Genomic DNA, 61,283 nt, shown 5'->3' on the forward strand with positions numbered 1-61,283 from the left:
GCTTTCTAAAATTTATATTTTCCTAAAAGCTCCTCGGCCAGACAAATGATGTATCATTTCTTAATTTCTGAATTAAAAATTTATACTTTTGTTATTTACTCTTACAGTTTCTTGTTGCAAAAGTCCTAAATACAGGATTTAAAAAGTAACGACTTTGTTTTGCTTCACATTTGGGTAGAGTCAAGTCCAAATACCGTAGTAAATTTCTTAGCAGACTATGGAATTGAAATACCACCTATAGCCAAAATGTTTTATGATGGCCAAACCTGTCAGGAATCAGGCTATCCTCTAAGGACCCACCTTGGCCAACTTAAGGAAGAGAAAGGAGATTGGAACTTGGAACTGCTCGTAATTCTATTTTATTTTTGTTTTCGTAAAATTTTCCTTCCAAACCAATATTTTACACCCAAAATCATCTTAGCTGATAATTTTTAATTCCTTTGTAATTGAACTAAACCTTGCACCACTCATTATTCCTTTCATGCACACCCAGGCGGTATCCATTATGCAAGAGCTTTTTGGAGGTATTGATCTATCAGATATTTTTCTGCAAAATGTCAAACAAATAATCAGCAGTAGATCTAATAAATACTTGATATACGCCCCATATAACAAACCCTGAATCAATCCGTTGATCATTTAAAGGATTTTTATTGGGATTTATCTTAATGCTCCGAGATAATTGGTTATTTTTTGTGTTCAATTTGGGAATTGAGTTATTTGTTTTAATTGAAATAACTAGGATGAAGCATAGCTTTACATTTAGTTTTATTCAAATGAGCTGTAGTGCAAAAATACCTACAACTTACAAGTTAGTGTGCTAAATATGATTGCAAAGGCATCCTCTGGCCAGCTTGATAGAATATAGCATTTAGATTTTTTCCTATAATTTAAAAAACATTTAATGTTAATGAGAACACTGCTTATAAAATAACAGTTTTGGATGCGTACTGTATTTTTTTAGGTCCAGGAGCTATTGATTATTGTTTATTTCTAAATATAGCAGTAGGTCACGGAGCACTGTGAATGTGAAGAGGGAGAATAAAATGCCAGTTCAGATAGAAATATAAAAATCACAGTAAGACATAAAAAATGACAAGAAAATGAAGTGGTGGTGACAGAACAGAAGAGCAACAGAATGTAATAAAGGAAGAATCATCAAACAAGAGCCCAAAGAAGAAGCAAACATTAGAGAATTAGAAAATTCTTAAATTTTCCTATAATTTAAAAAACTACATCATCTACGCTCTGCATAGATGATGTAGTCCAAGATCATATATTTACCAAGTTTTTAACATCAACATTGATTAAGATATAGATAAAATATAAAGAAAATATGAATTTCCACTGCAGGCTGTCACAAAACAGGCTCTTAAGAGGATTTTTTTTCCAGTCAATAGCATCACGTATGAACAAAGATCAAGAGATAAAAAAAAAAAAAAATGTAAATCCCTTAATTGTCCCACCATGAGGAAATTCGTTGTCTGCATTTTGACCCATCCCCTTCGGGAGCAGCGGGCTGCTATTGTGTCCGGGGAGCATTAAGGGGTCAAGGGTTTTGCTCAGGAACCCAGAGGGGAGGCTATGGGGATAGAACCAGATACTTGCAACCTTTTGAGAGCCCAAGTGCACTGCTCTGGGGTTCCTCTCCACAAACCACCTCAATTGTTTCATTATGCTGAAACCCCTAAAAGGAGAATTGTACTACAAAAGGTGATCAAAATAGAAATGGAGGTAATCTGAAGGGCATACGTTTAATACATTCAAAGCCACAGAGGAACCTTGCTTTCCTGGTGATGAATTCTGATCTTGATTAAGTTACATGTTTTTTATATATATAAGAGAACTAGCTAATGTCAAATGCTGCAGTCATTTTGCACATCTCTGATGTTGCTGCTATTTTCAAATATCCATCACTTTAAAAAAAAAAAAAAGTCCATAGCTATATAATGGTTTTTTATTCTCTAGGTGCAGAGTTTTATATTGTTAAAACACTTTACTGTACAGTGTTTTATTGTTTATCTTTTAACACTTCACTATTAGGTTATTCTTACACTTTCTTCTAAGGTCAACATTTGTGTGACCATTTTTTCTATAATCTTTTTGCTGCTGTAAACACCAGAATTTCCCCATTGTGGGACAATAAGGGGAGTTTTTTATTCTATTCTATTCTGCTCTATTCTATTCTGTTATATTATATATATATATCTAAATCTTTCATTGATTTTACATACAATTCTGCCTTCTAGCTTATTTGTCAATGTAATAGTATGAAATCAACTCACAAAAGGTGCCAAGACAAAAAAGGGACAAGACAGGAAACTACATCCTACTTTAACAACACAAAGTGATGAATCACAGCACATTAGGGAAAAGCTTGCAGAAGAGTTTGAGAAAATGTGAAAAAAAGATCTCATGCAGCATGAAATCTAATATGAAACAGCTACATATGCAGCCATGAAAATAACTGAAAAAAATAACTGAAAAAACAACAACATCCTATTACAAACCAGGCTTCAGTCTTTGTAAAGATACCATACACTGTTGCAATAAATTTTGTGAGAAAAAACAAGCTATCAAAACAGAAGTCCAACTAAGAAAGTTTATAGAGGAACAGTAAGTGATCTACTATGTGATCTTTCTTACCTATTATACAGACATTATAATCTAAATATATCCCAAAGACTAGAGGCTCAACAAAAATGAACTGAGGAGACGGTAACAACACTGCGCTCTGTAGCTCTGTGTTCTGTTATCATTGTTGCCAGTACAATATTGCCTGTGCTCTGATTAATTGTACACAGCACAAAAGAAGCAGAGATAAGCATACTCCCACAACCACACTCTCATATGCAAATGCTCCTGGAAAAATTGCTGCCATACAAACCTGAATAACACAAACATGCACACTCACTTCACAGTCATGCACCAATGTATGAACCCAGTATTTATTCAATTTTCACAAAACAATTGAGCTCAGATATATGAAACTGTAAAAAATTATTATTAAAGTTTTTAAAAGTCGGTCAACATGAAGTAAACCAGAAAATACGAATTCAAGTTTCCTGTTCAATGAAGACAGTGTAAAAAGACAAGACAAAAAAAAAATGCATTTCTTTGTTCAGCTGACGGAGGTTTTTCCATGTCAACCCATTCAGGTGTAGGCAGGTACACCTGTATTTTACAAGTTCATATAAAATATGTCTTACTAAGTGGAGAGAGATTGTGTAAAAATTTGCTTTCCTTATTGTTTTTCTTGATTGAGTGTTAATAATCTAGTGCTCTGTTTAAGTACGAACCCTGGAGAATAAATCCTGGATTCCATCTTCCAGGAGTGATTGTGTTGACTTCAGCTATAACACAATTTCATACAATCCCTCGGAGGGTCTTCAGGCCTTGAAGGGTCATTCTTGGAAACAGACAATATTGTCTGTACTACAAAACGTCTTACTATGTAATACCATGTCAAACTAATCTGTCTCGGTGATGTTGACACACTTAATTGCATTTTATTTGCATTTAATGTGCAAACAGTTTTATTAGTTTGATTAAAAACAGCAGAATCAGACATGGTGTAAGAAAACTGAAAAACTGCACAGTCAATATTTTTCAGAAACCTATTACTGTATTGCTTGATTGATTGATTTACTCCACTCACAGTGGATAACTTTACCCGTTACATCGGCTCAATAGTCAGAAAGAAGAAGAAGGTGCCAATAGAAGGAAAATGAGCATGGGCTAAATACAGTATATACAGTGAATACAGTGCGTATAATGAACTTTATTGACTGAAATACTTGTAAGACATAATTTATCCGAACCACACAAAATGCAAATCCACAGATGATATTATTTTAATTTATTATGTCACAAAATTTGGTGCTTTAGTGTTCTCACCTCTTATCTCTTCTTCCCTTCTGCATCAAGAGAAACTGACTGTGACAGATGAGCTGGTAAATTGGGATGTTTACAGTCATCTACAAAACCTTGTATCAAAAATAACTTTGATACAAAAAATGACTCAAGTTAAACTCCGCATGGAAGATTTGGTTTTATATCATGAAAATGAGTTAAAGATAAGAATTAACATAGCAAAATCTTACTAATGCAACCGGGCATGACAGTATTAAATCTTTATAATATCATCCTAAATCAATTTTTTTTTTTACTTTTTTAATTACTAAGATGTTTTTGAAAAAACAATAAACTCAGAAATGTTGAAAATATTCTCACTTTATGAAATTAAAACTGAGGCAAATAAAACATTGAGTTCGAATTTAAAGAATGTAAACAGTCACTCAGTGTGTCAATGTATTTCAGTCAGATATTCAGTCAGTGTTTCATTTTGCAAACACTATACAAGATGACAATAAAGTTTGTCTAAATCTTTCTTTCAGAAATGTATTTTTCTTGTCACTCCTCTTTAGGGTGGATTTGTGGATGGGAGAACACTTAGTTGTCCTCTAGACATATTCCTCCAACTGAGCTCTGGGTCTTACCAGCTCATCCAAAGTTGCAGAGAACCTATTGGTTACTTCTCCTATTTCCTATTTGCTGGGTCTAATTTTTTTAATACTGGGCCAAACTTTGTAGGTATGCAGTCGTGTAATTCTGAGTCTTTCATAGAGCAACTATATTTGTACTATGATTAAATGACAGGTTTATTGAGTATCTTTATAAGGTAAAGTTGTTGATTGCACTGAATCTTATTAAGGGGGGTCTTATTCGAATGGCCTGTTCTTCTCAGATTTTCAATTTGTAACTACATCTTTCTATACATTCATTTGGCCATCCACAATAAATCCAAAATACATTGAGGCTTGTGGCAATATTGAGACAAAATAAAAAACAACATCTAATAACAGATTAGTCTCTAGAATAGTTTTCATGTTTAATGTTTTTAGGTTCGTCTCTAGAATATAACTTCTTAACCAGAAAACCTGTCATTTTGATTTAAATGAGTTTAGTCTAATCATAAAACACATTTCCCAAACCTGCGTATCCTTGCAGGTTTGGAAGGGGGGGAGGGCCTTTATATGTATCTTATTATTTTTAATAAAAAAAAAAAAGCCACTATGCCATTTGGAAAGTATAACTGTTAATATTTTAAGAAATATATTTTATTTTCTTTGTTTTATTTTAAAGGGACATGCCTTTTCCTCTGCATGAAATGTGTTGTTGTTGACACAGGCAAACGGAACTAGACTCGATTCTGTTGCATCACACCTCTGCTCAGTTTTGAGGTGTTGGCAGTTTTCTTATAACCTAGGCCATCTTTATGAGGAAAAAACAATTATTTTTATCATAGCCTCAAAGGGGTCTTTGCCATGAAGTGTCATGTTGAACTTCCACTGACCAGTATGAGAGTCTAAGAATGATTACATCAAATTTAGCATACTTGCTCTTATACCTGAGACCATGTAACATTAAAAAGTCATATTAGAGGGCAAATTCTTGACTGGGCACAATTTGGACATTTAGACTTAGGGGTTTGCTCAATTTGTTGCCATAGGCTCATAGAGGTTTATGCAGCTATTTTTTGTTTACCAAGCAGGGGAGAGAGCTGTGTATACCGCTGGAAGGAGGGGAGTGTATTGGATTGTTGTTCATCAGATTATAATATATTGTGTTAGCTATTCCGAACTGGAGGTCTTTTCCCAGACTGGAACCTTACTCATTGTTTAGGCCCCTTTCAAACATCGACACAGTTTAAATGCATAAATGGCACTTATTCTGGACGGGATAGGGAATAAAGCCTACCCCCTTTCAACCTGATGTTGTCAACAATGGGTGGTGAGGTTGCTGCAGAGACGAGTGAAGCAGAGATGAGTTCTGAGAGGTTTAATTGCAGACCAAAGGTAGCAGAGGCAGAAATCCAACTTAAAATATTAAACAAACCAAAATCATGGAGACATCAGGGGAAAAACGAGTCTGAGGAGCCGGGGAGAGATGAGCAGAGTAGACAATACAGCAACGAGAAGGAACCAGCACTGAGTGACTGCAGAGGTGGAGTATTTAAGGAAAACAAAACAAAGGATGGACTAACGAGCTGAATGAGGAGCAGGTGTGGGTGGAACTGGCAAGAGGGAATCCAAGGGGAAAGAAAACAATCACAAGGGGGCAACAGAGAGTAAACAAAGAATGCTAGAATATCATGGAAAATAAAAACAACCAATAACAGAAAACTGAAAACTCAGAGTCACAACAAATGAGAACCATAACAGATGTATGCTCACTCGTTTTGGCATATCCAGTGAGGACAATGTGTTGACTCCCATTGACTCCTATTGACTTTCGGTCATTTCCAACCATTTCTATGCCCTAACCCTGACAATCTTCTTAAACCTAACCAGTACATAGCTCACCCTAACCCTTAATTAAACTCAATTCATACCTTAGTCCTACATTAGCAAAGAAGGAAGTGAAGACCAACAAAATGTGCTCTGATGCAACTGAACACATGTTCATTGAATAAAGTATGTTACTCGGACAAAACCCTAATATCCTAAATTTCCTTTAAACCTGATCCTGAGATTCACTATTCCTCATTGTCACTCTCCTCAAGCTCACTGTCAGAAAGAATGGACCTCATGCAAGAACCATTTGTACGAACAAAAGTTGTTCTTTTGTACAAGCGACTTTGCATTCACCATTTTTCTCCTATTTCTAATTTTTCCCAAGTATAATTAAAGCGGTTGTCCATTTTATTAGGTTAAATTGTTATATATTATCAAACTCTGTAATTTTGTCAAAAGGAATAACAGTCAGTGAAGTCTATGTAGGATCAAGCTACTATTGAAATAACATCTGGAACAGATAATTGATGGAAAGTTCAGCAGTATGGTAGACTTCCATTCATTTCACTCCATGGCATCTTCTTGGCTTTGCTATTACAAAAAAGCGGGATGTTCAGATCTGTCTGAATTGATCAATTAAGAGATTCACGGTTAACAATTTAGATAAATAAAGATGCACATTACAGATGTGCATGTGTATAGAAAGGAGAAATTGCTAAATTTTGTATCGTGTTGTTTAATGGCGAACTAATTAAATATTTACATTATGTTGCACCTCTTGTCTCCATCAGTAGTTTTCATTGACTCCTTTCGGATTAAAAGATTTTTATTTTAATTTTTGTAACAGTGCATCCACAGTATTTATAGCTATTGGGATTTATTTCCAACTGCTTGGCTTTAACTTATACTTTAATTCTGCTGCTCAACTCTGTCAGCAAACCCTCGACATCCGAACCAGTTGAGTTTTTCTTCTGCGTCTCCAATGCCGTTTCTATGAACACCTTCTTATAAGCATGGGAAGTTGTAGCCCACTTATAGCCTTATGTGGAGTTATTGGGGCAGTAATTATACAGAGGAAAATTTCTTGTGAACGCCTGCTCACTTAAGCACAGGTGGACTGCATCAAGTTTACGAGGATCATCTACAATCATTTAGTGAAGTTAAGAACATTGTTGAATCTAATGTGGTGCATTTGTAAGAGCCCACAGTAGGAGAAAAGTAAGAGAAATTTATGATGCCAATATGAAAAATGTTATTACACGTAGCCAAACGAGTGTAACGCCTCAATCCCGCTCCTTACACCCATAAAATATTTGTGCATCCATTTCCTGTGAGTAATAGTGGATAGTTCAGCAAAAAAAAAAAACAAAAAAAAAAACAACTGACTATGGCGATAACCACGCATCTCTGCACACATCCATCCATGAGCATGTTATTGTTCAAACAACAGTGGTCTAACTGTACAATGTTACCCTGAGGCAATGAATGGAAAACTACCATTTTAGTACATAAATAAAAACAAAAAGGTTCCTTACTCAATCAAATGTGCTTCTTATCCTACTAATGCAAATCACAGATATTATTTCAACCTGTCCAGGGAACACCTCTGGAAATGAGCAGATATGCTATAACCTGGTAATTTTTTTCTTTTCTTTTTTTTATTTTTTATTTACAAAGATCTTTGTTGTGCATTGTACAGTACCTGTGGAAAAAAAACTTACCATACCAAATGCAGAGGAGAAATCAAAGAACATGTTCCTCACAATTCTGTCTGGCTTGTGTAAATGACAGTGTGTTTGTTGAAGTAGGTGTGTAAAGGCCACGCTTGTCTCTCCAAAAACAAAGAATGTCAGAGAAGTTTGTAAGGAGATCACTCCTCACTCCTTCACTGCAAAAACAATCAGACCTCCTTCAGCAGCCATCACTTGTTCAAAATAACAGCTTGTGAAAAGGAGGCCCTAAGAAGAAAATAAAAAAATAAAATAAAACTATGCTGTAATCTGTATAATTTTTTGGGATTCATCATTTAGCAAAAAATTATTAATTAGAGACCTAATAGGCTGCAGCATCCCGGCCCCTAATTCTTAACTTTAGCAATGTACAATTTCAAAGATAATACTCAAAGAAGACTATACCAAACAAAGAATTAATGTAGTTTTTATCCCTATCAAAGTTATACAAAGCCTTTCAAGGTTTCTAATACATAAAATCAGTCCATAGTAAAGGTTGGAAAGTCTCTTTATTCATTCTGCTCTCGATTCAAAGACAGAACTTATCTATTTGTCGCTGGATCACATTAGATTTGGCATCTGGCATCAAACCCCTTGGCATCTGGAAGAGTCCTCATAACACAGCCCATTGATCATGCATCCTTTAGTGCCAATTTATGTGCAATAAAATCCAGATCTCTGAGGCAGAAGTTTCTTTACTTGTTGTTTTATTTGCCTCCTTCTTGAATATGTTGGATGTACTTTCTTATTCATCGTCTAGAGACGTTGAAAAACGTTTTTTAAAGACTCCCGGTGTTTTCACTGCCTTCAGCTCGAATAAATGATTTGGTGTCAGGGGTTCTAAATCATTGGCCGTTGTTTGAAACAGCAGTTATTTAGAGTGGCATCCATTTCACACGTGGTGTTGACAGGATTTCATCATTTAGTGTTTTTTCCTTAGAACAGATGTGAGAGTCTTTTTGATGAATTAGTCATTCCCAGACTCTGCCATGCTGACCCCTTAAAGGACAGTTAAAGATCTATTTAAGTCCCCCTATTAAGCAGGTGGTTTGAATCTTTTAGTAGTATCACTTTTTTAAAGCTTCTTGTATTTCTTTTTATGCTCCCAAAAAGTTTGTTTCTGTTCTTACTCTTGGTACTGTTCCTTTTCTGCATTCGAATCATATAAAAGCTTAATACTTTAGTGAAGAAGTTTGCCATCTCATGCTAAGTAGCTCGCCTTACTACACGGGTGAACATAATCCCCAAATATTTTACCTGAGCTTGTCCCTTTTTTACTTTGATGAGACCAAGTAGTCAATGTCAAGGTAGCTAAAAGAAATCAGATCTAGAAACAAAAATGGTCCTCAGAAAGATCGGACATTTTCTGTTCACAAGGTTTTGCCTGCATGCATCTACAAAATGCACAACTTTTTGTGATTTTCCTGGCTAAGAGATTTGCATGAGGGAGCAAGAGTTTCTAACCTAGCACGGAAAGCATATGGCTTCATCCTGAATGTTTCACTTGATTATGGATTTTTTGTAGGATGAGATTAGATATATATGTTCAACTTTAGGTAGAGAATTTGTCTGTTGTTTTTTTTTGTTTGTTTGTTTCTTTTTTTTAATCATCCAATAGGCTCTATGAGTTGTGCAATGGCATCTTCAAGTCTACAGTAACTCCACTGCAGCGGGTCCTGAAACCTGCTTGTTGGAGTCTTTCTTGGACCTTTGTGATATGGCATGTCAGGGTAACTGGTCTTCAGTCACATCAATGAAACAATCTTCTGTGTCAGGCTAAGGTTGAGGAGGTGCTGTAGAATCCCATAGCACCGTCTTCTAAATTGGTTGAGAACAAATGCATAGAAGGAGGAGTCTCCATGGCAAAGGTGCAAGATAAAACATTTGAGGTGTAAGATAATAGGTTTGGGGAAAAAGGAAGCTGAGATACTCATTTGAATGCGGGCAGGAGAGATGGATGCTTAGTTTTTTCCTAAGCTGAACATATTGAAGAATGTATTCTGCTTGTTCGCTCTGTCCAGACTTTTTGTCTGATCCTCTTTTTCTACTTGAAGCCTATAATCTTCTTCATCCCTTATCACACTAATCAGAAATTTTTCAAGCCTTTTTTTCCAGGTTCTTGTATGTCTCTTTCTTTTCTCTTATGTTGACCCTAAGTTGCTTCTGTATATTCTCAATAATTCCCTGCCTATTCCTGAAGGATTACTAAACAAGAAACGTTTTTTCTTGTTTAGTAGTTCCTTCGGATCACTAGTGATGCATGCTATAAAACGGGGAAGGCATCTGGCTGTTCTCGTAGTGATAGTATTTATAGAAGTTTATATAGTCAGTGACTCACTCGTTCATGGTATAGATGTCCGCTTGATGTGGCTGGCACAGTGAATTCTAGTCTATAGCCTCAAAACAACCCTTTTATGGCTTCCTGCGGCAATCTATTTAGTTCCCTTATTCCTGCAACAATTTAATCTATCTTTCCTTCCCTCTTAAGCAACTCAGGTTTGTTTTGCTGAAATAATTCATCTAAAATCTCACCTTTGACATGAAAGCTGTGAAGCCAGCAGGGCATAAAGGGCTATTTGTGACAAAAAAGTCTACATGCATCAACGACTAATGGCTTTCAAAAAGCTATCAGTGCTGTCTGGCTAGTGAAAAGCTACTGAATTCCTGCCTAAATGGAAAAAAAAAACTGGGCAGGTATGACATTAAAAATAGAGAAACTATAATAAAATAATTTTGCTAAATGTTTTTAACCAAGAAAAGGAAAAAAAAAAATAGGAACGAACAACAATAAAGGGATGAAAATAAATCAAAAACCGGGATTTGAGATCAGACGATCACAAAAATCTCAAACTGTAATGGTACATTTGGGCTTTTGTCTTGTAGATTACCTAATACAAAGAGACATACAAATATTCTCTCATAATATTTATAATTAAGAGAATATTTTTATGTTGAATTGTAATCTACGTTGGACATAGAATATCTAGCAAAGCATTTATTTTCTCCAATGTATCATTAACTCTGTTGCCTGATGGACGGCATAACATTGCAGAGAGGTTTGAGTATTCTTATTAATGTCACTGCATTCGCTCTGTCAGACCACTGAATGATCCATCCACCCATTTAGTTTTTGTCTCCGATGTCAAAGGACTACTTGAGAAAGATAAGTGGGTTCAGATGCACAAAATAAACAACCATCTGAAATACAGCAGAGGGCAATTTGACCTAACAAGCATTTTTTGGGGGGGGAGAACCAGGGGAACTTGCTCCTACTTAATACAGTTAATGAGACATGTTTTTACTGGTCAATGCAATCTGTTAAATATTTAAAAATGTGATATTTAAAAAAAAGATTTAACAAGACAGCCTTCACTGGGGTTTTTAGATCTTAGTGAAGCCTCTTGCTGTTAGATCCAGTCTAGAAAAGGACAGATAGACACATCTAAAGGGACTGACCACCTGTAGGGACAATCGTGGAGGAGTGACAGACAGGCAACGAAGCCCAGTTTTCTCAGTTTTTTAAACTAAAAAACGGCCTGGACTCATCTGCAGTCCCTGGCAACTCTTGTAAAGTTAATCAGGCACTTTAGTATGGATAGATTAAACCTTTTAGCACTATTGTCCTTTTTTATTTCTTTGTTTTTCTATGTTTTCCATAATCTTTTATCATCTTTTAGCAACAAGTTTGGTCAAAGGCTTTCCTCCATCCACTTCCGTACTTAAAGCATGGTTGTAGAAATAAAACAGTAGACAAACCCCATGGATCATAAGTTCATTGTTGCTCATTCTTGTGACAGCAGGAGGCACTGCTGCTCCTTGAAATTATGGTATGTGACTCTCAGGGCTTTTGAGATTGACTATATGCCACCTTGGCTGGGCCACTAAACTGTGATTGAAATTAAATGTTACTGGAGAGCAGAGCAGACTGTCATATCAAATCTAAACACTGGCAGAGGGGTTCTTTGGCAGTTGTAAATGATAGAAATATACTTGAACATAATCTGTTGACGACGATTAACCTTGTACAATACCATATAATTAATAACAGGACTGTGTATATTTTATTTGTGTGCATGAATGCATGTGTTTCCATTAAAAAAATGGAAACATTTAAACAACATTAATGAAAATTGTTGTAAAATCTAATTCCTGTTGTCAGTCCAAAATTAAATTAGCCCAAAGTATTTCAAAAGTTCAGCCACATTTAGGTGTCATCCCCTAAGAGGAGCTTTTATATGTAATTACAAAGACCTACATTCAGCGTTTGTGTTAATATTATGAGAACTTGAGAAGAAGAAAATATTGCTTCAGTAAGAACATAATATAGAATTTAGTCTGCTTTTCAAAATAAAATTCAAACATCCAGTGTAGCATCCTATAATGTTGAATGATTTGACTTTTCTTTTTATAGTCACCAAATTAATCATGAGTAAATACTTAATTAAAGTAATGTTTTATAGACAAGCATGCACAGGTTTAACTGAAGATAATAAACTTTCTTGATTTAATTCAAACCGTCAAACTTGTATTTTATATACTATTGCATGGATATATATATATGTTTATATATAAACTGGCGACACAGAGAACAATGATTTCAAAATTTTTGTTAGCTTTCATTGTTAGGACACAGCACATGAAAAACAAAAATTCAGCTTGTGAATATTATAATGTTAATTAAGACTTTTAAAAGAGGAGTGTGCTGCGCTTGCTTGATACAACACAGTGAACCATCAACAGCAGATGATGTCTCCATAAAAGATTACTGACTGAGGTAATTTTACACTGAGTCTCAGCTACTTTTAACTCCTACCTCTTTGTTCCTCTTTCAGACTCTGGGACCTTGATTTCCGAATAAAATGGGGAAAAAGCTTTCTCCTCTTAACCCAAATGAAAAAAGCTTTTTGATGTTGTCTGTTGTCATGTGGTGGAAGGTGCTAATAAGAGGTATTTTAGTTTCTCGAACGCGCAGCAGGTGAAGCCTGTTGAGAAGTTCTGGGCTGAGTATGTTTATAGACAGAATTTTTTTTTTTTCATGTTTTTACAGTTTTGGCTTAATTAGTACCCTAACTGTGTTATTCTTTCAGCAAACAGTGCAATAATTAGAGCTGATCATTTAGACAATCAATTAATCACAATTAATCAAGTCAATCATTTAAGCTGGAAAATACAGCAACAAAAAAATATTTCATACTACAGATGCACATTTCTTACATCTACACATCTTTAATTATGTAAAAATCATTATGTAGCCTTTATATGAAAGAGAAATATTGGTCTTGGAGCTAGATTGACACACAGGAGCAGGCTGAGATAGAAATAAGAACAAAGTTGGCTGTCAGATCTCCAACAGGGATGTCGTTAAGGACTTTGCAAACAGCAAAGCTTGGAAGCACAAGTTTAAAGAAATACTGAGGTAGTATTGAGGGGAAATGGTGTAATATAAAGAAGTCATATTTGTGGATAAATATAATTTATATTTTCAGATAGAGCTTTTGAATATTGGTACATAGATCTGCATTCGATTTCATTTTAGGGAAATCTCTTTTTACTTTTCAAGAACAATGTTAATATTTCATTCTGTTTGGATACACTCTGAGAGGAGTCATGTTCTTAGGCAAGGTGGTAATAAATATAGTCTTCTTCAGGATTATGTGGGCCAGAAAAAGAGTATAGCATACAATTCTGTGTTAAACAGCTATTTATATTGATTTTATTATCATATAATTTAATCATAATCATCAACCTAAACAGATGGTCGTGTTTGTCTCAGGTGGATACATGCTAAAGTTTTGTCTTTTTTAAAAATCCTCTGAGAATATCAGGCCACCTTTTAAAAGAAGTGACAACATCCAGAAAAAAAAACCCTTATCAAGTAACACACCATTTCAGCTGTTTAACAGCATATTTAATAGCCCAGAGCACCCAGTTGTTGCTCTGTTACATCACAGCATAAAAGACAAAAAGACAACTTCACTTCCATCCATGGGTTTTAGGCTTGAGGTTTCCATGAAAACCACTGGTATGAATATTTTTAGCATTAGGCAGAACAAAGGGTTCTTCAAGCATTTTCACTTTTATGAAAATTATAAGAGCTATATCAGCACCATCAGCCATTTTTAATTTCCAGCTGCACCAGCATATGCAAAGCTATAACTTAATTACCCATCAAGTTACCCATAAAGTGATTTGAGACCTGTTGTAATGACACCGGAAATTCTCATTAAATGCTCAGTGTATGCCACTAACAGATTAACATGCATTGTCATATATCCCTTTGGGTGACACATTTTCTTTGATTTTTTTTTTTTTATTATTATTATTATTTTAATCCCCTTCTGTTGAAAATGATAGTGTCTGTTTGAGGTTTTGAATTTTCCTCAATAATTCTGTGTGAAAACGCTGTTCCAATAGTGGTAACTGACACTAAACAGGAATAATAACTTAACTGGAAGTCAAAATGGGCTTTTTGAGGCTGAAGGACATGTATAAAAAGCAACCACCGTTAATCCAATGCATGAAATTGCTTCTTTGGTTGAGTGAGCTTTTGTCTCTGAGGAGTTCCTTGATTCAGAAAGGAATCAGCCACACACTGCTCAAGAATTAGAACCTGTTAATAAAAGCTTAAACATTTTTAGGAATAAATTAACATTAAAAATCTGAATTTTTCGAAGCTAATAGCAAATGAAGGCAAACATGTATCTTTACTGGTCTTTTTCGAATATTTGATATAGTAGATAAATTTTCATCAGCATAATTTTTCTTCCATTATATTATTTAGTGCCAAGCCCTCAGAAAAAAAAATCTAGTTTTAAATTAAAATCAAAACCATATGCACATGTCTCTGAATAAATGTGATACTTGTTAAACATCCACTGTCTAATAACAAAAACAAAGAGTTTGTTATTGATTACAGTAAACAGTAATATTGTGTAAATATATAATTTTCCTTGTTCTCTTGCTAATATTGTAAGGTGTTTATCCTGATGTTCAGATTTTATATAAATACATATGTCTATTTACCTATTTACCCAATCGTCTCCATTTGTGACAATGGTGCTGATGGTGAATGTTTTTTTTCTTTATAAATAAAGGATGATAAACATGGTAGTTATTATTATCTATTTATTTTTATTGAAACAATCATTATCATTAGTATAGATAGCTAAACCTTGGCTTGACATGACCTGAGAGAAGGGTGAAGTTGCTGACCGTTGGTGGTCTCATCACTCTGTGCTCATCATGGTAACCTGCATATAGGACATGTGGCTGTGACACAGTGCCTCTCCTATTTAAATGCATTACATTAGTATGCACACATCATCCCCAAGGCTGGGAGAGAAGAAAAAAAGAAAGAACAGAACAAAGTAAACCAACAAAATATAAACACAATACAGACTAGGGAGGGTCTGGTATGCTGGGTGTCCTCTGGCTGGGTCACCCTCTGTGGCACTTTCCCTGCTCGGATACAAACCCTGTTCGGGAAAAAAAGCTACACACTGGGCCCACTTCTGACTGCATCACACTATCTTAGGGAAGAAGTATATCAAACATAGGTTAGGCATGGCCTGCCTGGAGCATTAGAGCTGCCATTTAAAGTTTTTCTAAAGGTCTAAAGGAGTTAAGATCAAATTTATTATCAATATCATTACTACTTTTAATTATTATTATTAGCATTATTATTGTAATTATTTATATAATTTTAGCAAACATAAACTCTTAATATCATCATAATAATCACCATTGTCATTATTACTTTATTTTTAACACATCAGTTTATTATTATGATTCTTACAAATATTTTCACTATAACTACAATCAGGATGTTCTTATTATTAACATTGTTTCTACAACTTAGAATTTGTCACAAATTTAGAAGTATTTCTACAAATTTGTCAATACTCAAACTGATATTACTTTCCACTCCCCTTTCAGACTCAGTTTCTTTCTTTCTGTTGATCTTTGCTAATTCGTTACCGGTAATTATTTTCACAATGATCAGATTATGAGTAATCTATGCCATCCAAAACTTATAGGTTAGGTATGTTTGTGTTTATGTATATTCATTTCTATTTCCTCCTCTATCCAACTGTTTCACGTTGCTACTTTTTTTGTTTACCGTAATGTTCAGTTTATAATAATAATAATAAAAGAAAAAAAGGTTTAGAAATCCTGTCCTTGAGGGTTGGTGGTGGGGTTTAAGTTGATATTTGCTCTTTAAATGATGATCGTTTGACTCATATAATTATTTTATTAGTCTTGTGCATTGAAACGCATGTTCAAACTGTTGTTTTATATGATAGTCTACTTATTTTGAAGATGTTTGGAAATTGATATTTTTTATGGATAGCCACATACGTTAACAGGTTCATATTGGTGAAAAGCAACGTTTTTACACTTTTGGGGGGCGTTCAAAGAGAGTATATTTTGTACACTGGTTAAAACTTAAAAAGTTATGAATGGACCCTTGGTATTTGGTAGGGCAGGTACAATTAACATGGACCATTAAATAAAAATGTATATTATGCCTGTATCATAGTCCTTATACCATAACCAAATCACAACACTCATCCCCTGAAGAGCTTTTAGCATTTAAAATAAATTAGAAAAAAAAAAAAAAAAAAATGTAAATACATTTGGAAATTTCCACAAAAAAAACAAAACAGATACTATTAATAAAATTACTATAATAAAAATAAAAACATGAATCAAGGATCAAATAAGTGTATGTATTAGATATACAAATGCATTTCCTGTGACATGGCTGCATAACTGCAGCTGTATGAGCTGGGATTTTGTTTTTGTTTTTTAAAGTGGGAAATCTGGTAAAGGTCCTAACATTTTGTGGGAAGACTGTTCCACGGGATGTCTACTTTCACATAAAAAACATTTTTAGCAAAGGACATTTAATAAAATGTATAGTCTCCAAGGGTAGCAGCTCTTGTTGATCTGGAGGTATCCAGTCTGTTAATAATACAATAACATCATTAAAAAATAAATTTATGCAACTGAAATTGAAAGCTTAAAAAGTTAAAAATATATATATATTTTATGTAACAATGATTGACTGGATGATGTCTGTCTAAAATCTTTAATATGTAGCCTTATGTAGATTGACTGTTTGAGTCCAGACAGTTGTGGAGTAAGACAGATGTGACAAGATTATTGTATTGAAAAAGACTTGAGCAGGTTCAGGTTTCAGACAACTCCAGATCATTCTAAGACACTTCATACTAATCTTCTTTTTTCTAACGATACTTTAAAGTTTAACTGATAAATCAATGTTACTACTCCTGACTAAATTATTTTTTTATGTTTTCAGACAAGATTCTACTTTACTGACAATTGCCTCGTCTTTGCCAATTTTCAAATCAACCAGCAAATTAAGGAATATGTTCTTGCAGAATTCTGTTAATATAGAGTGCAGATTATTTATAGTTTAACTGTGGCGCTGCAGTCTGCAGGACCTCGCCAACCGAATGTGTTCCTGAGCGTTCTTGTTTTTCCGACAGTCCAAAAATGTCCCACTCCTGAAACGTCATCACAGCAAGAAGCTTCGTCATCACGCAACCCCGGAAATGCTCAACCGCATAGCTTAATTTTGTTTTGACAATGATGGAGGAAGAAGAATTAGAACTAGCTGAGGATTTAGAGGCAATTTTGCATCTAACTCCAGAGGTGCAGCTAGCTATTGAACAGGTAGGTAGTTAGCCCAGTCGGCTTAATACAAAAACTCATTATTCTCGTTTTTTTACAAAAAGAAGGTGCAACTGTTAGCTGGCTAACGTATCCTGCGAAATTACCTGACAGGACGTTGCTGGCTAAACCATTGATTGTACAACAATAACGAAATTTCCCTTGTTAGAAATGCCTTCTGAAAGTAAATGCAGTTTAAATTCAGGGTTGACATTTCGTTGTGGTTTTAACCTAAAGCTTATTGTTTTTTTTTATACAAGGTTTTCCCCAGCCAGGACCCTCTTGACAGGGCAGACTTTAATGCTGTGGAGTATATCAACACACTCTTCCCCACCGAGCAGGTATAGTACCTTTGTTCTAAGGACTAAGCTCTTTAAGAGTTTAATTGGTTCGTTTCAGTTTTTTTTTTTAAATATACCAGAACTTGATCCATTAATCTGTAATTCATCGTGAATGACACAGAAGTTATGATGAAAACATTCCTCTCTGTTAGCAGGCTTACTAATTAATAAACTAAGGGTTGGCAAAAAAAAAAAAAAAAAAAAAAAAAAAAATGTAAATACATTTGNAGTTAGTTAGTTAGTTAGTTAGTTAGTTAGTTAGTTAGTTAGTTAGTTAGTTCCATCCATCGAAGAGAAGAGAAGAGAAGAGAAGAGTGAGAATTCACCGATCTGTCTCATTTCTAGTTTTGGAAATTTAGGACCTATCATTAATAGAAGCAGCAATGCACATATAAAAAAAAAAAAAAGATTTCTGATGTATCATAGAGCTTGAAATTTAAATGCTTCATATGTGAGAAGGGGAATTGTAAATTCTGTCATGTAATTAACAGGAAGAGAGAGAAAACGAAACAAAACATAAAATAATAGTATATTATATAAATATAAACTCTTTTAAAATGTTGCTCCAACATTTGCAATCAGTTGAAAACCTTTAGCTGTATTAAGTGCATTGTCTATAATATCTTAACATTTTGCTGTGTATTAAAAGGAAATTTTTATGTAATACATCTAAAGGTTTTGTTACTTTGTTTCAAATTAGACTAATTATTTTGTTTTTATTACTATCTAGGATTATATGTAAGAATTCAACAAACAATATTTGGAAAATAATCTGTTACAACTTTAGAGCAGACTTTAATAAATATGCAGCAACTTTCAAAGACGTGTTAATCACTCTTTTTCTTTTGCAGTCATCTGTAAAAGTTATTAGCAACCGAATTTTAAAAATAGATAAACAAGAAGAAAACATTATATGGTGTAAAACCATTCTGGATATATTTCCTCTATGTGATTAGTAAAGGACAAATTAGCCATGCCATGTATGGTTAAATCTGTCTTGGGGACAAAAAAAGTACTAACAATTAATAACAATAAGGATTCATGGATTTATTTATTTATTCTTTTTTTTTTTTTTTTTTGTACGAACATCAGTAACTTTTTTTGGTTTAACTTTGAGATTTTTCCCGTAATTAGGTCGGTTCGGTTTGATGAAATAAAATGGCTCTGTTTTCACAGTTTTAAAGAATTCTAATGTGACTTTATTGTGATGCAATTATTGCGTACATGTATTCCATGTCCATCAGGGGTCACTGCAATCCTTATGTCGATATACTATACCTGTAGCACACACTTGTTTTTATACCAACCCTTTTTGCATGTCAAAGTAATTTAATCTTGTTCAAGATTAAGTTATTTCTAACTCAAGCATAATTGATGATTTATGGAAATAAAGAACATATAAATCTGATTATGTTGCAGTGAATGATTGTTATGATTATTTTATATTTTTCTAATATTCTGTCTTTTCTTTTTGTCTCCAGTCTCTGGCGAGTATCGATGATGTTGTAAATAAAATCAGACTAAAGATCCGGTGAGTTTTGTGTTTAATGTGTTTTTACCAGTTTTGCACTCATAAGAGATTTGACGGGTCCTTTTAAGTCACAAACTTAAAATAACACTTTGGCTTTGTTTTCAGACAAACTTTTATTCTCTTTAACAACCATAAAAAGCAGTGAATTAAAGATTAGAAAGTCAAATTATACTTTTATGCTATTTTCCCAAAAACAGCCCAAAGGTACAGTTTTCACTATGCACTTTGTTTATCTTTTTCTTTTCCTTGTGTAATATCTTAAAATATTACATTTTTTCTACAAGGTAATTTAAAATAACTAAAGGTTGATTTCACTCTGATATTATAGAGGAGAAATCTGCTCTTCCCTTTAATGGTTATGTTGTCATTTTTTGCATGATAACTATACAGGAGCCTGGGAAAGCATGACTGCAACTGCAAATTAATAATTCATATTAGAACACAAGGTGATGTCTCACTGTGTGTTTGCAGGAGAAAAAGAAAAGTCGTTGCTTCACAGCTCAGCAATTAAACCAGATTCCACTGTTCAATCAAAGCAAGGACACAATCATTACTGAGAAGAAGTCTTTCTCTTCCTTTAGCATCCTCAAAATAGAACAGATATCATTACTTGCAGCAGCAGGTGTGTCTGTTTCATTTAGTGTTGTCAGGCTGTTTTCCTAACTGTGAGATTTCCAACAGCTGCCAACAATTTATATTCCATTAGGTTTCATGACTGACAGATTTATACTTCTGCTGTTGTGGTGGTCAGTTAAGTGTAAAATCTTCTTTAGGTCACTGGTGAATCTGTTTGAGCATCTCTTGTTAGTGCTGCATGATTGATTTCTGAGTGTCAGTAAAACTTGTTTTTTTTTTTTTGCTTTGCGTTTGACAGGCGTCTTGATGACGATATCAGAACAGTAGTGAGAGGCCAGACCAATGTGGGGCAGGATGGTAGACAGGTAAGTTGAACTAAAGGTCCTGATTATCATTTAAAAATCAGATTTGGATGTTGATCTCTGATTTTTGTCTACTTTTAGATCCAGTTCAAATGATTTAATCACATCGCTCAGCATTTTCAGAAAGAAAATTTAAATCCTCTTTTTTATATTGGTCTAAATAACTTTATTTTGCTGGTGAAGCACTCTACTCCACCTTATAGTTGTGTACATAAGTTTACATACCTTGGTGGAACATGTTTTTTGGGCCATTTTTCAGAAGGTGTGAGTGATAACAAAATCTTTTTTTTCACCCATAGTTCTTGAAGTGTAGAGTCAGTTTTTATCTAACAACTGTATTTATTCTTTCATTGTGGATGACACTTTATTTTCTTTGATAGTAAAGCTGCCTATTATCTTTTGCAAAAAGCCTTCAGTTCTTGTAAATCCATGGTCTGTCTTGCATGAACTGTATGTTCGACTGTCTATGGAGCTGCTCAGTGATCTTTAGGTCAGCAGACTGAGGTAACCTTTACTTTGTTTTGCCGTACCCAATGATAGGCTGACTTGACCTTGTGTTTTGAATTATTGTCATGTTGGAATATCCACTTATGTCCCATGTGTAGCATCCAGGCTGATGAGTATTTTCTGAAAACATACTACGTTCATTCTACCGTTGATTTTGACCAAGTTTCCTGGGCCTTTGTTGCTCAGATGTGTCTAAAACATCAGCAATCCACCTCTGTGTTTCACAATTATAATAGTTTACCATTTTTAGGCATTGTTGTCTCCAAACATTTATATTTGTGACTAAAAACTTAAATTTTGGTCGCATCACTCTAAATAAATGTGTTTCTCAATTAATGAGACTAGTCTCTATGCTGTTTGACACATTGTAGGCCACACATTGTGGCTCTCTTCCTGCTACTGGACTGTGCAGAACATTTTTCTGCAAGTGCCTCCCTAATGGCCTGTAAGATGGGAAGTGTTTTGCGCTGCATCTAATGCCGGTGCTTGGACTGGCTGTACAGTCTGGTTTGGCGATTTCCTTTGTCGTTGTCAGCTGTAAATATGCATCTGTCACTTGCTGAGAAGCAAATGCTGGCATTATCCCTACTAGAAGTTCAGCAAGTGGGGAGGCTGTTGGTGCACCAAACGCTCACGTCCAAGGAGCAGTCTGGGGAGTTCTGGCTTGTGAAAAGCACATTTTCCACAGTGACTATTTCCAGGTCTATTTTTGGCTCAGTTTGGAGCAATTCAGGAGTATGCTGTGGAAAGTCGGAACAATAATCTCAAGGATCAATACGAATCAGACACGCAGTGCTGCCTTCTCCTCCATTTCGCCCTCAGTCAAGTTGAGCTAGCTGACCTGAGCTTGTGCTTTGCTTGACACAGCACCATAGTGCCCTTTTACGGCGAAAGAGCTGGGAAAAAAAAGTTTTTTGAAGCGCAGCGGGGCACGCCTTAAAACCTGTCTTAAAGGCCCAATATTTTGCATATCGTAACAGACAGACCACTATTTTTCATAGTCGAAAAAATAGTGCGTGCAAAGTCGAATCTTTGCAACCTGAAACAATTTTCCTGGCAGTTGTTGCTGAAACTTTTGTTGTTCTTCCTGGCTGTGGTTTGTTTTCAACAGAATCCCTAATTTTCCACTTAATAACTCGTTTCAGCACTGCTGATCGGCATTATGAGTTTCTTGGTAACTTTTTATATCCATTTCCTGTTTTATGCAGTGTGCTTACCTACCTTCCTGCTGATCCCATGACAGTTAATTTGTTTTCCCCATGACTCAGAAACTTCAGGGAAGCACTGGTTGAAAGATGCAGGGGTCTGTCAGGAGCCTTGAAACTCCCTGACCTTTTATGTACCCACTGTGATTACAACATAAGAGATCACAGATTCTGAATAGCAGATCTAAAGGATGGTTACCTTTTGTTATCCTTTAGACCCATTTATGTGAACTTGTGTGCTTATTACCAAGCCATCATCATCTGGGTATGTAAACTTTTGATCAGGGTCATTTGGAAAAACATTCGTCAGGAATGTATCTTTATAAAACAGGTTTTTGTTTTGAGAACTGCATCAACAAATATTTAGTGTTGACTTTGCTTTTTTATTTTTGCTAAACACTGAAGATTAATCTAATAAATATACAGCAAATCTAAGTGTTATATGTAGTGTTAGAACTAGTATTGTTCTCTTATAGTTAGAAGGGTTCCTTGTGATGTAACCGATACAAAAAACTTGTGCTCCTGTGTGACTTTCTTCTCTGCTTATTGCTTCCATGGAAAAGGACAACATGACTCAGATCCATATTTCCCGAAGCTCAGTCAGCCTCTTTATGGAAAACATGTCTGGGAAATACATTCTCATTCTTCACGTGTTTGTGTTTATCTCTGACTATTGGGGCACGGCGTTGAAAAGCAGATCAAGCTGATGTAGTCAAAGCTTAAAAAAAGGCTAACTTAACACCAGCTTTATGAACATTGTGACCTGTGAATGTTAATAGGTGTCTTTAGGGAGCCCAGCACAGTGGCCTGTCTTACCCAGTCAGCTACCGTTTTGCAGCAGAAAGGCTCTAAATCTCCATCCAGACCAATAACATTAACCAGTCACACACAATAATTTTAGTTTGCTTTTCCAACCCCACTGAGCAATTTTAACATTTCCAGGAAGAAAAAAAAAAAACTTTCAGCAGATGGAAACAGGCTCATTTTATGAAGGGAGAGAGCAGTAGCATAAAAGCAACAGCATCAGCAATTTTAGTCATTTCTGCTGTTGACTGAACTCCATTACTTTACCGGCAAAAATATTAAGGGTGAAACCCAAGATGGTAGCATTTATTAAGAAGAAAGGAAGAAGCAAGTAGGGTGGAGAGAGAAAGTGGAGGAAATCTGGAAAGTGTTTTCCCTTTAGGTCTTTTTTTTTTTCTTCAGGGAGGCAGACAGTAATAAGCTCACTGACAGAGAGAGTGAGGAAATGTCACAGCGATCAGACTTCACTTGCCATTAAAGTTTGCATTGCTAGTATTCCTGCTATTTAATAGCTGTGTTTACATTTTATTCTGTTAATTATAGTGCAAATATTTAGGCTCATTATGATGGCATAGTGATCCCCCCTCTGGTTTAATTGTAATAAGAGTAATTACAGAGAGAAAAACAAAACATTCATATTGAGGTACTAATAATAAGTTTTCTTGCTAAGTCTCACGGGCCAGCAACTGAGACATTTGCTTAGTCAAAATTGCACATATAGCAATGAAAACAATGGGGTGAAAATTCAGATTTTTTTGGTGATGCATATTAATTTAAGAAAAAGGCTCGGGTTCTGATTCTAATTTCTTATCTAGCAGGGTGGATTTTTTTCACATTAAGAGTGTTCAGCTCTCCAAGCTAGTTTAAGATATTTTTAAACTACTCAGTCATGTCCATTACATTTTACATATTTTAAGTTTGATTATTATCTGTAATAGACCTTAATTCTTGAATGTCTACTTATATACATTTGTAGAATTAGAGGGAGTAGATTTTCCAGGCAAAGTAATCATTTTGGCCTTTTTGCCATTTTTGCTGTCAGGCACAAATAAAACAACTGCAGCCCCTTTGGGTCCCTGTTATATTTTTATCAGATGGAGCTGTGCTGTTATTGTCTGCAAGTGTGTTTAATACTTCGTCACAGAGGTTTTAAATATTAAAATCTCTGAATGGTAAAAACAGGACGTATGTTTAGGAGAAATCCTTTTTAATGCGCTCCAAATAAACCTCTCCCTTGACTTTGTTGGGATTTTACATAATTTATGAAGTGTTGTCATTGTGGCAGAACTGACAGTTATTTTGCAAGTTAAAAACAAACATGGAAAAAGCTCAAAGTAGGAGGAGTCTGCTGACATTTAAGAGGGACTTCCTTTTGGAAGTCGAAACAAAAAAAATGGGTAAATTTAATTTTTCAACGGGAAAAACACAGGCTTCTCATAGTCCAAAAACACATTTTTACTTAATAAATTATATATATACCCTTCTCCCATACACATTTAAAATACACATGCACACATACAGTATATAGACATAAATACAACAGCACCTTGATATATGCTAGTTTGTTGCTGCATAGTGACATTAAGGATTCTTCATAAAATTGCCAGTTTATTTTGAAAGCTTTATTTTTTTTCTGGGTAAAAAGCATCGATTGGATTTTTAATAAAGCACCTATGGTTCTTTTTTTTTCCAAGAGGACTAAAATCAATTATTTCTGGTGGAAATCAATGACAAGTTAAATGGCTGCCCATTAGGGCTTCACATCCTTAGGACATTATAAATGTAGTGCTAAATGTCTTAATGGCATCAGCTATGATTATTCTATGATTATTATAGTTTTATTTCTTTACAGTGCCAATACACAGTGTTCTCATCACGCTGCATGGGTTTCATAATCTTTACCAGCTGCTGGTTAATACAGTGAATAATTGTTTTAAATAAGCTAGATTTCATTAAGTAAGGTTACTCACAATGGATGGTGTAGCCAGAAATTTAACTCAAGTAAAAGTAAAAAGTCCAATACTGTAAAACTGCTCCTAGAATGTTTCTTACCCTAAAAAAATTACTCAAGTAAATGTAAATGAGTAAATGTATTTAGTAGGGCTGGGTATTTTCGCCAAAGTCCTGAATCGATTTGATTTTGATTCATACTGTTCTAAATCGATTAATTTCGATTCAATCTGTTTTTACAATAATGAAAGTGGTTCAACTGTGTTTCAAAATACTCGTGAATTATATTTTTTCCTGTCACATTAAACACAGAATGCAAACTTGTAAATCAGACAGTTTAAACTTGAGATATGAACAAAAGTGCAAACTTGTTTGTGAAAAGTGAAAAAGTGAAAACCTCACTCGAGCAAGCAGATCTGACACAGCGGGGACACAGCAGACATGCATGAGCTGCATTATCTTCACTGCACAAACCATATTTGCAGCGTTGTCTGTAACAATTACAGGGTGTTTGCTGGTCAGCCCCCATTTGTTAATGTCTTCAGTCAACCTATTGGCTATATACGCACGTCACTATAAAACTAATCAATCTCATTCCCTAGACATCGATTTTGCAAAAATGTAAAAGAATCGATTTAAAATCGATTAAATCGATTTTTTTTAACCAGCCCTAGTAATTAGTTACTACCCACCTCTGGAGCTGAGAAACCTGATAACATAACAATACTAATAATTGAACTTTTTTGATCTCATGGGCTGCTAAGAGAGCAGTGTGGGGTTAAGGGTTTTGCTCAGAGATCCAGAGTTTTGCAGTTTCCAAGTCGCCTGCACAGTGAGTAAGAAGTTATACAGGTATCAACAATTACCGACTGCCTGCTGATGAGTCCCATTTCGCAGGAATGAGAGAAGAGAGTGGCGATGGCAAGGTGTGCTGATGCTAGCAGCCTTTTCAGGAGTGATGTTAGTACACAAGGAGGACCAAAATCCTTCTTTGTGGAACAAGTCCACACCAAAAACCCCAATTCCTCTCAAATTCCGGAATTTCTAGCAAGTTTTAACTGAACCCTAAACAGACAAACTTTGCCCTGCTTATTAGATTTTAAAGGACACATGTCATTCTTTTAATTTCTTACTTTTCCAATTTAAAACATTTAGTTTTGGCCCATATAACACTCAACTCCGTTCTGCCATGTTTAATAGCAGATATCCGATCATCTAATGATGTAAGAACATTTTTCCCCAGAATATCTATTGAAAGATGCCAACAATTGAAGAATTTTCTATTCAGCCCTACCTACAGTTGCGAGGGTCCATACGGGAGTAGACTCCAAAAAAACCTATATTCCTATATGACTTATGTGCCCATCATTATAGGCTACATGAAAAATTTAAATTCTTAAAAAATAGCTTGGAAAGCTTGAGCAAATCACAATAGTAATTAGCTCCAGTGACATTCCTCTGTTAAGGTTTTATTTAGTCTGTTTTATATATGTGCATTCTGAGCAGTGCCTGCATACAACTTTTTATTATAGGTCAAAAGTAAAAATAAAGAGTTTTGATTCTTAAACATGTCTTTTAGAAAAGACCTCAACATAGTTAGGTCTCTTAATGTTTTAACCTTGGCTAACAACTAACATTAACGTCAGAAAAATCACTTGTTTCCAGATCATGTTTTCACAAAGAAAAAACTGCAACCAGACAGATTGCTAAACAAATCAAACAGAATCAAGGTTCCTTGAAATGCTTTGCTTAAATCAATTTCCCTGCAGATCGATGTACATTGAAGAAATAGTTTTAACAGGCAACTTAGAAGGAATTTTGATCCTGGGGAAAGTGTAAGGACTCACGTGGGTTAATTTACCCAGCAAGCAAACATTTAAATGCATCTTTTGGGGCTTCGGTATCTTTCAGCTTGCAACTCAATGGATTGACAACCAGATGTCCATGATATTGTTGAGCGGTTCCACTGCAAACACTGTGACGTAATAGAGAACAAGACACAATAGAAACTAAAAAGAAGACTAAAAAAATGCCACATAGAGCACATCTAAAAATACCAAAACATGACCTGGAGAATGAATTAAACTCATTTAGAACCATCAAGCACAGACAAATAAAAATGTTATAAGTTGAAAAAGTGGATTTTGCACAAATATGTCTACTTTGAATGGTCTGTATTTATATAGCGCTTTCACATGTCAGGAGACTTGACCAAAGTGCTTTACATTACATTCAGTCATTCACCCATTCACAAACGCTATCTTTATTTAGTCACTTTCTGTTTTGTTTTGTTTTTAATCACACAGCCCCTTATTTATGTTGAGAAACTAAAATCCAAGTGTGAGATTTTGTAACTGTTATGTAAATGTTGTGCAGAGCTTTGTTTCTACCAGTATGACCTTGTCTAGATATGACATCGCAAAACAAGAGAAAAACAAATTTCCTTTTTTTTTTTAACAATTCAGTCTGTCAGGAAAAAAAAAAAACAAAGGTCCAAGGGGAAGGAAAGTAGAGAGAAAAAAAAGTTATTATTTATTCTTGGCTTGCATACAGAATTTTAACTCAAAGAGGTATTCTCTTGTCAGTTACATTGTTTACACATGTAGGGTGGAGGGTGTTGTTCAGACAAAGTCCCAGCTGCTAAAATAGCTCTGTTTAGCTGATCTGATTTACTGCAGTGTTTAGCTTTAAATTCAGAAGTACCTTTTAATGTGCCCTCCTTCTCGAACCACTCCACTGAGGTCTGCCTGCAAGACGAGTAGGGTTTATCTTTAGCATGTGCAAATGTTTTTAAAAAGAGGCTCCACTGCGTCTTATCTAAACTTTACATTGCTGCCTTTGTGAGCATCGGAACATGTGCAGCTTGTTGCATGTCAGCGATGCACTGGTTTGTGGGAACGCCGATATCATCTCTAGCGTGGAGGCGACTGCTAGACATATATCCTTTGAGCTTTCTTCCAGGCTAAATACAGGAAAAAGGCACTAGGAAGTGTGCCTGATTCACCCAGCTGAGACTGCATGTGCAACAGTTGCACCATTGGAAGTTCTTGCATTTGTTTATTTAAGAGCCACTCCAGCAAACCTCTTAAAAGATTCAGTGGCACTTACACCCTCACGGGGCTCAGATCAAACAAGCTTCACCTCTTATTTAATTTCCTACAATTAATTCCTTAATTAGCTAAAATGTGTGGGTAAAAGGAAAGTAAGATGTATAAAGCAGAGCTACATTTCGATTCTCTTTGCTTAATTAGAACCAGACTTGCTGTGCTGCCCTGAGAGGGAAAAAAAATATGGTATCTCTAGAAATATAGAGTCTAAGCTTAGTCTGAAAAAGCCACGCTTTGAATGATTTACGAGCAAAACAATTCAGATGTTTTTTTACATAAACACTCAGAGAAGGGATAATTAATCAGTTCTTGTCAACACACAAGGTATTTACTTCGGCGTGAGCCTGCTTGCTGTCCATTTGTTTGTCAGAGGTGCTGTGAAAGCGGTAAATTCCTCAGACAGCTGGTGTCGGCTGTTTCCATTCCTCCTGTACATGTGTGTGGAGAGAATCTAGAGAGACTGAGTTGTCTCTGCTGTGCCACCACACCAACGGGACCAAATTAGGCTAATTACCTCAGTTTCAGGACCATCAAAGAGCAGCTGCTTTTATCAGATAATGGGGAAAACTTGAGAAAACCTTACAGCTGTAGCTGGCTAATGGTATATAGTCTGAAAAAACAGCTGATGATCTCTTTAGCCTTAAAAGTAGGAGCCTTTATACTCAACTTAACCTTTGCCCTTTTTGTCATCTTAAGCCCTGTTAATGTTTTGATATTGTGCCAGTTTGTTAATTATGTGTGCAAATTGTACTGTGAATGGTGCCCTGGTGTTGGGGTTGACATTAGTGGCACAATGCTTTACTGTGGCCAGTTTTAAAAGGGGAACCAAATTTTCTCGGGTTATGTTACTCAGACATCCATGATAAAAATTTTCCTCATATTTTAAAGTGTTAGGTATGTTTTACTTGATTTAAACATCAATGGTTTTGTATTTAGAATTATTTTATTTCCATGTGTAAAAGTCCAATTTTTCCTGTCTGAAAGTGGTTCTGAAAATCGAGATCAACACCCAATATTTGTGAACCGCTATTAAAATTCTTATCAGTTTATTTTTATTTTTTTATATCTAGACTACTGACAATAAAATGTAATATAATCTTAGTGCTCTGGGATGATATTTAATGCTTAAAAGTCAAAGAGGTAGAAATGGAGTAGATTACAAAGTTTCCACAAATAAATGTATACCTTTTATTTAATTTACATGTAAGATTTGATCTTTTCTTGGACCATTTAGCCTAAATGGAAGTAGGAAGGAACAGCGTGACAGCACATTATTATGAATAAAAACTATATCATAGTGTCAATTCAATTGTTTTATTCGTACTGTTTTAAGCTTTGCATCTTTAACACATTAGTATTTATGGACATTTTTTAATAACAGAACTTTGGTGACTGAAAATACTTAAAATCAAAGCAGAGCAGACAAGTTATAATGGTTAAAAAAGCGTGCTATGATATTTAATCTGACCAAAAATCTGCGCCATCTTTTGCTTCTCCTCATAAATACTGCATACATTTGATAAACCGGTGGGAGGTAGCACAAAAGCCTTATGTGCGCAAGTTCTCACTTTGCCAACTGTTTTTTTTTTTGTCATTTCTGCTGCAAAGTTTATAAACTCAGTTTAGGTAAAGTACAGGGCAAAGAACATTTTTCTTCAAAGGAGTTGGACTCCCCTGTAATCTTTTAAAGTGGTCATAAGCAATAGACCTCAAAGCTTTTTAAGTCCTTTATTGTTGTATGCTGTACTGTTTTATGTGCCTTCAGAGGGAAAACTCTCTATTATGTTGTGGTATAATATCTATTTTCCAGCACTTTGTAACATTAAGTGCCTCTAATGTGTCTTGTTCAGTAATCAAAAATTGTTTCTCTGAGTGTGCTTGTTTAGCTTTGCTCTGTTTATTTTCTGCAGGCTTTGGAGGAAGCCCAGATAGCCATCCAGCAGCTATTTGGCAAAATCAAAGACATTAAGGACAAAGCTGAGAAGTCGGAACAAATGGTACACACAGCAAAACGTACACACAAACAAAAAACATAAAAGGGCTTTGTTTTTGTTTTTTTGGAGATGCAGCTTTTATTTAAAGAAGGAAATCATTTTGTTATCAAGTTATGTATAACTTATGCAGTTATATTATCACTATTAACTGTCACTATTAACTATAGCCATGGTATTGAATCCATGGGCATTGGAGAAGCTGTTGGTGCAATGGGCGCACAAACCCCTGTGTTTGAAAAACCCAGTTTGACCTGTTAATTTCAGTTGGCAAAGGGCTTTACTGTCTTTTTGTGACTTTGAAAGTTCAGTCCTGGACCCAGATTTTAAAGGAAAACGCTGTTTTTTGTTCTTTTTTCACATTTTGCCCTTGATTTGACGTTATTACATCATGTTCTACTCACCCATATGAGTTTTGTGTCATTTGGAGCCGTTCTGAAGATATTCCGTAAGGTTATATCCAAGTAACCTCTTCCTATGGGCAAACAACTTGAAGGCACAAACTAAACTGTTCATCATTTATTCTTTATGGTACGCCAGCATTCATAACATGTAAAGCGAATCACTGTCCCCCAGACATCCGCAGTTATATTATTTATATTTATATCTTTTAAAAACAAAGCGACGTGTGTATGACGTCATACACGCGCCACTTTGTTTTTTAAAAATATAAATATAAAAAATATAACCACGGACATTTTGCGGACAGTGATTCGCCTACAAGTTATGAACCATAAATGATAAATTATGAACAGTTTAGTTTGTGCCTTCAAGTTATTGCCCATAGGAAGACGTTACCTGGATATAACCTAATGGAATATCTTTAGAACGGCTCCAAAAGACACAAAACTCATATGGGTGAGTAGAACATCATGTAATAACGTAAAATCAAGGGCCCAATGTAAAAACAACGGCGTTTTCCTTTAAGCCTGATTGGTGGTTTTAACTGTTTTCGTGCTTACTTTTGAATGCTCTTTGTTGTCGATAGACTTTTATCATCTGAAGAAAATGTTGGCACTTCTGTGTCTTTAACGCACTTACAAGATGGGTTCATGGTCACCTGGTGACAACGTGATGTACATCTGTGTGTCGTCTGCATAGTTTGGCAGCTTCTGTTGTTTATTAGGATCTGAGTTGGAAGGAGCATGTAGAAATTGAATAGCAGAGCTTAATAGCAGCTTGCGAATATGTACGAGCAGAATCAACTACTTTTCTTTGGCCAAAAAGAAGTTTGCTCAGTAAAACCCCACATTTGATGAATGTACCAACATCTAAAGGGAGTCAGTGACTCACAGTGAGCATGGCAGGGACTTAATATTTGATTCTCCATATACTTCAAGTCTTTTTCTTGTACTACACAGGTCAAGGAGATTACGAGGGACATCAAGCAGCTGGATCACGCCAAGCGCCACCTAACTACCTCCATAACCACCCTCAACCACCTGCATATGCTAGCAGGGGGTGTTGACTCTTTAGAGTGAGTGAAAGAGTGATGGTTTTGTAAATCAAAGTTCTCTAAAGCAGCAGTTTTTTATTTATTAAAAATTTATTGTTTAATGTAAGCAGGGAATGTTTATACACATGTCAATGTAAGTACTGGCTCCTGGTGGCCTGGAGGGGAATGACACAGTGATTATCATTTCTCCAGAAGTGTTGAGCATGGAGGTCACTATTTAAACCATTTTATGTGGCGGTTAACAGAAAAAGGAAATAGTTTATGGTTGATTGTTTTGCACACAAGGCCTAAAGGCTTAGTTATGCTTGATGCAAGTATGTTCTGTGCGGAACACACCCTTTGCAGCTTTTATACTTGGTTAAGCTTTTCCCACTTGTACCTAATATTTTGGGTGAATCTAGTAGGGCATGTAGAGGACATACCAGCTAAAAACACCACACAACATGTAGAACAAGAAAACACAGCTGTGTCATTCAAGATTGGTAATTTCTTTCCAAGTGTTCCCAATGTGTTGATCATAGTGATGTTTTATGGCGTATTAAACCTTAAGTTAATATAGAACTTTTTACACTTTTAACACAGTCTGATGTGTTTTTCATAAATCCTACCATTTAGCCTTGTGAACTCTGCCATTTTAGGGGCAGTATTTGCATTTACAGGAAATATTTGGAAGGATTACCTTGATTGGATGAAAAAGGCCTGTCTTTGATTGGCTGGTTGGTGCAATTTTCATACAGTTAAGCAAGTGATGAGTGCAGGTCAGTGAGCAAGGACCAAGCAGAGTGTGCGCAGAGATAAGGTTGAGCTTGCACAGAAACTTTGTGGAGTATATGAGCAAATGGAGTGAAACAAGAGCACAGGTGGTGGAGCAGAGTTTAGCACGAGGCAGACGGTTGTGAGCACTCAGGTCTGTGGCACAATAAATATGCCATAATATTTATGGACCAAATCATACAATGTCTTTAGAGGTTTATATATTTGCAAACCTTGTCAAGCAGGAACTGTCGCTCATCCACCATGTTTTTCACATGGATCTGTCCCATTAGTGACAAATTTTCAAAGGTTCACGGTGCCAAAGATGTAGGCGTTGGCCACACGGACCTTGAGAACGCATCCAGCATTAACACGGCTTAGGTTGTCTTTGATCTATGATTTTCTTCTCTGGTTTGGCCTTGCATTAATCAATATACCGCATGTTCTCAGCTTAATGGTTATTGGTGAGTTTTTGTTGTCAATAGAGACAAATTCCTGGAAGGAGATTCCATTACATGCTACATGATGCCACTTTATGTAAAAACTAGAAAAACATGCTTGTGGGATTCATCTTGTTTCAAGTACCGGTAATGTAGTTCGACACCTTAAGTAGGACTCCTATAAGTGCCTTGAGTGTGTTCATCTCTTTAGTAAACATTTCCACATAATACTGGAGATACACTGATAATAATCAATATACACATGGACCATGTTAATAAATGTGTTCTAACTTGTTCTTTAACTTTTGTTTTGTTTTAGAGCTATGACCAGAAAGAGGCAGTATAGTGACGTGGCCAACTTGCTGCAGGGAGTCGTCAACGTGCTTGAACATTTCCAGAAATACATGGGCATACCCCAAATCAGACAGCTTTCTGAGAGGTAACGCTGTTGCAACCTTCTCCCTGCACACACCCACACCCACATTGCACGCTTAGATGTTTGGTGATCAGCATAACTCTGGAGCTAATTTCCAGAAGCCAGAGGGTGTCCTCCCTTCCCCTCTCCACTGGAAATGTTCCTTAGCTCTTCTCTGAACTGTTGAAAAGTGTTTCCTTTGTTTGGGGAGGGGCTCTGTGTATTACATCCTGTTTATGCTGATATGCGCACATTGAAACATTGTGCTGTAGATGAAGGAAAACACAGGAAGGAAACCGCCTGAATGGGTCCTCATTATTCCAGCGTTTCTTTCTTTGTAAGCTAGCACGGTCACCCGTTCCCTTGGTGTGTTTCTATCTCTAAATAAAATAGGGTTATTTATGCAACTGTAAACTGTGTGCCTAAGATCAAATGTCATGCCTGCTACTTTTCCTTTAGGCTTTTTACCAAATTGGTGTTGCATGTTTACTCTCAAATCTTTTATGACATTATGTGGCTGTCTGGTTCCAGTATACAATGATTTTGAGATGTGTCAATAGTATTTGTTGAATCTATTTAGTAATATTGATAAGTTTCATAGTTAAGTTTAAAGGATTATTATAAATGTACAATAATACTTGAACTTTATTGATCTCACATTGGAGAAATTTACCTCTTCATTTATCCCATCCCCTTTGGGAGCAATGAGCTGCCATCTTGAGGCGCCCGGGGAGCAGTATGGAGTTAAGGGTCTTGCTCAGAGAGCCAGAGTGGCAGTATGTGTGGGTGGGGCTGAAACTCAGAACCTCAGGATTCCAAGCTCTATGCCCCAACCAATTGTCCATCACACCCCTCTACTAACTCCCGGTCACTAACACGCTCTTCTTTATTTTATTGGACCAACACTAAGTAACTTTTCAACCCTTATAGAATGTTTTCATAGCTTTTGTGATACATCGACGTACAACTAGTTGAATGATAACTCTATTATCGCCTGAGGGGGTCTGTATCGCTTTCACCAACACTAAGCAACTTTGATAAGGGTGGTAGTAGCCCTGCAGCACAAAACAACAAGAAATGTGCAGACCGCTTTACGGCATGCGTGACTTCCCCCTTTCTCCAATCCGTAATTAAGACAGAAGTTGATGCGATAAGTTTCCCTGACAGACTTTATATTTGTTCAAATTGTGAAGGGTTGATTTTCAGGCAATGCAGCACCTTCTTCCTGGGATCTTTATGTGTGTTTACTGTGAAATTATCAAACATAACATTGTATTTAACCGTTTCAAGGCTCTGAATTTGTCAGCGACTGATGTGCTGACAAATGGGGTGGAGGGCAGCAAAACTAACAAAAGTTAAACGTTTCTTATTTCCATGTCGTCATATGACACAGTTAGATTTATTACATCATCACTGTTCAGCTTTCACATAGCCATTGGAAGCAGAAATGTTGTTAAATCCAACTGCAGCTGACTGGAAGATCAGGATTTTACAACGCTAAGATCTTCTTTCAAGCAAAGCAATACAGATTCTGTCCACACAGGGGACTAGAAATAGACCAAAACTGAACATTTTTAGTACTGCTTTAAAGTGTGTTAGATAGTGTTCATAATGGCTACAGCTTTGCTGTAGAGAAGGATGAAAGGAGACACAAGGAAGTGACAAACATCAATGCATGGCCGCCTAAAACATGGGTTGATCTGAAAGGATTTGAACTCCCTAAGTGACTAATTACACTGAAAAATATATATTAAAATTTAAACTGATGGGGTTCTTCCAAAGCAAAAAAAAAGTTTTTCAGACTTTAGAGTGTTTTAGTTTTAAAATGAACGTGAAATGTTGACTCAGTGAATAGAAGTTTAATGTCATGAGCTGGTTTTTTAAGAAGTGTTTAAGCCATTGGCTCTGAGGTGAACAATAACCAATTGAAGCTCATGCTTCTAAGCTTACAATGGAGCAGAAAGCCCACCCACAGTAACCATTTTTCCATGATTATTTGTAGCTTCATAAAGCATTTACTAGTATAAGATGTATTTTAATTAAAAACACTATTAGATAATCAGAAAACATATCCAGAATTGTCACCATTAAAGTTTAACAATCATTAGCAATTTTTTCAGTTTTGGCTTCCTTCTTATTATGTAGAATTTATCATTAGGTTTAATGATTTTACATGAAGTACATTCAAAAGAAAAAGTTAAAAAAAACAATACACTGGACTTTGTTTCCAAGTTTGAAGACGTTTCGCTTCCCATCCAGGAAGCTTTTTCAATTCAAAGTGTCAGAAATAGTGATGAGTTTGAGGCTTTACAGAGGGGACCAAAAGCACTTTGTCTTGTCTTAGAAAACATGCAAATTGAACGACGAGCGGTTCTGCACCTTAGGAATGGGGGTTGTTTGAGTTCTTTGTTAGCCTGTTATACCTGATACCTGTCTATGTCTCTGAAAGAGGGTTTTTAGAGGGAATTGTTGGCCTGGTGAGGTGTTTCGGTCCCCTCTATGGATATGGGGGTTGCGATGATAGCGAGAAGGAATCAACTCAATTTCTGCATTGTAGGTTTTTGAAAGCTGAAATCTGAGTCCACCTCCTCTGTTTAAGGCGGTTTTTTCTTTCTTAACATAGAGGGCTTCCTTCACGCCCCTCTCAAACCTCCTATCTTCTTTGTCCTAAATGTGAACATTCTGGTCCTTTAAAGAGTGTCCTTTGTCCATAAGGTGTAGGTGTACTGCTGAGTCTTGCCCCAAGGAGAACGCTCTTCTGTGTTGGGCCACGCGTCTTTGGAGGGAAGTTGCCTTGATAATGCTACGTTCAAACCTAAAGCAGCAAAAGCAGCCAAAACGGTCATGCTGATTAATTTTTGATGCTTGTATAAGTTTAGTTCTGACACGAAGCTGGAGCAGGAAAGTTGCTTCAGCTGCGCGGTAGAAAAGTCGGTCTGATGCGCGTTGGGCGGACCTACCCTATCCTTTCTTTGCCTGTAGCAATGGCAGCTATATATGCTATGTGGGTATAAAGTAGTTTAAATATGTTTTTAAGTGAGAAAGTCCACCTGAAAACTTAATCGGTGCCTGTTTCAGAGGAGTGATCATAGCGCTCTGCATCAGCAGCGATGTTTCTGTCTACCTGCCAGCTCCCAGATCAGATTCGCTGATTGGTTGATGTGGCGCGTCGAGCAGCAAAAGTAAAATTTTTCCAACTACAGCAGTTGCTGTCGCGCGTTGTGCCCGTCAGATGCTCAAACGCTCATGACGCACTGCTGTTGCTGCTCAGATGATCTGCTCCTGCTGCGGGACCTTTTGCAGCACTTTGATGCACGTCAACCATTGACTTTACATGTAAACTAGCTGCTCCTGCTGCCTTTGCTGCTTGCGGTCATAAGGCCTATAGTGGAAGCCCTTTTGATGTGCTACATATTTTTTTTACTATGACACTTTCCTGTGAAACTGGACCTGAACCAGGGTTCTTTTTTTTCTTTATTGTAGAGCAGCATCCATTGCTGTCTTATTGAAATTAATCTCTATGGACAGATTTGTTAAGGTTGACCAATAACATAGCAGTATTGTAGTTAAAGGCAGGAGTCAAAGCTGTAAAGAAAGGTACCCAGCCCACAAAATAAATACAAAACCAAAATACATGGAGGCGCAGGAGGATGCTCGCATAACTGCTGTTAACACATCTGGTTTGTCCTTTTTGAACAAGGAACCGGGAGATACATTGGCAAAAATGTTTGTGCCTTTTTATGAATGCCTGAATCCAGACTTTCCTTGGCGAACACTAGGTGTCACCTTGCCCAATATGCTTAGTAAGTTCCACTGAAGGTCGCTTCATTCCCAAATGGGTTCAATGGAAACAGTCCAAGTCTAAACTGAGAGTGCTACACATTATCAACCTGGTTTGCCATGTCGATTAAACTAATCTTGTTATTATTTTGTAAGAGGACTCATGCACTTTTTACTGGTTTGTTTTTTTGTCTTGTTTCATCTTAATTGATTTATTCAGTAATTCATTTTGATCAAAAGTCTGTTTGTACATCTGTAGACAACCACATAATTGACTTGTAGTGCATTAGGTGTCTAGATCTCTCTTTCCAGGTTATGAAAATGACTTCAATAATTCCCTTATTGGGCTTGGTTGAAAGGCTGCTGCGAATTCATAATTAACTTGACAGGGGGTTGTATTATTTTACTTTTACATTTCTTGTACTTAATGTTTGCACATTAATTAAACCAAAGGATCTTTCATTTGGTTGTTGGCCATAAAACGTCTCTGCCACAGCAATTAGGGAGTGAAAATAATTGACAAGCGCACTGAGTAGAAATATGCTATTACTCTTCTAAAATGCTGTACTGCTTTGGAGAACAATTAACAGCTCAATCTCATTGTTTTGTTTCTGAAAGGGTGAAGGCAGCACAGAGTGAGCTGGGGACTCAGATTCTTGCGGATTTTGAAGAAGCATTTCCTTCACAAGGCTCCAAGGTAAAAATAATGTATAAAAATAAATCTTAATTTTAATTTTCCCCTATTTTTCCTCTTTTCTAACATAAACTAACCTTGATGTCACTCACAGAGGACAGGTGGACCTAGTAATGTGCTGAGAGATGCCTGTCTGGTGGCAAACGTCCTCGACCCTCGCATCAAACAGGAGATCATCAAAAAGTTCATCAGGCAGCACCTCTCAGAGTACCTGGTTCTCTTCCAGGAAAATCAAGATGTAAGAATACAATTTTACTCACACTTTTACACACAATTATGAGCTCATTAAAAAAAGCTTTTTTATTCTACTCTGTTTTTCAGGTTGCCTGGCTGGATAAGATTGATCGGCGCTATGCTTGGATCAAACGACAGCTGGTAGACTATGAGGAGAAATATGGTCGCATGTTTCCTGAAGAATGGTGCATGACGGAGCGAATCGCTGTGGAGTTCTGCCACATCACCAAGTAAAAGCACACAAAATGTATCAATGTGATCAAACGAAGCTGGAGTTATAAATTAGAGTCTGTGACTTCTCTAACTGGTGATCATTTATACAGATAAATGGGGAAGAAAGTGGCTGAAGACAATAAGATAAATCATGCATACACATACTGAAGAAATGTGTAATTTCCATACCTCAGGATTATGAATTGAGCTCCACTGTTTTTGCATTGCTACTCCTGGAAATGGCACAAGCTTTTCCACAGTTGAAGTAGGTGGCCCACATAAGCACTGGCCCAGTGTTGATACTTCTCCATCTTTTCCCTCAACTGCTTGAAAGAACGCAGAAGCTTTGGACTCTGTGTGTTGCTTCTGGCTGTAACCGAAGCCCCCCTTTACTCACTCGTTTCACCATAAAAACACTCAGAAGAACCTGTCATTATGCCGCCGTTTCTGGCTCTCACCAAGTGAAACGAAATTGTTGTGATGAAAGCCCATCTTTTACTTTTTTACAGCATGCTGGTGCTTTGGACCCCGAGGCCTGATGCTGTAACACAACAGCTTTAGTGACCTTTCTGTTCCCTCCTGCAACAACTTCCTAAAGAAAGACTGTTTTTCTCCACTTTGGTGTCCCTGTTTTTAATCTGTAGCCAACAACATGGATAGGTGGAAAATAACGTTGTATTTAGCACAATCTGGTATCAATGATGGGTTAAAATCAAAGGCTTTGTTAGAAGAAAGAAAAAATGAAAAGGAAACTTGTTTTTTCTAAAAATAAATAAATAAAAAATCAGCTCCACTTTATGTAAGATATACTTTTTTAATAACTTTTTACCACTGTTGGTCAGAAATATCTGCTTTTTTCATTACCATTTCTGATTAAATCACAAGATTTGGCTTTGACCCAGTTCTAAAATATTATTGCTCAAATATGCATTGCAAGGCCGATCTAAATGTAAGTAAAACTTTCTTAAAATAAGTGTATTTATACTTAATTTGAGTAGGTAAGTAAGATGATCTGCCAATGGAATGAGTATTTTCACCCTTAAAATAAGATAATTACATATTATGCACTTGAAATAAGAGACTGCATTTGTTTTTTCTTTCTTTAATGGTCTTAGTACCTACTCAATTCATTAAAAAATTTATTTATTTTATGAAAATTTCACTTACTTACTATTTCAACAAATGTTCTTGAGCAAGTTGCAAAAAAACTTTTTTTTTACAGCCATCCATGAAGTTTTGTTTTGTGTGTTTGAAAGGGTGGAGCTGGCCAAGGTGATGCGAACACGGGCAAAGGAAATTGAGGTGAAACTTCTCCTGTTTGCTATCCAGAGGACAACAAACTTTGAGGGTTTACTAGCTAAACGCTTCACAGGATGCACCCTGACTGACATACCTGGGGTAAGAAATGTGTACATAGATGTAACAACAATCCTTAAGCATGATGGATCTGTGTAATTCAAATACTCCTTCAAACTATTGGTGGGCACATCGAATGTTAAATCAAGACATTTCCAATCTAAATGCACCCTTCACTCACTATTCCCATAGATCAGAAAGTCATTTACAATTATAAAATAAAAATTTTATTTGTGGCCATATTTTAGCAGTTAGGTATGTTTTTGTTTATTTAAAATATTGTAGGAATTGTCAGGCCCTAGCGAAACTGTCTCTAAACCCCCTTAGGTGTCCAAATTTGTTTTATTGAGATTTATGGTAATAAACAAAGATATAGAAGTGAGTAATTGGTAAATTAAAGGAAATTGATACACAGTATTTAAAAGATAAAATGCTGTATCTTTGTATGCATAACAGACCCAGTGTATTCTAACACATAGATATGCTTTAATCTTAACCCAGCCACTGCATATCTGTTTTTTTCACGACTGCCCTGCATTTAGTTGCATCCATTGTGCCATTAACCGTGACCGGTGGCTGAATGCATTATGCTCCCACCACAATATAAACACAGTAGGGATGGTCTGGTCAGGGTATAGGATAATATTTAATGCAATCTGGCCAGAGGGGAGTGTTGGCCTAGTGGTTAGAGCAGTGCATTTGTGCTCTGTGAAGGTTTCAATTACCCAGTTCGATCCCCACAGTCTCCACTCTGAGTCCCTGAGCAAGACCCACATTTCTCCCAGGGCGCCGCACAGTTGCAGCCCACTGCACCCCAAGGGAATGGGTTAAATGCAGAGATAAATCTCTCTAATGCGAGATCAATAATGTTCAGTTATTAAAAGTTAGGTTTGTCTTACTACTGTTTGTTTCTCCTTACCATTATGTCAGATATGGAGTACAGGAGAAATAGTTCCCCTGTCTACAGATTTGCCTGTCTGTCTAAAGGGTCTTTGCAGCTCCTCCAAAGTCACCATTAGAATCTTGACTGCTACTCTGATTAATCCTCTCTTTGCCAAATGGTGGAATAAACATTACTGTGTGGCAGATAAATTCACATTTTCAACTGATCCTGCTTTAAACGCATCCGCAACTATATCCCAGACCTGTGAGTTGTGTTACTGGCTCTTCATTATACTTAAGCTGGGCATACACTGTGCGATTTTTTTATATTTTTTTTTCAATCGTTGCAAGCATTTGCAGCTCACGTTGTACAACAAAACCGCAGGCTTTTGTCGCACAGTGTGAGTTCACAGCTCACGATGTCAGTGCAGCGCAATGCTCTGATGCAATCTAACTGATCACACAGTACGTCTGAAAACAATGTGGGATTCAGCTCCGCAGTGAGATGGAGCGGCTCTGACTCGTCTATCTGGAAGCCAAATAAGTAGAAGAGGAATATGAAGCTCACTAGTGAGAAATGCGCTGCCTTGGCAATCTGTGCAATTTTGTGCTGAAAACCCTAAAAAGAGCAAACGTGGCTACTATCCTCTGTCAATTTTACAGAAAGAATTCCATTTCACTTGCATCCCCGCCATGCTTCTTTGTTTACATCTGAGAGGAAGAAGAAAAAGAATAATCGTTGTTTGCCCGCCGAGCGATTTGCCCACGACGGGCAATCGTGAGGTCGGGAGAAAATCAAACATGTTTGATTTTTCTCCCGACCTCACGATTTCTGATCATCTTATTTACCCTCTGTACACTACATGAACCACGATGCATGATCAGGCTAAAAGTTGGCCCATTTCGAATAATACTTGCATAACTGGAAAGTCGCCCAGCAAAGGGCAAAAAATCGCACAGTGAAAGCCCGGCTTTATGTTTTCTCCCAAACACCTGAAGCCATCATAAAATAAATTGATTAAACTGCATGCAGTGGAATTTTGTTTAATCATGTTTTTTATTGAGAGGAGTCTTTTTGTTCAGTTAGGGGTCAGCTTTCTTTCTCATGAAAACTTTGGGAATGGAACTGCTAACCTTCATGTGTTTCCATCCCAGTACCCTTGATTACACCTTATAATCCAGGTCATGTGTTTTGCATGAAGGGGAAAGTGACGCTCGCTGTGAAGGCACATAATAAGGGACATGATTAGTTGTGGCCGAGTGGGCCAACCTCGCCTTGACCTCATGACATTTAGGCTTCACACAAGCCTTTTTTGTCTGAAGCAAACTTTAGACCTGTTCCCAGTAAGCTTTGTGTTTCAACCGGGGATTTGGTGGCAATGAATTGAATAACCAAGCACCACATAAAAAGATCTATAAGACAGTAGTGAAACTTTGAAAGCTCACTTTTACAGACTGTGTGTTAGAGATCAATGCAAAGGTTGTATTGTTTCCTTATTATAGCAGCAGAAGAGAGCAGAGAGCCCTCTAGACCAAACCAACCCTTTTTTAGAGGATGAGCCAGGGGAGGATGTGGGAGCAGAAAAGGATGAAGATCTTGCTAAGGTCAGTTAAAAAAAAAAAAAAAAAAAAAAGTTGCAACTTTAGATTACTGACCTTGCATAAATATATTTTTTCCTTGATTTACCATAAGCTTTTTTCTTTTTTTTTTCAGCCGAGGAAGCCCAAAGCTCCTGACAATCCATTCCACGGCATTATCTCCAAGTGTTTTGAACCTCATCTATATGTCTACATAGAATCCCAAGACAAGTGAGCAACAGCCACTTATAACAGCAGTTTGGGAACAAAAAACAGATTTAAGAGCAGGTTGTATAGAGAGCTGGCCCCAGAACGCTTTTTGGACCCACTGCACATCAATCAGTCCCNATGCTGTTTTTCCTGTCCAAAGGAACAGGATTGACCCATAAGGCAGCTACAGCTAAAACCTCATTTCACTTCAGTCCAAAAGCAGAGGCCAAATCAGCTTGTCCCCAGTGGGACATGGCTGTGGAGAACAGTGGCCTGCTTGTTTGTCCTTGGCTTTATTTGCCTGGTTCAGGCGAACTGGGACACAACTGGCTGTGGAGCTGCAGCACTGCAAATTTGGCACAAGTGGCGCTTTCTTGTATATTTATCCAGTTGGCTTGCAGTCTCTCTGCTTGTTATTTATTTATCAGGACTCATCATGTCTTTATGGTTTTTGTACAGTTTAATTCACTTTATTCAATATGGCCCAAAGTCTGCTGCTCAAGTGTGTTTAAACCAACCTATATTGTCTGCAGGAACCTTGGGGAACTGATTGACCGCTTTGTGGCTGATTTCCGAGCACAAGGCCCCCCCAAGGCAGGCACCGAGGAAGGCGGGGCAGTGCTGCCTAGCTGTGCCGATCTCTTTGTTTACTACAAGAAGTGTATGGTCCAGTGTTCCCAACTGAGCACAGGCGAACCCATGATCGCCCTTTCAACCATTTTCCAGAAGTTCCTCCGAGAATATGCTTGGAAGATCCTTTCTGGCAACCTGCCAAAGTAAGATCATTTTTTAATTTGAGAAAATAAAAGACACCCAATGATCAGAATCATACGATATTCAGAGTCTTTGGAGTTCAACATACATAAACGCTGTTAGGTTGCAGTAATGTTGACATCTGCTTAAGGTCCAGCAGCTGCACCTTAATTGAATTCAATAGGATTTAAGTAGGGAACTCCAGAACCTTAATTTTGTCTTTTATTTTTAGCCACGAGAAGTTATTTTAGTGTGACTAACCCTAACACTTGCTGTTTGATATATTTTATTGGATGATTCCTTTTGTTTTTCTGTTCTTAAGTTGATTTAGATCCGGGTTAGGGTCTGATGCTTTCTTAGATCTTACTTCATGTTAGGAATATCTCAATTTTGCAGGTCTTACTGTAATCAGGATCAGGTTTGCCTTGTTAAAACATAAAATGTGTTTGTTTAGGTAGTTGATGACTACATAGGGAGGCATCACAGGTGGGTACGCTGACCAAAAAGCATTACTCCATCATATTTATGTTTCTGACTTACAGCAATCAGTAAAGGAAATTATGTAATGAGCCAGTTAAATTGAATTTTATATTAAGGTATTTAAAAGAGTAATGTAAAAGAATTGATGACTTTGAAATCATATTACGCAAATTGAAGTAAAGGGAATATAAATATAACAGTACCCTCCCAAAAAAAAAATAAATAAATACTTCCAGGTTTATTATTACTAGTTTTTATTTTCCTGTATTAAAGGAAGCATATTTCAACATAACTTGAAACTGAAAAACAAATGAATAAAACAGAAAAAAAACAATGTATACTTTTTCATGATGCAGTATCTTCTTAAATGTGGTTCTTAAAGGGATATCAGAATTGGTAAAAATACTTGCATATCTGAAAAATAAGCCACAGGAAGATGTATTTTTGAAAATATACATCCCTCTACAGCTGCTTGGATGACTGGCTGGGTTTTAAGAAAGCCTTAATCTCATATCAGAGGTCTCTGCACTCTCCACAGGTATTAATTTGTTCCTGGTTCTGAACTACAGTGTTGGTAACACACCTTATATGTGTGAGATTTGAGCGCTCTGACCTTTTTCTTTTAACTCAGATTCTCTGAAATGAACAAACACAGACTCCAATAATGAAGCGCGAAAGAATTAAGATTGATTCTCCCTGGCCGCTTGATTACAGGAGAGCAGTTAATCTACTTCCTACTAGGAGTAACTAAATGTTGCTAGTGTTTATTAATTATTCTTTGTCACGCTATGTAATTATAATGAAAATGCTTTACTTTCTCTTTTTTTAGTTATTAGTGTAAAACTGTGTTAAACTCCAAATTAAATTTGGAAAAGCAAGGTAAAATGTAGGCGGGCGAGGTTTCTTATTAAAACAATATTTTAATGCTTCATCATTCAACCAAATCTGCATTTTTCTTCAATATGCTCAAAGTTTGAGGCAAAGGAAGCAGTAGTTGTGTTCCATTCGGACACTGAGTGTTTTTATCAGCAAACATCCCTCTGCTCTCTTCCTCCATTCATCCATTTTCTGACACGCTTATCCCAAGCGGGGTCATGAGGGGCTGCTCCCTTCAACATATGCTTAATTAAAAAGCTCTGCTATGTAATAGATTACTCAGCAATATTGGCAGATAGAAGTAAGGAGTCGGGGTAAACCCTCTTGTTTGAAAATGAATTGTCAAAACAAAACTTAAGTTGCAGATTCAGTTAAAGATTTTATTTCCTCCAATCTACAAACCGAAGTCTTTAAAAAATTATCCAGACCTTTTGAGCTTTTTCCCATTTTGTCACATTGCTACAGCAATTTTCATTGGGTACCATTGGGATGTTATGTGATTAATGAACACAGAAGGGTTCCCTCAAATCCAGAATTCCTAAATGCAACAACAGTCCCCCTGTGGTGTAGCAGTCCAGGTCTGTGCCTTAGATTGTTTTAGACAAGTTGTAATAACTTGCTACAGGGAGCAGCTGAAAGAAAATCCCTAAATGTTCACACAGCCAAATATATAAAGGAAATTTAGGCCAGGGAATATTCTTGTATTGGAATGGATCAGTTAAAGTCCAGAATAATAGCTCAGATTGAAAATGATCTCTAAGTGAGTTTGAAACTGGTGTTCAGAAATGCTCTCCAAACAATTTTGGTCAAGCTGCATCCTTCTGACAAAGATGAATCTGCAGTATTTTCAGTCTCTAGTTCTGTAAAGCTTATAGTCTTTGATCCCTGAAATAATTGGTTATACGAATGGCTAACTTAGGTTGCTAAACAAAATAAAAAACACATTTAAACATTTTAAAAACTGTAGGGCTAAAAAAAATCAGATTAATCTGTTATTTAAATGGCACAAATTAAGTAATCTATAAATAATCTATTGTTACCTGGAGCATAGAGACTCTAAAACATGCAATTAATTATAAGAGCAACCCCAAATAGAGCAGCAATTATACCAAAAATGTAAAAAAAAATATATATATAAACATTTTGGATTGAAGATTTTGATGTCTATCAAAATACTTTATCCAGAACTCGATAAGTAGATTAGTTTTATCTTCACCTTAATCTAATCTTGATCTATTGATCAAAAAATAATCAACAGATTAATTAATTAACAAAATAATCATCAAGTGCAGTAGTAAAAAACTGTAGTATCTTCTTACCACCTCACAATTATACACCTACCACTGCATATTGGAATTTACTCTTCAAATTGTTTTCTATTTTTAACAAAAAAAAATCATCAAGCTAGAACTTTTAATCAGCTTATAATGCAAAAAAGTCAACTGCTGTTAGTATAATTTAGAAATTTAAGACTAGAATTTCAAGTAGGAATATTGAGTTTAATCCCAGTTAGACCATCAAAGTAAGAAGTTAAGCTGTCTTGATTTTGATTAATAACATGCTTCCTCCTCTGACGGTTTCTTGGATTTTTTTTTCAGATAAATATAATGCCCATCAATCAATTAGGATGTCTCAGAGCCGTAGTGGCTTTTTTTTTAGCCTTTTTCAGGCTTTCTTTTCTTTGCTTTTTCTATTTCAATTCACAACAGTGGCTATAAACAATCAGCAGTAAGGCTAATGATCATTTTGATGCTTCACTAAACTTTAATGTTGGTAAAGAGCATATCTAAAAACAGTAAACAAACCCAGCTTTGGGAATCACAACAATTTTCTAGATGGTAACAAACTCATTTGTTTGAGGCTGCCACACCCGTGTTTGTTCATTCATTTTGGTAAATTGCAGGCCTGGTTTGCAGTTATATATGAAACCGACATGTTCTGTGTTTGATGGATTAGGATGGCATGCCATGAGCGAACTGGAATTGGTTATGTTGTGGCAAAGCCTAATGTGCTACCAGCGAAAACATCTCTTGCTCATCAGCCACATCAGAAATCATCCCAGGCTGTGGTGTGTGCACACACAAGCACACACACACACACATACAGATGCATTCTGAGATAATTGTGCATGCTATTTACACCACTGTGTTTGCCGCTAATGCGTGCCATATTCTTAGCCGTATACAAATACTGTCATGGATGCACTTAGACTCTTTAGAAATCCACACACTTGCAGACACCCATCAAGTGGGGTGTGCTGTGAATTAGTTTTGTGAGGTTTTGAAAGGGGCCCTCAAAAGAGCTTGAACTATGTTGTGGTTTTACCCACATGTCTGTGTATGACGTTTAGTAATATTGTGTCGCCAGTGTGCCCTCTTTGGACCCCATTTTTACATCTGTTTATAATTATATCCATTGTGGCTCAGTTATTAAAATGTCATTTTTACCTGTAGTTTGAAATTTATTTATTTCCTTGTAGAGATTTGATTAAAATTTGAGGGTAAAGCATAGTATTAAGTAGGAAAAAGAAAAAAATACAAATATTAAATGCTACAGAATTATCTTTCTTATGATAATATACAAAATATTAAATGATCCTTTTATATGAGACTAGCAGTGCAATTACAACTAAACGCAAGTGGTAGAAAAAAAACAGACCACTGAGTCAGTTTACTAAATGTGTTGTTTTTATTTTGAAATCATGCAGAAAAAAATATTTTGCTGATTCAATATATTAGCATTCCTGCAAAGTAAAACGTGTGGAATTTGCTCTTCAGTGTGGTCCAGAACATAAATATAAGCTAATAGGTTTTAAATAACTTTTGTTTTTCTAAACTTTACCCTCCCTTTCGTTTCTCTAAAGGTTAAAGTTAGATATTCTGCTGCCTTCACTCAGAGAGTAATTAGACTCCCTTTTGATCACATCTGATCTTTGATTAAAATTATTTATAAAATTTATCTTTGATTAAAATAAAATAATTATCAGCTAGCTTATCTAACTCAAAGTTGCATATCTGATAAAAATTAAATTATCAGAAAAAAATTGCTGAAAATGTTCATATATCATGTAGAAGTTGACAGTTATTTTTTTGATCATGTCTGTAAAAGACGACTTTTATTCAAATGTAAATCCAACCCCTAGTACAATAATTATTAACTACAAGTGAGTTAAGCTGTTAAAGAAAATTCCGCTATTTTACACTTATTTTGCGAATAGTTTTGCAAAATATCCCAGTTTAACTTATCTTTTACCTCCCTGGTCATAAAGGAAGCCAGTTTTGTCATCGGTTTTCCTTAAACCTGACTGTTTGTGTAATCGATAGAGAGCATAATAGTGAAGCTTATTTAAGTGGTTCTCACAGTTTGAGCTGTCATAATCCGTAAAGGTGTCAGTCTGACCTCCTTCTAATACTAACAGAGGTACTGGATTTATGGCTGATACTGAGTCCATGTAGGGATGATACATGTTAAATAACAATCCTATTCAAGGCCAAATAAGAAGCTTATTTGAGTTCAGCAAACACACTTGTCAGCTTTAAACACTCTGGGTCATTTCAACCCCTATTTCTTTCTAATGTGTTAGCATTTCTCCCACCTCACATCTCTTCTATACTTACCAGCTCCAAATTGATTTATTTCTTTGTCTCCTCAGTAAATAATGGTTCGTGGAGATGCGTAATCAAAGAGTCGCACAATTCAGTTTATTTCACTTCAGTTCTAAGTCCAATTTTGGCAAATAGGTATGATGAAATGACCTCTGATTGGGACAAAATAACAAAGGGCCCTGTTACGTGATATTCACCCGACCACACCTCATTAATAGAGTATAGAGAATCACTTAAAATCTCAGGTTGTCAAATTAGGACACAGAACCTCCGCAAAGTAAGTTTAAAAACAAAAAAGGCTCTGTGAAGGGATTTACTGACAGGTTGAGCTTTATCGTGAAAACTACGACCCAAAGAGAACCTCTGTCAGAGTTCATAGTTAACCTGGTAAAACCATTAGATTTTAATTCTAGCTTTAAGGTCCAATATATCCTTAGCCTCTTAGGGCCAGATTTCAAGTGAATTTTTTTACATGGTGCTGCAGGTTACTAACATTTTCTAATTAATCTTTCTATAGTTCAGACAGGGGGCTGTAAACTAAAGAACCTTTCAAAAAGATTCTTCAAGACTTTCCAAATCCTGAATCTTTCTTTTTTTTCTTCTCGTTTTGCTACCTTCTTCAATGTGTCCAGATCCAGCAGTAACAGCGGGGGGCTCACCATCACCAGCCTGCTGAAGGAAAAGGAAGGTTACGAGGCAGCGAAGTTCACTGTAGATGAGCTATGCCTGATCTGCAGCATCCTTAGTACAGCAGAATACTGTCTGGCCACCACACAACAGGCATGTCCATATAAAATCTTTTTATTTTATTTTTTTTATATTTCGATGTTTGCAAATGCAGAAAAAATTGATTTTATGTAAAGTTCTGTTTACCGCTCTACCCAACCGGTTTTCAGCATCTGTAGTAAAATGTTTTTACAGATGCGCTCTCACAGACGAAGCTTTTTGTATTTGTGCATTAAATTTCTTGTTGATATGTTTCAGCTGGAAGAGAAGCTTAAGGAGAAAGTTGACAAGGTGCTGATGGAGAGGATAAATCTGACCGGGGAGATGGACACATTCAGCACGTAAGCATTTTGCAGTTAATAAGCTAAACATACCCGTCTTTTCTGCAACAAGCACATTTTAATGGTCTCCTATTTTATGTTTCTTTTTAATAGTGTGATCTCCAACAGTATCCAGCTGCTGGTCCAAGATCTGGATGCAGCCTGTGATCCCGCTCTAAGTGCTATGAGCAAGGTTAATAAAAAAAAAAAAACACTGTTAAATATTCGGCTCATTTAATTGCATTAAATCAAACACAGCTGCTATTCATTGAAATACAAATAAACATATTTTTGCCTGTAATGTTAATAGATGTCCCAACAATGCATTCTTGGTGGTTTTGTTGAACTTCTTGCTCCCACCCAGAAGGACATTATAATCCTGTCATTGTTTTACATGTAATTAGATTAAAGAGATTGTCAGATAATGTTAGCTGCTTAATTAGATGTGTTTGCAACCAGATCTGATCTCAAGCTCCCGTCCTTTCTTTCTCTCTCTCTCATCCTGACCTTCAGATGCCATGGCAGAGTGTGGAGCACGTTGGTGACCAGAGTCCGTATGTCACGTCAATCATTATGCACATTAAGCAGAATGTGCCCATCATCAGAGACAACCTTGCCTCAACTCGAAAATACTTCACACAATTTTGCATCAAATTTACAAAGTATTACAAACAGTCTGGCTTTTGTTTTCTCGCCGTAAGCAAAGTAATAAGGTTTGCTCAATGTTTGTCTCTTCTTTCTTTTCTTCAGCTCTTTCATCCCTAAATTTATTAACCACCTGTTTAGATGTAAGCCTATCAGCATGGTGGGAGCTGAACAGGTGAGCATAATCTGCACCAGGATTATTTGAAATCTTTTGTGTTGGCCAGCACTTTGCTTTTTGACATTGTAAGACTCTCTGCTCCTTTTCTCCAACAGCTTCTTCTAGATACACACTCCCTGAAGACCGTTTTGTTGGATCTTCCGTCCATAGGCTCCCAGGTGCTCCGAAAGGCGCCTGCCAGTTACACTAAGATTGTTGTGAAAGGCATGACGCGAGCAGAGATGATATTAAAGGTGAGGAGGTTAGGCATGGAGGATCATTTACTATCCCTCTGCTTCAGCTCTGTTCAGACGTGTTATTTTGTGGATTTTAGTCATAGGGGGAAATAAGAAGGAGTCCAAGTTCCATTTAAAGTATTTTGGAAAAAGTCAGCCTCACCCCTTAAGGCCATGTAGATTAAACAGTATAGCTTTCCGAGATAAACCAAGGATCCCTCAGGATCTGTTTAACTAATGGGCTTTTAAGTGACCCTGAGTTTGACTCTAAATACATGACTGTCCAACTTAAACACAGCATCAGTGATTTGCTGTCCTTTTAGGACCCTTCACATTTCACATAACATTTAACTCGAGCAGCTCAGTCGGCAATGGTCGTTTTTTTTACTGGCAGACCTTTCAATTGATGCCCTTTAAAGCCTCCTCTTATGGCCTATGTGTGCGATCTGAATTGTTTGGTCTTTATCCCCGCTTTGCCGTTTAGCAGAGTTGACGGTGAAGTGCCGTCACATACATTTAAACAGGGTTAGACGTCTGACTAAAAGCAGACTGGCAGAGCGAAGTCTAATCAGTTTCTGGGCAGAAGTTTACATCCACCTTTTATAATTGTTCTCTTTTCATCACAAAATCCAAGAATAAAGAAAGTATATCAATGTTAAAACTCAAAATGAGCTAAATTATATTAATTTACACACAATTAATATTTTGCATGGGCTCACATGTTAAAATAATGCTCCTCTGAATTTTGGATAAGCATCGGTTTGCAGGCTCCACAAAAAAACATGCATTTGTTTAGACATCGGTAAGATAGAGTTCAAGGCCATTCCTGAACTTTATTGTAACACTTTCTGATGATTGCTGGATTTTTCCCTTCTCATCCCTCCATCTTTGTTATGAAGTCCATTAAAACAGCCTCCCACCATATTGCAGCCTACTACATAACTGGACAGTTACTGTACTCATCTCAGACTTGTGAGTGTGACCTTCTCCAAACTGTTGTCTTGTCTGATCCATAAAACACTTTTTTCTTTTTATATTTTTTGTATGAAGGTTTCATCCTGAAACATAAATTGTCTCAAATAATTATTTATTTAATCTTTATTTGACCGGGAAATAAATCACTATTATCCCAAAAGGAGTCACGTTTGTGCTCATGATGACTCTAGTAAACACCTAACCAGAACTGTGGCTGCTTTTCCATGGATTCAAGGTCCAATCATGAGAAGCAACAACAGGCCAAACAAACAGTCTCCCCTTCAGTGTTTGTGGTCGGACCACTGAGCCAGCTTTAAATGTTTGCCTCGAGTTAGTCACTTGAGCAGATTATCCGCTGTTAGTTTATTTTTGGCAGAATTGGTCTTTAATTGTGTCTTTAACCCCTCTCACAATAGCACTTTATGAGCATGTTTCCACAAAATAGCTCATCTCACATGAGGCGAGTAGAGAGCAGGGCTGGAGCTCTTCTGGTTTAATGAATGAGTAACGGGCCAAGAGGAGGCAGATATCTTTAAAACCAGCATGTGGTTGAGCCTTTAGAAAGGTTTGTGTGTGTGTGTGTGTGTCTAATTTTGACACCACCCCCCCTCCCACACATGCAATGTGCCATGTTGCAAATTGGATGATGTTTCCAACGAAGACGCAGGCAATCACAGGATTCAGACGTTTCACCTTCCTTTAAAATAACCTTAGGAGACTCAAGAGGACACTGGTATGCAGCAGCCACAGACAAACCACACCCTAATTAACAGTCTCAGGAGTGTAGAGAAATGCATGCTCCTTTGATTTGTACAGCGCTCCCAGGAGGCCTTCTTTCCTTCCTCATGTTGGTCTTTCTTTGTGTTTACAGGACCGAGTCTGATCTGCTCTGATTGTGCTGTCTAAGCCTTGTTTTTACAGTGAAACCAGTAGATCAGTGAGCTTAGACAAAGACCTTCTGGCACACTTGCTTCGCCTCAGACAGTGACAGTTTGACAAGCACTTCTGTCACCATTTGATATTTGATTTTGTGTCTCAGTCTGTTCTCTGTTGTCTCTTTAATCCTTGACACAGTCCTCTGAAGGTATTGCCTAAACGTATATCCATTGATTTCCACTTATCCTACCTTAGACATATTTAAAACATTTTCCTTTTTCCAGGGTTGTATAAATTTATTCACATCAGCCCACTCCAGGTTTTGTCTGATAGCTTGAAGGCACAATTTATCCAGAGTGGATCTACCCAGTTTCAGAAGATAAGGCTGGATACAGGCCTTTGATTGAATAAAGTGCATTACTGTGAAAGCAGAGTAGAGCAACTCATTGTAAAGGCTTGACATTATGAAATTATATAAGGAGGAAAACGTTAGTGCCAGATAGTCTATAGGAGGTTTTACCAATGACAGATATTTATATAAAAACAAGCTAAATGACTGAAAAGAGCAGAAATTGCGGCATGTATACTGTGAAGAAAACAAGTCATGAACTATCAGCATTACATCGAAGATGAGACAAAACAGACAGATGACTTATTTGCATTGTTTTAAACCCAAATAACGAGAGTAAAGAAAAGCTTCTGGCCAGCATGTAACATTGAGTCTCTTCTCAGGTAACTCCTTCCACCTTGAGTCAGACTTCTCAATGATAAATCTATTGAAGGGTCAACACTGGAATCCCTCTGCTTTCACTGTTTCACATTCCAGTCCAGGGTGCAGTGTCCTTACTCTGAATCTAGGTTACCGTTACAGAAAAAGTCTGTTTTCAGAGCATCTAAAGTGTTTATTGGTTGTGTGCAAATGGTTTCCAGCTCCATGTTTATTTCATTAAAGAGCAGCCAGAGGTTTATACTAAAGCAGTATTGTTTTAAGTTTTGCTTTATACCCCAGAGAGCTTATGCAAATAATCCAAGGAGGTAAATTATATTAACAAAAGTTTTGATCCTCCATAAATGATATTCAAATCAGCTTTTCTACACAATTGCATTTATTCCCTGTTGCATAAATGTAATCTGTTTTCATTTGGGAAATATTCATGTTACCGGTTGCTAAATACTCTGAACTGTCTGCTTTTCTAGTTCCAATGCTTTGTTTACATGCATCACTGCTTTGCAGTAAGGGTGCTTAAGCTCCATCAATTACAAACAAAATTATAGGAAAAAAACGTTTGTCATAAGTGACATTGAAAACAACTAAGTACACCAATATAAATCATATGCAATTAATATTTTGATATTCAGCAAGCATCAGTGCCTCTATAAATAGAGGGGTGTTCCACATTTGGAGCAAACTGGTTTGTTAAACTCAATCGGAAGAAGGAAAGACATCAGCAATGACCTTAGAGAAGCTATTGTTTAACCTGGGAAGGTTGAACAATAGCTTCATATTTCCACATTATTTAAAGTCCATTTTAAAGGCTGACCGAGAACACGTAGGAAAACTGACAACCTTCCCAGGAGAAGACTATTGCAGAAGCTTTTGCCATTCGAATCTGAATAGCCCTGACTGGATCTTTATTTATGTAACCTAAAGTTAAATGCATTAGTTTGGAAATCATTTTCATTACACTGCTTTTATTGGTTTGAAACAGAATTCATGTGCTTCGTAAATGTATTTTGTTGCATAAAAAAAATTCAGTTAGTCTATTTCTGTCCTTGAGTTTGATAATTTCGTTTCTTAGTGTCAGACAACTGGGTCCAAAAGCCACAGGTTAACACATTAAGATTAATTTACTTTTTTGTTTTGTTTTTTAGCTGCACCCTAAATGAGCTTGGTAGGTGTCACCAAACTCATGTATGCTCCACTGTTAAAGCTCAAAATGAGGCAAGTTCAAACCAATGTCAAAAGTCAGTGTTTCATTGCACCGTGGCTTAAGGACCTGGTTATGTTTATGCAAAGAAGCCACATTTTCAAACTGAAATTAAAATGATATAACTGAAAATAAAAATAGAATTATTGAATTTTCAGTAAAATATAATACATTTTTAAAGCAAATGAATTCTGTTAAATTTAGTTTCAGTTTAGTGAAATTCATTTTCAAACCATTGCATTTCATATTCCATGAATAGAGATTCAGTCCGGGCAATTCAGATTCAGTTTCTGATGGTACAATTTTCTGCCTGTAGTAAACATTTTAGAGGACTCACCACAAGATCAGATCAGACTCTGAAATTGCAACAAAAAAGAAAACAAACAAAAACCCCAAGAGCTCCATCTCTGACTCTACAGGCCTCTGTTTGCATCGTGCATATTATCACAACTCTACAGTAAAAAAGGGTAATCATCTATGACTTCTTTGTAAAGCTAAAGCCTGGCCTATCAAAGTAAATAATATTTTAAAAAATACTGAACAGAGCAACTTTGCATAAATGAATCTCAATTGGCTGTAGCTTATTAGTGTACATCAGAGAGGCAGTGTATTAGAGAAATGATGGTATGTTTTAAATACTATATCCCAAAGGACCATTTTGTGTGCTGTTGAAGTAATGTTAAGCTTTCAATGATTTGTCGAGTCTTGATCTTTCATACCGGATAGAATGCTATTATCTTTACCTTACATGGATCCCAGCTTGAACCTAAAGGCAGAGATCAGAGAAAGCAGATTTTCTTAATTTCGATTTAACAGTTAAATACAGTTGGTGAGAATGCTGGCTGCTGTCAGCAGACCACATTGTTTTAATTGCCCAAATCAGTCATAGACATTTGTCTATTGAACAATTTTTGGACAACGTCCTTAGAACAGATGGAAACAAAGCAAACAAACAAACCTGGCTAGAATATTCAGTGGCTTGTTAGAAGAACACCAAACACAGAATATTGTCATGTACTATACACCTCACACCAGTTAGTATGCATGATGGTGGAGAACTGATGATCAGGGATGAGGTGTAGCTACTGGGACTGGGCATCTGGGACTCATTGACTCATCCTCATTGTATACTAAAGCATTTTAGAGTCTAATGTGTGAACATCTGTCCCATCATCTAAACCTTGGTGGAACATTTGCTATTAACAGGACAGGAATCCCAATCACAGAAAAAGAAAACAGAATAGCTTAACAATGTTAGACAATATTAAAAGAAGAATAATGTCCTGAAAAATGCTACAGCGGGAACTGGAGGGATTTTGTAAGTGGGGTGACAGTTCTGTGTGGGTTTATCATTGTTAGATTATGGAAAGATTTGTGAAAGGGCTTAAGAGACACATTTACAGCAGCACCAGGGATCAAGGGAGCTTTGAATCCTCACCTGGAAAATGTCACTCAAAATGCCACCGAACAAGAGGACTCTAGAAAGATGAAAGCTGGCCACAGAGAAGCAAAAAACATCAAAGAGAGGAGGAACAATACAAAGTTGTGGTAAAATAATAGCATTGCAAAGATATGCAAATAGCAATATAAAATGTAAAGCTCAGAATTTAAAATAACGTAAAAACAAAGCACTACAGCAAGTCAATTAAAGAGCCTGGCTTCTCATAGTAGCTGTCAGATTTTGTGCTTCGAATGAAAAAAGATGAATCTCCTCCAAATGTGTTTTGAGCCACAGCTCAGTTATGTTCAAAGAACATAAGACTTTCTCTGTGTGTCTGAGATGGCCTCTCCTGGCCTGCACAATGCCTGTGAGACGTGGCGGTTTTCCACACTCCTCAGCCCAGCCCACCATAGCTGCAGCTTTCTTCTCTCCTTCTGAAGTTTTCTTCTGGGGAGCATTTCAAAGGCAGCCCCATCCCCACCCCTGTCCAGGCTGAATTCCTTCATTGCTTGCTCTGACGTTTAAGGTCCTCTTTTCAGTCTTAACTCTTACATTTTCTTTTTTTCTAAGGTCCCCAGCCGCCTTTCTCTTGGCCTGGCTCCAGTACAGTTGCAGAGTAAATCACTCAGTCAGTAGGTCCCATAAGAAAACAGAGAATTCCAGGGAATCCTGAGGCTCTCCTGGCTCTTCTTCCCTCCAGTACTGCTTTGATTCCTCTACACTCGCACCGTGTGCCGCTCATGCGTTTTATTCTGTGTAAAGGGGATGTAAAACCTAAAAACGTTGTGTTGGAGTTGAAGACTGAGAGAAGCATTTCGTTCATGCTGTCAGTCATTTCAGTTATTCTCAAAAAAATGTTGTTCAATACTGATTTCCTACTTTTAAGATCATTTTATTTTTCAGCAGTTTATAACTCATACATTTTTAAACACATTGCTATGACTTCCAGTAAAGTTAATCTGATTCATCAATATGTGATGTGACTTGTTTTCAAACACAAAAAACGTCAGCAGTACGAAGTAGGCTTTAAGTAAAACCTGAATTCTAACTTTACTTTGAGGTTTCTACTTTTTGATGTGGTCCATTTAGGTGTAGAAACCCAACGATTGCAGTACCATCTGGTATCACTCATAGACCTCTAGGGTTGTCCAGTGATTGGTCATTGGAAGGTAGCAGAAGGTTCTGAGCCAAAAAACCTCAATAAACTCTTCTCATTTCCACAGGTGGTGATGGCCCCACATGAACCACCAGTGGTGTTTGTTGACAACTACATCAAACTTCTGGCTGATGGGAACCCAGAGACCTTCCAGAAGATTTTGGACATGAAGGCAAGTTGGATGATTTAAATAAAAATTATCATTTTAAGGGTTGCTTCCTGTAAAAGGGAGGTTTTGTTAATTCAGTTTGTAGTCTGTATTTCCCCGCAGAACATGTATTTTTGCTGCATTTTGTTTATTAGAGATGTAAAAGTAAATGTAGGCATTTTTTACGATTAAGACAGAACAATAGTGCTTGGGATCCGCGTTGCATTGTGGGACGTGGCGGCCATGTTGATGGCTACGCGAACTTAAACATAGCACTGATACAGCGTTGTTGTTGACCGAAGAGACGTAGAAGTAGAGAGAAAAAAGATGTTAAAATCCCGAAAAGGATCTGGAATTTACCGGGACACATTAAATAGAGAAGCCAGGGACCGGTATGTTGACAAAATCAGCATTATTAATAATTTGGATCCATATGAAGTTCCAAACAATGAGTGAAGCCCCGATGAGTGAGCGCCTATACTTTAAAACAGTTCCGAAGCTACAAGTCCTTGTAGTCTCATGTGCAGTTCACGAATGTATGGGTTCAGGAGCTGCAGATCATAAAGCCAGCAAACAGTGCGGACACAGTAATCCGTACAAAGGTATGCTGTGCTTAGACGGGCTCTGGAACCTGCTAGTTTAGTAATTGCTAACCGTTAGTGCTAACAACCACTCACGAATTTAATGTACTTTTAACTACGTAGCTTCTATGTGTTTCAAAGGTGTAGTTAGTAATGTTAACTGCCAACCCTCCCTAAACCCTCTGAGTTTCTCACGTATTTGAACCTTTTCCCGCTGCCGTTTTTATTATTTTCCCGTAAAACCTTGAAGGAAAGAAACACTGTAGGCCGTAAAATTAAACCGTGCATCATTAACTTACCAGAATGAAAATGCAGGGAACACACTCTCATTGACATCGGGATACTGTGGAAAGTTATGTTCGGCCGTCTTACAGCCGCGATCCAAGCTAGCCGACGACTCTTTATCTCTGACACTTGGTCTTCATGGTTGCGCCTCCAGGCAGGAAAGCAGTGGAAAGTTAACCCATTTTCTATGTTTTTCCCATGGCGATCATGTGTTGCGCTGTTACAGCCCACAATACAGCAACGGTTTACCATGGTTGAAATCAAGTTAAGGTGAAATGAATCAAATTAAAACACGGCTAAGAGAGAGTACAGTACGCAGTAGTCGTAGGCAGTAGTCTGAGCAGCGGTAAAGGAGGCCATCAACATGGCGGCCACGCAAAGTAATTACGTCATGACGCCCAAGCCCTATAAAATTATATTTTTATGCAAAAAAATTATTATAATTATTTTTTTATGTAAGGTTAAAATCCCACTCTAAATGAAGACCACATTAAAAACCCAAACTGTCAATTTACTGTTGAACTAAAATATCTGTTAGAAATTTCTGTCACAATGCTGCCGTGGCAACAAGATGTGTAACCACACCATCCTTCGTTGTTCCAGGCGTTAATATGAAAATGTCTTCATACTGAGCTAGCACACCATGGCTTGTTAAAGTTCTGTACCATTCTTAAAATTGCACTTCTTAGGCAGGGCTTTAAAAAAAAAGTAGGATAAACTGAAAGGAAAGTTCTAGTCGTGTTCTTTTTGCATTAGCACCCACACTAGGTAAATTGATTTAGGTACACTGGGTCAGCTCGACACGTTTTTGTGATTTTCCATTACAATTGAGAATCATCTCGATGTGGGTGGCATCGCCCTATTAAATATCCCGCCCTATAGTCAAAAAGTAATGTGCAGTGTAGCGGCACAAACACGACAACAAGGGGAGACCTGCTGTAGCTGGAATCAGAGTGAAACAGGAGAACCACAGACGCCTGTGAGCAGCTAGAAGAGGCACCCTGGATAGGTACAGGACAGAGAGGGACGTTATAGAACAGGCTTCCTCAATTACAGGCATTGAGGGACGATGTCCTGCACCTTTGAGATGTCTCTGCTTCAACACACCTGAGTCAAATAATCAGGTCATTAGCAGGACTCTGGAAAACCTGACTGCATGCTGAGGAGGTAATTTATGATTCTGGTATGGAAGCAGAGACACATCTAAACGCTGCAGGACACCATTTAGATGTGGCTGGAACTGACAAAGCCTGCTTTAGAGTTTAAAAAAGAAGAATATCAGCCAGATGTGACAGTAAGCTAGCCTTACAGGATGCTAACTCTACCTAGTCCTCATATTCACAATAAGCCTTGTGCCAAAGGTTTAACGGTTCGAGGTATTAAAATAATCTGGGACTAGTGATGCCGCCCCTGTAGTCAATCAGTGATCCACAGTCTTCTGAGATCACGTTTTCAGCTCAACTTTGTTGGAGCTGTAAGCAAGCAAGTGCTAAAAATAGTAGCTGTTCCAGATAGCCATTCTTTATGGAAAAGCCTAAAAAGTGAGCAAAGCTGCCCCGAAACAAGTCGGTGAAGAAGGGGCTATAGTTTGGCAGTCTGCTGTGGTACTGCCTGCAGTGGGCTGCATAACATACATGACACTTTGCCAGATGTATTTTTAAAACAGTCACTCTGAGCCCCATACAGCTTTCTGGCTTCTTATGAAAATAACTTCAAACTGTGCAGACAGTATAATGGACAGATTTTAGGGGTCACAAAACAAAGGTATACCTTGATACATTCAAAGTTACCTAGGAAATCAAATCAAATTGATATTGTGTTTCACTATCTCAAGTGTGCTCCATTATATTTTATTTTCACTGTATTTTTTTTGGTGCCTGCTTGTGTGGATGCACAGGGTCTGAAGCGCAGTGAACAAAGCAGCATGCTGGAGCTCTTCAGGCAGAGGTTACCCACTCCACCCTCTGGAGCTGACAGCGGCCCATCTTTGTCCTTCAGTGCCCCCACCCCTGAGCAAGAGTCATCTCGCATCCGCAAACTGGAGAAGCTCATCAAAAAGAGACTGTGAAGAGACGCAGAGCTTGATCTGAACAGGCGCTGCTGTGGCCTTCAGGTCTTTTGCAGTTAAGACCTCATTAGACTTGATGTCCGAACTTTGCTAAATGATGGTAACACAAAACCAATGTGATGCTTGGTTATGAAGAAACTTCCTCAACCGTTTGTTTCTGTTGCAAACGTCCTGTACTTCTGTAATTTTGCACTGTTGATTCTGTGACACTAACATCGGCAATCTTAGACAGCTATATGTGCTATTGTTAATTAAATTCTGCTCAGTTTCTGCTCCTTTATGTACCTAATCTTGGAGGAGCCTGATATGATGAATGAATTTTATGTTTCTTTGGGTAATTTACTCTGAGGATGGTATATCTTTAAATTAACTGTTTTGGAATGAGTGAGCTCAAATATTGATTTATTTCATTTATAAAGAAGACTGATATCTGGTGTAGGTGATGTTGAATTAGCTGTGCCCTATAATAATCATAATGTCTCAAAAAGATTTGCTTATTCAGGTCTGTGAACCAATATTTAACTAAATGCCCTATAATAAGCAAACATCATAAGAGTACATTCAGTGCCTCGCAAACGTGTTCATATTATGTCACCTTTCATCTATAAACTCCAGGGTATTTCATTGTGATTCTATCCAAAAAAAGGGTAAATCATCTTGATGTGGAGGGAAAATATAAACCCTTTTCATAATTTTTACAGATAAATGTCTGAAACTCGAATTAACCTCCTTGCAACAAAATACCTTCACAATCTAATAGTGTGTATTTTCATCTCAGAAATGGCTTGAGTTTTCAGATTTTATTTGTATATATAAAAAGAAATAAACTGATTCTCCTTCCACTTCATAATTTTGTACCATGTTTTGTTGTTTTATGGCATTCCATTATCATGCACTAAAGGTTGTGTTTGTAACCTAAAATACATCCAGTATGAATACGAATGTAAGGCACATGTAGCTGTGTGTAATTAGCTGTTTAAGCCAGTTGTTTAGAAAGCAGGTTGCAAATATCCAGTCAGTGATTCAATAAATAATCCTTGTGTTAATCTGGTATATTAAATAAAACTATTCTTTTGTTTTAAACACATTACTCCAAGGTTACATCTTAATTCTGTCTAAAGTGTAAACTCCAAAGTTCAGAAATGGTTAAAACCTTTCCATTAATTAAATGTGGCTGTTGTTTAACCTACCTTGCATTTTGTGAACAATAGCAGGAGAGTAGGCTGTATCCAGAGGTGTCAAGTAACGAAGTACAAATACTTTGTTACTGTACTTAAGTACCCTTTTTAGGTATCTATACTTTTCTCCATTACTTATTTTTCTTCCTATTTTTGACTTCTCATTACATTTTCACACAAGTATCTGTACTTTCTATACGTTTTTAAAACGTTTCTCGTTACTCTTGGCTTCGGTTTAATGTTTATAAATATTTATTTCACGTCATGTGAAAACTAGTTTAATTGATGAGTCATATAACACAAACACTCATTGGTTAGCTAAAGGCAAGGCAAATTTATTTGTATAGCACAATTCAGTACAAAGACAATGCAAATTGCTTTACATGATTAAAATATAGGAAAATAAAACAAACCAAGTAGGAAAAAATAAAATAACAAAAAAGAACATTAAAAACAATTGTACTAAAAAAAATAAAGTTGAACTAATGATGTTTCAGTAGAACAGTCAAAGGCAATCCCAAACAAATGTGTTTTTAGTCTTGATTTAAAGGAATTTAGGCTTTCTGCACTTTTACAGTTTTCTGGAAGTTTGTTCCAGATAAGTGGAGCATAGGAACTAAATGCTGCTTCTCCATGTTTAGTTCTGGTTCTAGGTATGCAGAGCAGGCTGGAGCCAGAAGAACTGAGTGGTCTGGAGGGTTGATACACTGATAGTAACTCTGTGATGCATTTAGGCGCTAAG

At 36.7% G+C, this 61,283-nt stretch overlaps 1 protein-coding gene across 1 annotated transcript; it reads left to right on the plus strand.

Annotated features, from left to right (window-relative positions):
- The first annotated feature begins 17,585 nt into the window (after positions 1-17,585).
- Positions 17,586-60,419, plus strand: vps53 (VPS53 GARP complex subunit). The gene is made up of 22 exons (XM_015386152.1): positions 17,586-17,725; positions 17,983-18,063; positions 19,545-19,594; positions 20,469-20,535; positions 30,016-30,102; positions 31,458-31,573; positions 33,065-33,184; positions 37,559-37,637; positions 37,729-37,872; positions 37,956-38,098; positions 39,338-39,479; positions 41,823-41,924; positions 42,034-42,128; positions 42,641-42,883; positions 48,454-48,601; positions 48,806-48,888; positions 48,982-49,060; positions 49,381-49,529; positions 49,618-49,687; positions 49,786-49,923; positions 56,349-56,453; positions 59,193-60,419. Exons 1-22 carry the CDS (start codon positions 17,639-17,641, stop codon positions 59,361-59,363), a joined length of 2,499 nt encoding a protein of 832 aa, XP_015241638.1. The 5' UTR covers positions 17,586-17,638; the 3' UTR covers positions 59,364-60,419.
- Positions 60,420-61,283: the final 864 nt, after the last annotated feature.

This window comes from Cyprinodon variegatus, unplaced genomic scaffold, assembly GCF_000732505.1.
Source record: "Cyprinodon variegatus isolate N-32 unplaced genomic scaffold, C_variegatus-1.0 Scaffold357, whole genome shotgun sequence".
Lineage (NCBI taxonomy): Eukaryota > Metazoa > Chordata > Actinopteri > Cyprinodontiformes > Cyprinodontidae > Cyprinodon > Cyprinodon variegatus.

Bases quoted from the DNA above. Each gene is read 5' to 3' on its own strand.
- vps53 (XM_015386152.1), top strand. From the start codon at position 17,639: ATGATGGAGGAAGAAGAATTAGAACTAGCTGAGGATTTAGAGGCAATT. The intron at 33,185-37,558 runs GTAACGCTGTTG...TGTTTCTGAAAG, and splicing joins ATCAGACAGCTTTCTGAGAG to GGTGAAGGCAGCACAGAGTG. The intron at 42,129-42,640 runs GTGAGCAACAGC...TATTGTCTGCAG, and splicing joins TACATAGAATCCCAAGACAA to GAACCTTGGGGAACTGATTG.